A 60,944-nucleotide genomic window follows, 5' to 3' on the forward strand; every position below is an offset into this window, starting at 1 on the left:
CACATTCTGCTACATACTTCTGAACATCACTTCGCAAGCCATCCCAATGAAAAGACTGTGGAATCTTTTTTACTGTTTTTAATACACCTGAATGTCCTCCTAACAGTCCATTGTGATACTCACTCAATATCAATGGAATGAACTTTGATTGTTTTGGCAAAACCAATCTATTTTTGTACCATAACCTTCCATTCCTCACTGAAAATTTCAACTGTGTTGATTGTTTTGATAAGCAGTTTTGCACTTCCCTTTGCAAGTCTGCATCCTTGTCTATTTCTTCGTATATGTCATGGATTTGTAACACTGTTGGCACTGTCAAAGCCATAAGCGAATGAGACAACAACACTCCATCAGGTTAAGTCATTCGTGATAAACCATCCGCTGCAGTGTTCTCAACTCATGGCTTGTATATGATTTTAAAATCATAATTCAGCAACTTGATTAACCACTTCTGATAATCCATCGTCACTTCTCTTTGGTCTAATAAGAATTTCAGACTTTTCTGGTCTGTATGCACTACAAAATGCCTCCCAAATAACTAATGCTTCCATTTTTGGATAGACAAGACTATTGCCATCAATTCTCTTTCATAAACCGGTTTGAGTTGCTCTTTAGCTGTTAAGCCATGACTAAAAAACGCAATTGGTCTTTTATTTTGCATCAATACTGCCCCTAAGCCAAAACCAAATGCATCAGCCTCCACCGTAAAAATCTCTTCGAAATCAGGTAATGCTAAGACTGGAGCAGTTGACATTGCTTTCTTCAATCTGTCAAAGGCCAACTGAGCATCCAAAGACCATTCAAAACTGTCTTTCCTCAACAGGTCTGTCAAAGGCCTTGCTAACACCCCATATCCTTTGATAAATCTCCTATAATATCTTGTTAGTCCAAGAAATCCTCGCAAGTCCTTCACTGACTTTGGGGTCACCCATTGTGCCATGGCCTTTGTCTTTTCCGGGTCTGTGGACACCCCCTCCTGCAAAATGATATGGCCTAAGTAGTCCACTTGTTTCTGACCAAACAAACATTTTTTCTTATTAGCAAACAACTGATGTTTCTCCAAGATCTCCATAACAACTGTTAGATGCTCCACATGCTTCTCTCTTGTCGAACTGTAAATCAAGATATCATCGAAGAACACAAGTATGAATTTCTTGAGATACGGTCGAAATAGCTCATTCATCAAAGCTTGGAAAGTCGCAGGAGCATTAGTCAATCCAAAAGGCATTACTAGAAACTCATAGTGGCCATTGTGAGTTCTAAATGCTGTTTTTGGAACATCTTCTTCCTTCATCCTAATCTGATGATAACCAGCACGAAGATCCAGTTTTGAAAATATGACTGACCCATTTAACTCATCTAATAGCTGATCAATCATTGGTAAGGCTCTATAATCAGCCACTGTTGCTCTGTTTAAGGCTCTATAATCAACGCAGAATCTCCAACTGTCATCTTTTTTTTTAACCAAAAGCACTGGACTTGAAAAAGGACTCTGACTTCGTCGTATGATCCCCGATGATAACATCTCCTTCACCATTTTCTCCATAACCTCCTTTTGTGCATGTGGGTATCGATAAGGTCTAACGTTGATAGCATTATTCCCAGGTAACAAGGAGATCGAATGTTCCCTGCCCCTAATAGGTGGTAAGTCAGTAGGAACATCAAACACCTTCTCGAACCTTGATAGCACTGTTTGAATGTCCACATCTAACGGTTGTAAGGCTCCTTGATTCATTTGCTGGCTACATAATGCTACCTCCACTCCTTTCTTATTAACCGAAAATCCACTAGACAGTGATTTCGAGGATAGCTTTGAACTGTATAAGTCTGGTTCTCCTTTTAAGGTAACTATCCTGTCTTTATATAAGAAAGACATCTCATTCTTCTGCCAGTTCACACTGCAATCACCCAAGGTACTCAACCAAAACACGCCCAAAATGATATCGAGATTACCTAGTTCTAATACCACAAAGTCTGTGGTGAACTCCAACCATTGAACTGAAAAGGTAACTCTCTCACAAACCCTTATTCCATGTACTATTATACCAGTTCCCAGTATGATTTTTTTAGGTTTGGGTCCTCTCTACACTTCAGTCTTAACTTCTTAACTGCTGCTGGGGAGATATAATTGTGTGATGCACCACTATCCAGCATGACACGCACATCAGTTTTTCCCACAGTTCCCCTGACCTTGGTTGTTAAATGGGAAGATATGCCTCTATACGACGAGAAGGATAAGGCCATACACTCACCGGTAGGTTCCTCCAAGTCTGCTTCTTCTCTTTCTCCTTCTAGTACTTCTACTTCATACCCATTAAACACAGTCAAGATTCGTAATTCCTTATTAGGACAGTTATGAGTCTTTGACCAAGGTCCATCACATTTAAAACAAAGTCCTTTCCTTCTTTTCTCATCCAATTCACTGTTTGAATTATGTCTTCTAGGTCTTTGTTCTGTTCTCACTGTCTGCTTCTCAGGAGCTTGTAAGGTCTCAGTGTAAACAGGCTTCATCTTCCAGTTGTTATTGTTGTGATAAGTGTTACTTTTATATTCTGGTCCACTTGTCTCCTTGTTCTCCTTATTAGCCAGTAATAACTTTTTTTGAACGACCCTTCTGATAATATTGGACTCCATAGCTCGTGCCTCAACTACCATTTCAGGAAGATTTCTCGGTTTTTGTATATGTACCAATTCCTGCATCTCCTGTGTTAAACCATTCAAAAAGATCCCTTCTAACTTCTTATAATCCAATCCTGACACTTTTGATGATAAGTCTTCAATCTCTGCACATAATCAGCAATGGAACCTGCTTGTTTGATACAGAACAAGCATTGACTTGGACCTCTGACCTTCAAATTTCCAAAACGCAACAACAAGCTTGTTTTAAACTGTTCCCAACTCGCAAATTCTCGTCTGTTAATTTCCCAATTATACCAACTGAGAGCTTCGCCTTGTAAGCTCACTGCTACCAACGCCAACTTCTCTGCATCGTTATATCCTCATGTTCTGAAAAATCTTTCAACAGTGGCGATCCAACCATAGGTACCAATCCCCTCAAATACTGCCATCTCCACATTCTTTAACAAGTTCTCTCTGATCCTTGGCCTAATCATACTACGGCAAGGTTCTGAGAAATAATTTTGTACCTGATTTGTTTGATCCTGGGGTGCGATGATTCTGGAATTGCTCGATCCTCCAATTTCTTTTGTGGTCTCTTTCCCAGGTAAAGCGTGAAGCAGCAAATCCATCTTCCTTCCCAGATCTACCAATTGTGGCTCTTGACTTTCAATTTTGGTACCCAGCTCCATCCATAATACATCCAACTTTGAATCGATTCGCGATTCTGATCGACAAATCTTGTTTCCCATATCGGTGAACCTCTCGTAAATTTCCCTCCTCTGCTGGTAACTCGCGAATCGGTGACATAACCATATTCCCAATCGTCTTCTTGAATCCAGTTTGCGTAAACCTAACTCCTTCAGCGTTCGATTCGATCTCAGATCACGATCGAACCATTTGATAAGAAAAAGAAACTCTCCTTTTTATTATCTGAATCACTCAACGATACAACGTAACAAGAACCAGAAAGGCCTCTAGACGCAGCTAGATCATAACCGTCTCCCTCAAAGCCACACACAACTCTGTTCCCTCACAATCAACATAACCAACAAACTCATTTTACAAATGTTTATATACTCCAAGTAACAAATCAATCCGCACGTGCTCCACTATTGCTCCACATGTGATGTTCCTTCCTTGCTCTTTCTCCTAATATAGATCTGATGGGGCTTATCAGGTTTCTACGAGTAAGTCACTCTCATCGCACAAAATATAACTATGGATTCAAGGGTTCACTCATATGTGGCGCATTGGGTTATCCGTCTTGGCTACATAAAGTATTCGAGGATGAGGAGCTTCTTCTTATGTTAAAGAACTCTATGGCTCGGTTGTCCTGAGTTTATATTTGACTTATTCGTTTAGTAGTTTAAGATAATCAATTTTCTATGTCTAAGTAATGCCCATCTTGGCTAATAGCAAAGATTTGTCTGTAATGACCCTATCCGTATCTTATTATATAAAAAGTGATGTCAAAATTAATAAGATTGTGATACGTGTTACCTGTATTGATAAGATGTTGACATGTGTCAATTTTAAATTTACTAACAAAAACTAAAAATTAAAAAGAAAAATTTTTAAACCTATTAACTATCAATATTTGTTTATTCTTTCTTTTTAATATTTTAATTTAATTATGTTGCAGTATTTTTAGATTTTAGTTATATTATTTAGTTAAATTTGATTTCTTATTAGAAATTCGTGATGATTTTAAAATATTCCTGTTTATATTATTCTGAATTTTTTTTTCTTTAGTTAAGGATATGTAAGATCAATATTTATTTTTTTCTTAAATTTCTTTTAATGTTGTAGTATTTTTAAATTGTTTTTTTTAGTTTATATTTTATATCTCTAAATTATCTAAGAATATAATATCATTGTGCTTATAATTTTCAATTTTTATTTTTATTATGTCAAATTAACTATCTTTCAATTTCTCAAATTTTATTGGGTTGGTCATAAACTCATTGCAATCATGTATATATTTTTTTCTTATTCCACAATACTTTTTGAGTAAACAATTTGAAAGAAATATTTTAGTGGTTATACAAACTGTCACAAATAAATTTTAGTGGTGAAAAGGAACTACGTCAAATTGAAAGTAAATAAACAACAATTAATTTGATTTGTTCACAAAGTCATTTTATAGGTTGTGATAAAGAGCAAACTTTAACAATAAAATATTTTTGGATGTAAGAACATATAATTAGTGGTAAAAAAATAGAGTAAAATTGTATGTGGATTCTAATAATATGTAGTTTTGACGGGTTAACTCCATATAAAACATGAATAAGTTGTGGAACGTTTTTGAAATTTGATAATATTGGTCCTTGGTTGACTAGCTACTCCTCTGCTTGGTCCCTAGATTTGACCTCCCGTAATAATCCTCCCGTAATAATATTTGTAATGATTAATGTATAAAAAATATTTTGGTGGCTGATAATATAGCTTTAGATTGTTGAAATAATTATAATAATAATTTTAAAATATAAAAATATATCAGTGTATTAAAGTAAAACCTTATCTCTAGCTAAAACTATTTATTTATTTATTTCTAGAAAATATATTTCATTTACAAAATATATATTCTTTTAAAATTTTATTTAAGTAGACATTTCTAAAACCCGTGCATCGAACGAATCCTAATCTAATCTAGTAATTTATATATCTTCTGAAGGAAAAAAAAAATAATAATAATAATAATAATAATTGTTATCATGGCAATCGCAAGCATAACCAATAGACGATAGCCAATAAGCGAGATAGCATGAGTACATTATCCTGTTGGGTTTTTATATATTTCGCTCACCCCACAAGATCTTCTCTGCCACATGGCAGAACCATAACCTCTATATCTCCTGCACTTGAAGTTGAGTTTGTGGAAATCCAAATCCAACCAATCAAAACTCACTGACCTGTCTATATGCCAATTTTCCTACAAAATGAACACTAATATAAAATCGAAGTCTCCAACTCACTAACATAACACCAACAACATCTCATCTCACTTATTTTTGTCTAGAAGAAGCAATGGCCACCTCAGCAATCCAACACTCTTCTTTCGCCGGCCAAACGGCTCTAAAGCCATCCAACGATCTCCTCCGCAAAGTTGGATCCTCCAACGGCGGTGGTCGTATCGTCATGCGTCGTACCGTCAAGTCTACTCCTCAGAGCATCTGGTTCCATCCCTAATCCCTCTCTCTTTCACTCATCTTTGTTTTTCTAGATAAGAGATTTTCCATTTTAACATGGTAGTAAACAATTAAAAGTGAAACTACTAAAGATTGGTTTCGGTTCAAGATTAGACTTTTCATTAAACAAAAAAAAAAATGAAAATACACTTGAATTATGGTTTATTCGAATTCGGTTTAGCTAGGTTCTTTGGATATATTTTAACGACCCATTAGTTTTTGTTTCCTCATTTCTAGTATAGCTAAATGCCTAAATCAATCACCAACCCATTTAATTTTAGCATCTAACAAGAAAAACTTGTGACAGGTACGGACCAGACCGTCCCAAATACCTAGGACCATTCTCGGAAAACACACCATCATACCTAACAGGAGAATACCCTGGAGACTATGGCTGGGATACAGCCGGTCTCTCTGCTGATCCAGAAACATTCGCAAAGAACCGTGAGCTCGAAGTAATCCACAGTAGATGGGCAATGTTGGGTGCTTTGGGCTGCACCTTCCCGGAGATCCTCTCCAAAAACGGAGTCAAATTCGGTGAAGCCGTGTGGTTCAAGGCGGGATCTCAGATCTTCTCAGAAGGAGGGCTTGACTACCTAGGAAACCCTAACTTGATCCATGCGCAAAGCATATTGGCTATCTGGGCATGTCAAGTTGTGCTCATGGGTTTCATTGAAGGATACAGAATCGGAGGTGGTCCTCTTGGTGAAGGACTTGACCCGCTTTACCCAGGCGGGGCGTTTGACCCGTTGAACCTAGCAGAGGATCCAGAGGCTTTCTCCGAATTGAAGGTGAAGGAGCTCAAGAACGGTCGTCTTGCAATGTTCTCAATGTTTGGATTCTTTGTTCAAGCCATTGTTACGGGTAAAGGTCCGATCGAGAACCTGTTCGATCATATCGCAGACCCTGTGGCTAACAATGCTTGGGCTTTCGCCACCAACTTCGTCCCCGGAAAATAGAGTTTGATCGGATCATTTATGTAAAGTTATAACATTTATCAATGCATTTAAGTATCCCTAAATATATGATATTTTGGTTCCATATCCTCGCTTTGGCCAGAAATTTGCATTAAGGTCGGAAATTCGCATCCGAGATATTTGCATTAAATATTGCCCATCCAAATACCTAGGACCATTCTCGGAAAACACACCATCATACCAAGTACCAACTTTTAGTACAAACATATGAGAATGTGAAACCGGATATTTTCATAGTCTTGCTTCCTTCGGCGGTTCGGCAAGTGTAATTTTCATGTTTTGAGTCACTGAGTGGTACAGTCAGTTGCTAGAAAGTCTGCTGTTGGAACAAAGCAATAACTTTCCAAATTCAACCAGTTGTAAATGCTTGAGATGCATAAAATTATTTACAAATATTGAATTTTGTTTACAACTAACTGTTCCTTTATAAATGTTAAAATTGAACGAAAACAAATACACTACACCGTAGCTTGAAGATTCCAATCCTAGAAAGAAAAAAGAATACAAGTCTACCTAACATTGCATATAACTTTCAAAACGGCTTCCGAACCAGATTTCTCCTCCACTATAGATTAAACGAACTAGGGATCAAAATGTCCAAGACTATATACAACAGAATCGAAATTGTTATAGCAGCTAAATAACTGGGGGAAAAAACACAAAGATCTGCTGATACAAAGACCCAACCAAATGTTCTTGGAAGGCCAAATGTAACAATACACTTTTTTTTTTCTGTCTTCTCTTTTCTCTCTTTTCTTTTTCACATTCTACTATCGAAAAAAGGAAAAAATAAAATTACTTAGATATATCTTTTGCTACCAACAAATATTAACGTCTCACGAATTGGCTAAATAGCCTAAAACGGAGAAAAAGATCACTAATACCAGATCCCAAGATCAAAAGATATGCTTCTGAGACAAAAAGATTACCTCACTCACGGATTTGTTCAGACTGATCTTCATCGGTTCCTGTAGCTACAATCGCCTCAGAAGCTCCTTCGATGGACTCGTGGTTACTTTTATTGTTATCGTTGTCGCTTTCTTTGGTCTCTTGTTTATCCAAAGTACTGTCGTTGTCTTCAGAAACATTTGTATTCTCTAGTTTTTCTGTAGAGGAGGTCTTGACTTCATCTGCTGGTTTTGGGTCATTAGAAGCGCACTTGCTTTTGCTGTTATTATTGCTCTCTCTGCTGCTTTGACGTGTTACCCACACAAGCTGCAACATGTGTTCTTGCCAACACTTTGCATTAGCTAATGCTTTCTCGGCTGCGCTGCGTTTCAAAAATGTGACACAAGCTGCACGGTTTTCGTTATCTGTTTCATGGTCCTTGCCACTATCAATGGACACATTGTCTTCCAGTTCCACTTTTGAGACTTCGCCATAAGAAGAAAAATGTTCCTTTAAGACAGCCACCTGGAAGTAAAAAATAGTTCAAAGCATCGTAAGTCCCTCAAATACTTAATAATCCGGGTGGAATTTAATAGTATTTAGCCTATTTAATATCGAAAGTGAGAAAGTTTTGCACATTCATAAAGAAGAAAAAGGGAAATGGGACATACATCAGCTAACCCAGTTGGCAAAGGAGGAACAACTTTGATGGTCGTGGTGCGGTTATCCAACTTATACCTATTTGCCATAGGAGCTTTCAAACTTGTGGTATACGAATAAGGTCTCTGCTTCAGGTTTTTTGAATCAGGAGATGGTGTTTCTGTGCTTAGCTTGCAAGTGGAAAGTGGTTTCTGGATAGGCACTCTCTTATCTGTTGATGACTCTGTTTTTGGTGATGCAATAGCAGCACCGGAATCAGAGGCTGCGTCTACTTTAGCGCGCTTAGCATCTGGCTCATCTGCTTCCTCGCCCTTGACAACCGTACCCTGAGAAGATTAGCGCAAGATGATATTAATGTTGATCAAGTAAATAATTTCATTTGCATCTATGCGATATTTAGTAAGACAAGGTCATTAGCTGAAGACATCCTAAGCAAAAATAAATATATCACGACGCACATATGTCTACTCAAATCTTTGTGAACCAAACTAAATGCTATAATAAAATCAGAAATAAGGTTTGCACTTATCTAGCACTGTACACTACTTCAATTTCCAAAAGACACCTCTGAGATTCAAATTTGCAGAACCTTAACTTCTACTTCTGCTTAACTTTCTAGAATTATAGTGATTGCAAAATTGTTATTCTCTTTTGAATAGGTATTATCGGAATTGAATAAAAGAATGGAAAGGGATTTCGTTACTTGGTCGTACTTGTTTTTCAAGTGTCGCCAATTTTTTGCGGTACTCGTTACGCTTCTGCTCCAACATTTCCTGTTTTTTCCGAAGTGTCTCCTTCAACTGCTCAAGAGTGTCTGCTTTCTTCCGCTGAAGCAGCGTAACCTTGGGACCACTAGTAGCCACCACAGGCTTAGACTGTTCAGAGGAGGATGGAGCTCCACCAGTGTGAAAGGCAGGACCCTTTGCCATGGAATTTACATGGTTGCTTTTCAAAGCTGCAGCAATCGGAAGCTGGTTCTGCCCTCCAGAAGCAGTCATACCACGACCCTTCATAGAAGCACCATTGCCAGTGGACAAGCCATTATCAGGTATACTATCTCTATTTGCCCACCAAAGTTTAATAAAGCGGTTACCCATCACAGCATCAGGAGCCCTGAGAGCAGATTCAGCTTCTTCACGTTTCGAGAATTGCACAAATGCTCGCTCACTATTTAATGGGATGTGAATATCAATAACTTTCCCAAACTTCTGAAAATGGGCAAGAATGAGGTCCCTTCTGTTGCTCTCGTGGGGAACATTATTCACAAATAGAGTCCGCATTGCCTTTTGAGTTGCTTTCCTTGTATTGTTCATTGCATCATTTGAAGTATTTGATGAATCAACAACTTTTGTGACACTTTCACCGACATAATTTTGTTTACCATGTCGGGATATATTAACTGAGACCTCCTTTAATTGATCTTCAAGACCAGCTGATGAATTTAATACTGCATCAGTTTTCTCTTTCGAATTTGCTTGACTATTAGAACCACGCATTCTTCCCCAAACTGATTGACTTGTGCTTCTAGAATCTCGAATACCACATCCATTTTCAGCGCCATCTTGGTTATTGTCATCCACTGGAGCTACATTCTCATCAATCCCATGAGAATTTAGAGTAGATATTGCACCTGACGTTTCACCAGTACTGTTATTCCACAAAGGTTGATCAGGATCATAAAAATCAGTTCCACCAGCACTAGGATATGCATCCCCATAACCCAAACCATCAACAGTCATTCCAACCTCGTTAATCCTCCCATGAGCTCCTTTAGCATTCATGAAATTAGCACCCCCAAATTGTGCAGTCACCGGTTTGGAAGAAGCTGCCAGATGAGGTGCACCAGGGACTGAAACAGGAAGGTTAAACTGTGATAGACTCTGCACAATTGGAAAATGAAGAAAAATTAATCACTTAGAGAAGTAATAAAATGGTAACTATAAGAAATTTATCATGCAGTACAAAGTATTTGCAGTTCAACAACCATGATTTCAATATATCATTAACATGCATCCAAGAATCAGAATGGAGTTTGGCTGTTTCTGAGAGTCATGCCAGGTAAAGCAAATGCTGAATACATTAAAGAACTTAATTCAACATCACTGAGAACTACTATTGAAGGGAGTAAAATGGTCATACTATTATCACGCCAGGTAAAAGCTACTGCTGAACACATTAAAGAACTTAACCTCAACATCACTGAGAAGTACTATTGAAGGGAGTAAAGTGGTCATACTACTAGCAACATATGCAAGAAACATAGATGTGCTGATATTCCAGCTCAGTGGAGGATCATGCAAATAGTTATCAAATATCTAGTAAACACTCTAGGTTATATTGTGTTTTCTAGATAAATCTAAAACCACTAAAGGCAAAATTAATCAAGAAAACATACCTGAACATCGTCAACAACAATACGATTCATCCCATGCTCCATTGGACACATGTCCCCTCTGAGGCAGAAACCACGTTCCTCAAAGTCTCTGCATCGCTGTCGAGGAATACCCATGCTGAGTGGAGCATTTAAGGGAGGTCTTAGGGAACCTTGTAAGTGATGGAAACCATCCAAGCCACCATTTGGAACTCCAGGAATCATTCCAAAAGCAGGCCATGGTGCACTCTGAGCAGCTGAAACACCAGCTAGTCCCCTTCCTCCAAACATATTGGGGGCCATAGACCCGACTTGAACCATATGAGATGAGAGATCAACAGGATTAAATCTGGAATCACGCTGGGCCCAAGAACCATAGTTTCCTCTACCTCTACCAGGACCAGAGTCCCTTGAAAACATTGGATTCGACCTCATTCTTTGATTATCATACTGTACACGTTGCCCTGATCCTGCCCCAAAAGGCCGCTTTTCTTGTTCACTAAACGAATTCCCATTTTCATTATGTCTATAATTTTTCCTGTATGGTCGTGAGAACCCCTGATCTGAAGAATCTTGTTCCAAGGACTGAGACCTCGCCTCTTCTTTCCTTCGGTGCTTATGGTTGCGATCGTCATCCTCCTCCTCGCTGATCTCATGCTCCTCCTCAGGGTCACTCATACACTCAGGTGGAGATAACACACTTTGCTTTGGAGAGGAAACAGAAAGTTCCATGAAACCACTTCAATAACGCAGAGCTTCCTTATCTCTTCATACAAAACGCTGATACAAATTGGTATCCACCATCAGATTATTGCACACACAACAAACAAAGATTAACACAACAAAGAAACCCTAAACGATCTAATTTGCAATCAATCCTCAACAAAAACTACCTATATCTCATCTTCCCCTTAGTGATTTCAAAGCAACAGTTACCTCTCTCGAGATCACAGATTCATGATTCGCCTATACTATTGATTAAACCGTCCTAATTCTCACAACAACTCGAAAACACTAACCAATTAATATAACTTCAGAAGACTAACAGCAAAAAGCATAAGAAACTTAGGGTTTAAACAAACCTAGCGAGCTTCAGAAAATTTTAATCAGAAACGGGAAAATAAATCTTACAGGTTCTCTTAATCAATGACTCTGTTCGCTCTTCTTTACAGACCAAAAAATTCGGATTCAGGCTAACACGACGGCGAAAGCCTAAATCAAAAGCAATGGATGGAACATTCGGGGAAGAAATTGGAGCGAGGACAAAAAAAAAAGTAGTGACGGAGGGAAAGAGATCGTCAATGATGATAAAAAATCCGCGGCGGAGATTGTTCGCCGGAGATGTTCAGGAATTGCTCAGAGAATCACAACGTCGCTGATAGCGACTGGTCTCGGCGTTAGGGTTTGAAGGAGCTGTGGAATAGCTGAGAGAAGAGAGAAGAGAGGAGAGAGAGAGAGGGGCTTTTTTGTTATCAAAATAAACAAGGCAATGCGAGGAGGAGACTTGGGAAATTTTGATTTGCTACCCCAAGATTTTGTTAATTTTACAGAATGACCCAATATTTCTTTAGTTTCCTTAATTTGATACCAAATTTATGAATTCAAGTCCTTCTGAGTTTTTATTTTTGAATACTTTAAGTGAAATGTATATATATATATAATGTTAAGAATCTATATTTTTAACTTATAGAAGATTTGTCTAAAAATTTTGGTAAATCTATGGCCAGATTTGAAAGACTCAGAAATCGAAACAAAAAAAACAAGAATATATTGAATATTTAATATTATATGAAATCGAAAATTTGTTTAGAAATGCATCAATGGAAACTAGAAATTGATTTCGATCAACAAGAATAATAATCACATGTTATTTATAATTTTCATATCCTTTTCATAACAAAAACAAAAGATTAGATTTATAAGAATATTAAGTCAGTTCTTTGCAGCTTAGATTCAAGATCATCATAAGAGATATGACACTCATCACCACATTTAACTCTTTTCTCAGCATTATCAGGTTGTAAGTTTGTAACGCATCAAGCATCACCTTCCCAATGGTCAAATCGGAACTCTCTATAGCTAGTTCATTGCTCTAAATCTAGTTTTGCCAATCACTCCCCATACTAATTGGCACCAATATGACCTTTGCTTGGTTTCTATATATGTAGGTAACGGTAACTCAATTATAACTAAAATCGTCAAGATATATAAAAATTGTCAAGATATATAAAGTCAAGACAAAAATATAAGATTCTCAAAAAAAAAAAATCTAAACAAATTACAAAAAGTTTCTTACGAAAACAAAAAGAAAGAAAAAATACTAACAGAAGAGAAACCAAATCAAAGCACTTAACAAATTTATAGTCAAACTCAACAACCGCATCATCAAACATTCAAACTTGCATCTGGTTCGCTATAATATGTATTGAAAACTACTCTTCGGAAAAAAGTGAGTAAAAACATTAAGTGATATCAAATAATTATTACGTGACATATATATGCATACAATAAATTGATATGATCTATATGTTAAAATAATATATAGATCATATCAAATCTATATCTTAGTTAATATTAAAAATAATCCAAAATGTAAACAATACATAATTAGAAAAAATTGAAAAACCAGCATTGTTAAGTTTCTCTATGTTGTGCACTAGGTAACAACCCGAACTATATGCGGGATAAATCGACTCAAATAAAATTATTACAAATAAAATTATTATTTAGAATTTATGGTGTCATAATAATAATTTTACACATAATTGTTTTTATTTTATTCAAATTTACATTTAATAATTTTGTGTAAAAATATATATCACCCGCGAAATGTGGAAAATAATGTTAATTATTGTGATAATGTTATTTATTTTAACGATTATTGTAAGAATTAATTTTTAATAAATATTCCTTTTGTTTCATAAAGAGTGACATTTTAGAATTTAATTTTTGTTTCACAAAGAATGTCATTTTACATTTCCAATGCCCTATATTATATTTTGAATGCATATTTTTCATTAGATTTTCTAAATTTACCCTTAATCTATGACTCAATTCAACCATTAAATATTTATTAAATAAGGGCATATATGTATATTTTAATATTTTCTTAATTTGTGTGAAATGTGTCAAAATGACACTTATTGTGAAACAATGGGAGTACTTGAATAGTCATCAAATTTTTTAAAATCGGAGAATAAGTTTTGTATTTCAAAAAGTTAAATAGATGAATATTTTTTTTAATAGTTTATGAAATGTAATTTACTTTAAATAATTAAATATGTTATGAAAATAATAATTAAATTATTAACTATATTTTATTTTTTTATATATAGTTGATGAAGTCTTTTATTTTAAAAAACTAATAGAAAGAAACATTACCTTATATATTCTACTGACATATTTATGTAAATAATAATGAAATAAAGATTTTTTATATGTTTTAATGACACATTTAATAATCAAAAGACTTATTTTTAAAAATATGTTTATCTTGAGATGCTTAATTGCAATTAAATCTCCAAATCGCTCTAGCAACGACACATCAACATTTTTAACAAAATGTTTCTCTATTAATATATAGGGGATATTTTAAATAAAAATATGAAATAAAGTATACGAAGATTCTCATCAAGTTATAAAAAAATATAGCTTTCACTTATGACAACATGCGTTAAATTTTATAAAATACCTTTAGTGAAACTATTCTACTATTCTTAATCCTTACGTTTCACAACGAGTGTAGTTTTAGAATTATTTGTATGTTTTAAAATTAAAGTAGTTTTAGATTATTAATATAAAATATTGTTTCGTATAAAAAAAACTAATTTAACCTAAAGAACTGCATCGTAAAATATCAAAGTCACTTTGGATGTAATTAAATGGTATCAAATGTTAATAATGTATGTTTTCTTAATTTGTGTGAAAAGTATCAAAATATTATTATTGTGAAACATTTTAAGTTTTGTGTTTTTACTTACGAATAGAGAACATTGTATTACAACGATAAAAAAAATTAATCCAGTTAAATTAATGTTAAGTAACTTGTATTGTTATTTTGAACTTCAACATTCACTATTTATTCATCAATACCCATGCTAATTAAATTATTATTATGTTTGATACTTGTCAAAATCTGACTTACCAAGAATATTAGTAAAATTAGCATATATAACTTGTTATTTTATTAGTTTTTCTTTTTAGATAAGGAAAAAAAAGTTGAAAAAGATATAAAACTTGTAAAATCAGTATATATAAATATATGTATTTTCCAATTTTATTATAGAGAAAAAAATTAAAAATGTTTTGACACAGTTCAACATCTAATCAATAGAGATGATATGTATGACACGTATTGTATTGATGATTAACTTTGAAACCATACTTTATATAATAAGAAAGATTTACTTATTTACTTATTCAATAAGTTTGTTATACTGTATTTAGTTCTTTTTTGACAACAACATGATACAAGATTGGCTCAAACAAGTCAATACAAAGGAACATTGTTTACATAGGTAACTAAGTGCGGAACTGAGCGAACACGTCGCGCTAAATTATCCGCTCTATCATTCTGAGAGCGAGGAACGTAGAGTAATGAAAAAGAAACAAACTCCTCTTTATCCGCCTGTATGTCCTCCAAATAAGGCGTAAAAGCTGGCTACTCGGAAGGCGAAGACACTATCTTCACCAAGTCAGAGCAGTCGGTGAGGAAGACGAGAGATTTGTTATCCGTTCCAATCATACAACGCATAGCCCAGATAAGGACTTCAATCTCGACATGAAAAGGTGAAAGACTACGACGAAGATTGGCTGTTCCCATAGTATTGTACTAGGTAACAACCCGCACTATGTGCGGGAAAAATTAATTTAAAGAAAAGTATTATAAGTAAAATTATTATCCTGTAACCAATATCTGTTTGTGTCAAACATAATATGTAACTAAAGTTTTTTATTTATTTATTCAAAATTACGTTTTTCGTGTAAAAAATACGTTTCACCCGTGAAATCTTTGATTTTGTAAGAGGTTTTATAGTGGAGAAAGTATTGATAAAATGTTACTATTTATTGCAATATGTCTTTTCTGTGGTTTAAAAATCAAATTCATATCTTCTTATGTTTTATTTTGTAACCATAACAATTTTGCATGTTTCTTATGTAATCATAACAACATATACTAAAATTACTTGGTAGTTTAATTATTTAAGTTTTATTATATGTTAGTAAAATCGGATTCTAAACTAAATTTTCTGAAGATAATCTAATTTATTGATTTAATATTTTGATTAGGCTATTTAAATCTTTTGAGTTAGTCGGTTTGTTAATATTTTCTATAAATGACGGATTATTACCAAAAAACCATTATGAAAAAATTAATGAAATTCCAAAATCAACGTATACGTGTAAGATTACATTTCACCCGTGAAATATGTGAACGTGGTAAAGAAAATATTTAGAAACTGTTACAATTTATGGTAATATATATTTTTGTGTGCTTTAAAAATCAAATTTATATTTATGGTTTATCGAGTAACTATAACAATTTTTCATAATCTAATAATCACTCATTTCAAATAAATTATGATTTTTTGGGTACTAAGTTTATTTATAATGATAAGGGTTATTGTTTCATTCCTTTCTAATAGCACATAGATGAATATAGAATTAGAACATATATTCCTATTCAGTTATCAATATTTCCATTTCCAATGAATAATCACACTAAATGTTGAGATTAATTAGTTTACATACTTAGATATATATATAAATAATCACACATCATGATATCCCCTAATTTGTTGTTATTTTTATATTTATTTATGAATATATATAATCTATATTTATTTGGAATTAAGTTTCTTTTAATGAATTGAAGATAATTCAGGGGTAATATACTTATTTTTATAATTAATTATAATAACTATTGAAACTTGTTATTTCAATTATTATGGTAATAATACTAACTTTAAAAAAAATAACATTTCATTTTTATATGATTATGTTAATAAGTTATATATGGTTTTTTTATTAACTTTATATTAATTGATATGTTTTATAGCCTTTTTAGAATATTTTACTTATATTGATTTTAAGAAATCAATGTAATTTTGACTTGTATATTTGTAAGTAAATTTTAGTGAAATTTTCATTTAAAATAGTATGTAATTATTTAATTAGTTTTTATATGTGATATATAAATTTGTGTGAGAAATAATAGCATATCTAACTATTATTCAGTTAATTATTTTTAAAAAAATATATAATGGTATGTTAATGTAATTAAGTAGAAAATTTAAGGCTATTTTGCTGAAAAGTGCACTCTCTGGGGATTTAGTTCCATATATACATTTTTTAAGAAAAATAGGATGTTGATAATAAATAAGTAAAATTCATATAGAAATTTAAAAATTAGAGATAATAAATAGGAATTCAAAGTAAGGAAATTGTAAATTCAATTCAACAAAGATAAAGGAAGAAAAATATTTTCTTATTTTCTTTTATTGAAAAAGATTTACTTCAACTATAAGAAAAACAACAATAATGCCCTAAAGTTTTGCGTTTAATAACAATTCTCAAGATCTCGCCCCCAACATATATATGAGACGTTTCGTATCCAAACTTCTTTACTATCTCCGTTTGATCGAATCTTTTTAAGTCTTGATCGTCTCCTCCATAGATTAATCTTTTTTCTTTTTTTGTTGATCCATGGATGACGAATATATGAGCTTGGAGGAGGACGAAGAAGAGGATTATGATTACTCCATCGATGAGCATGATGAGTATTACAGCGATGACGAGACAGATTTGCAACACGTATCCTCAACAAAGCCTACGAGCCAGGTGATCACTAAAGAATCTCTTGTAGCAGCACAGAAGGATGTTTTGGTTAAGATCATGGAATTGTTATCGGTTAAGGAGAACCAAGCCAGGACACTTCTTATTTATTATCAATGGGACGTTGATAAGTTGTTCTCTGTGTATACTGAGCAAGGCAAAGATCGTTTGTTTTCTTTTGCTGGTCTTACTGTTTTTGATCCTTGTTTGGTTACTTCGAATGGTGGGACGGTGATGAAGTGCTGCGATATCTGCATGGAAGATGATTTACCAAGTAATGTAATGACGAGAATGGAGTGTGGCCATAGCTTTTGCAATGATTGTTGGAAGGGACACTTCACTGTTAGGATCAATGAAGGTGAGAGCAAAAGGATAACATGTATGGCTCATAAATGCAACGCGATTTGCGACGAGGATGTTGTTAGGAGACTAGTTAGTCCGGAGTTAGCTGAGAAGTTTGATCGTTTCCTCATTGAGTCGTATGTCGAAGATAACATGATGGTGAAGTGGTGTCCAAGCACACCACATTGCGGGAATGCGATACAGATCGAAGATTACGGCAGCGAGGTTCAGTGTTCATGTGGACATCAGTTCTGTTTCAGTTGTCTTAGTGAGTCTCACTCTCCTTGCTCTTGTTTGATGTGGAAGCTATGGACTAAAAAGTGTACCGACGAGTCAGAGTCTGTTAACTGGATAACAGTTAACACAAAGCTTTGTCCCAAATGTAGCAAACCTATATCAAAACGAGATGGTTGCAATCTCATGACTTGTAAGTGTGGGCAGCATTTTTGTTGGCTGTGTGGTGAAGCTACTGGATTCAGCCATACTTGGAAGACTATCGAGGGTCATAGTTGTGGTCGGTACAAAGATGACAAAGTAAGGCAATTGGAGAGAGCCAAAAGGGATTTGGACAGGTACACACATTACTATTACCGCTACAAAGCACATACCGATTCATCGAAGCTAGAGGATAAACTTAGGAAGAGTGTCCTTGAGAAGGCAGTGTTGAATTCTGAAACCAAGGATCAAGACGTGTTTAAAGATTACAGTTGGGTTATAGATGGAGTGAACCGCTTATTCAGATCAAGAAGGATTCTTTCGTATTCATATCCTTTCGCGTTCTACATGTTTGGTGAAGAGCTCTTCAAAGATAAGATGAGTGATAAAGAGAGAGAGATAAAGAAGAATCTGTTCGAGGATCAGCAGCAGCAACTTGAAGGTAATGTTGAGAGACTTTCCAAGGTTTTAGAAGAGCCTTTTGATCAATACTGTTTTTCGGAAGTAGTGGAGATGAAGAGACAACTCAACAATTTGAGTGCTTTGGTCGATAAACTATGCAGGCAAATGTATGAGTGCATTGAGAATGAATTGTTGGGTCCAATCCAAACTGGAGTCCACAAGGTTGCACCTTATAGGTCAAAGGGAATAGAACAAGCAACTGAGTTTTGTCCTGACATCTACCAATCTTCTGATTGTGGTTCAAGCGGATCTTCGTAGATCATGAGAAGTTATTACTTTGATCATATAAGTTTATTTGTTTAGTTTTTCCCTTTTCAGTAGTCTTTGTTTCATAGACAGATGATGCAGTGTTATTTATGGTTGGCTCTTCTTAATGGGGTTGTTTTCTTAATGGGTTCATCATAACCATTTTAAGAGGATGCAAAACCATCTCTAAAACCATCACAACTCACTGTTAAATACTTTACCTAGTTACCCAAAAATCTTGAAAGGGATGAGAGATGTGATTGGAAGAATTAGTATTTACTATAGGCATGGCTTGACAATGTGCAAGCATATGTATATATATATATATATATATATCCTTTAACCTACTATCCTAACTAATGTGATATTTACAAATCATTCATATGAATATGGAAGATTTAATATCCTTATACAATGGTTCGAGGTCCCAACGCAAAGTCCAACAATATAATTTTCTACTTAAAAAAAAAATTATAAACAGATAATAGTGGTGGGTCGGATCCAGATCCAAATTTTAACTATTCGGATATATGTCTTTCTAGATATCCGATTTTCGTTGATATACTAAGTTGCATGGAAACGGAAACAGATACGCAGAAGTAAAATATTACGGAAACAGGAAATGATTCTTTTTCTAAAATTAGAAAATAGAAACGTATGTCTATACATATACATATATATATATATAATAAAATACCATACATAAAATGATAAAAGCCATATTAAAAGGAATATTTGAAACAACATAAATTCAAAACATAAATATTAAATAATTAGTTGAAAAAAATATATAAAATAATTAAATTAAAACACTAGTATTATGATATATTTATATGTATCATGAATTCTTAAATTTTCAAACTAAAAAAAAAAAGAGTTTCCATCGCATTTTCAAAATGAAAACCATCGTGTTTCCAAAAAATGATTTTTAGGAATCGTATTTATGTGTTTGCATGAGTTTCCATTTTGAAAACGTTTCGGAAACGAAAAATTTATCTCAAAAAGAGTTTCCATTTAACATAGTTAATATCTATATTCGGATATGAATTCATTAAAAAATAAAAATTTAATTTGAAAAAATAGTATGATAACTTTTATTAAATGTTTTCAAAAAATATATTTGATTTGTTATAAAAAATAATATTTAGAATGTTTTTCATAAATAATATTTTAAAAACATAAAAAAAAATATTATTAAAAAAATATTTCACTAATTGGAATCAAAATTTCGACGGATTCAAGATTTGATAATCCGAATCCGGATCCATTTTTATGAAGTAAAACGGCGGGGATCCCAGATAATACACATACACAATACCAATTATAATCTACAAAAGTACAAATGGTGAGGTGGAAGTATAAAATTAAAAAAAAAAAATCCCAACAAAAGAAAAACCGTCTGGATAATAACACCAATACATAATCAAATTTAACAAGTTAATCATCAAACTTGTAGTTCACCGACCAGTCTCTAAAGTGAGTTCTACTGTTACTCTGTTAGGAGAAAAAAAAAATAATGAAGAAAAAAAAGCCATGTTTACATTTTGTAGTAGAAGAAAATTAGAAAATATATAAAGATGCTCAAATTATAAATAATAATAATAATAGGAAATTAAATAAGGACATCTTAAATCCAATTAGAAAAAATAAGAGAAGTTTACTTTAATTTAAAATAAGGAAATAGTTAATTCCATCTATAAAAAGGAACGATACTGCCCTATATATAAAGTTTTGCGTTGTTGAGTCGAACAAAGTAACAATTATCTACAAAAGATCTCGCCAAGTGTATGAAACTTGTCGTCTAACTTCATCGTCTTCGTAACTCTCGCGCTCTTGGTCGATAGTTTTGCTCTGATCATCTCTCAATTATTTTGATCCATGGATGACGAATATTTAAGTTTGGAGGAGGAAGATTATTGTTACTCCTCCGAATCCGATGATCATGATCAGGAGGGTTACGACGACTACGAGGAAGAGTCGGGTTTGCAACACTCGAGAAAACCTACGAGCCAGGTGATCACGAAGGAAGCACTTATAGCAGCACAGAAGGATGTATTGGATAGGGTTATGGAATTTTTATCAGTTAAGGAGAACCAAGCGAGGATACTTCTTATTCATTACCAATGGAAGGTTGATAAGTTGTTCTCTGTGTATGATGATAAAGGCAAAGATTTTTTTGTTTACTTGTGCTGGTCTTACAGTTTTTGACCCTTGCGTAGTTAATTCGAAGAGGAAGAAGAAGGAGAAGACGAGTAAGAAGAAGAAGAAGGCGAAGAAGACGAAGAAGTGTGATATCTGCATGGAAGAGGATTTATCAAAACATGCCATGACAAGAATGGAGTGTGGTCATAGGTTTTGCAATGATTGTTGGAAGGGACATTTTACTGTGAGGATTAATGAAGGTGAGAGCAAAAGGATTAGATGTATGGCTCATAAATGCAACGTGATTTGCGACGAGGATGTTGTTAGGAGACTAGTTAGTCCGGAGTTAGCTGAGAAGTTTGATCGTTTCCTCATTGAGTCGTATGTCGAAGATAACAAGATGGTGAAGTGGTGTCCAAGTACACCGCATTGCGGGAACGCGATACAGAAAACGAAAGATGACGACGACGACGATGAGGTGGAGTGTTCATGTGGACATCAGTTCTGTTTCGGTTGTCTGAGTGAGTCTCACTCTCCTTGCTCTTGTTTAATGTGGAAGCTATGGACTAAAAAGTTCGCAGACGAGTCTGAGACTGTTAATTGGATAACAGTTAACACTAAGCTGTGTCCCAAATGTACCAAACCTGTTGAAAAGAGGGATGGGTGCAATCACATGACTTGTATTTGTGGGCAGTATTTTTGCTGGCTGTGTGGTGAAGCTACTGGAAAGACTCATGGCTATCGGAGTATCGAGGGTCATAGTTGTGGTCGGTACAAAGATGACAAAGTAAGGCAACTGGATAGAGCCAAAAGGGATTTGGACAGGTACACACATTACCATTACCGCTACAAAGCACATACTGATTCATCGAAGCTAGAGGATAAACTTAGGAAGAGTATCCTTGAGAAGGCAGAGTTAAATTCTGAAACCAAGGATAATCGAGCCGTGTTTAAAGATTACGGTTGGGTTACAGATGCAGTGAACCGGTTATTCAGATCAAGAAGGATTCTTTCGTATTCATATCCTTTCGCGTTCTACATGTTTGGGGAAGAGTTGTTCAAAGATGTGATGAGCGATGAAGAGAGAGAGATAAAGAAGAATCTGTTCGAGGATCAGCAGCAGCAACTTGAAGGTAATGTTGAGAAACTTTCCAAAATTTTAGAAGAGCCTTTTCATGAGTATGATCAAAAGGAAGTAATAAATATGAAGAGTCAACTCATCGACATGAGTGCTTTGGTTGATACACTCTGCAAGAAAATGTACGAGTGCATTGAAAAGGATTTATTTTGTTCAGTCCAATTTGGAATCCACAACATTGCACCTTACAAATCAAGGGGAATAGAACAAGCTGAAAAGTTTTGTGCTTCTTAGGCTTGTGGTTCAAGCGGATCTTCCTCAAATAAGTTGTAATTATTACTCTTGTTTTACTAGTTTTTGTTTCATAAACAGATGATGCAATAGAAAACTAAAAAGGTTTTTTTTTTTTCTTTTTTCCCCCCGTTATGGTTCGTTCTCTCAGTCTAATGCTATTGTATTTTTGGTAGTTTCACAACCATTCCTTTTTTATTTTTTCAGAACTTTTTGTATATAAACAAAACAGCATGCAGTTGTATTATCCATTTATCTTTACCACTATCATTAGTAATTACTATGTGCTCTCTAGGAGCCTAGAGACTCACCAACATTGAGTTTTGTTTTAAGGCATGTATATGAGAAAGTCACAGAAAAGAGAAGACGCTTTTGAATCCAAGAAAAGAATCAGATTCTTTGGACTTACCTGCAAGTGTTGAGCCTAATCCCTTATTCTGCTCTAAGCTTGTGCTGCTTCCCTTGACCATCGAGATATCAAAAGACAGAATTTCTGTAGGTGCATCAGATGTGATCCTTGGCCTTTTAGTTGAAGGACTAACCAATAATCCATACGCTCTATACGGACTTATCTCTGTGTTGCTTCCTTCTTGAGAACATATGGCTATAGGATCCTCGGTTCTCGATGTAATGACTACCGGAGAGTTCTTGGACCTTTTCCTTATGTAGTTGAATATTGTTTCATCCGAGAATGGTCTTTCTTTTTCACCTTGTCAGATCCATGGGAGGTCATAGTCAGACTTTAAGCAAATATTTATAAACGCAAAATAGAACTTCATAATGAGTGAAGAAGATCTATGCACCAGTTTTGTCTGCAAGGCTTGCATAACCTGGGCTAGTAATTTGGTGTGCACTTTGTTTGATATCCTTAGTTCTTGTAGGTAAACCAAGCACAGAATCATACTGAAATAGAGGATCGAGTTCAGGAGAATTCTCCACTAAGCTTTTCCTTTTCTGAGGTGATTTTCTTGATGCTGGAGAGGTTGGATTCAAAGTTTTCAATGTGGGAAAACACTTGGCTTTTTCGCGTATGTGGTCAAAGACTGTATGTTCATTGATAATGACACAGTCATCTTCTTCCATCGTCACATAGGGCTCTTTCTCTGTAAAGAAAGAAAAATGGTGAATACAAAGCACACAAGAGAAAAAGGATTAAATTTGTAGTGAGCATCTAACCTTCTTCTGAATCCTCATCTATGAGCTTGAAACTAGGCCTGAAGAAGGAAATCGAGCAGTTGAGGAGAAAGTTGTAATCATGAAGAAACTGATAAAAAGACATTTTTCTGAGCAAGAAAGTATATAAAATGTACTCACATATCATCTTTTTTATCCTTCCGGGTTGAAGGTCCAGATGTAGCTGGGTTGTCATCATCTACTATGCAGGCATCCACCATAGGAGGATAGTAGTGAGGCAGCCTGTTTTCGCTTCTGTAATTCATTTTGTTGTTGTTTGCCTTCTTCAGTAGAAGTGTTTCATGGAGGTCAATACCAACTACAATAACAAAAGCCCAGATGTAAACACACTTGGTTTGTTACTTATTTCAGTGTCTTACTTACTACATGGTCATCAAGTTTCGCTACCAAACCAGATGTGTTATTTAGAAGACTTAACTGTATTCTTCGAAGATGAGATCAGCCTTCACAGTCGCCTTTGCTTGTTGATGAGGCCTTTCCAGGAGAATGGTTACGCTATATGGACTAGAAGAAGGCAACAAAGAAGGAATGAAGTATTGCAAATCTTAGATGAAGTTAGACGAAGATTTGCATCGGGATGATGATGATAGAGTGGCTGATAGGTAAACATACCTGGAGAAGTCTTCCATTCTGCTACCATTAAAATATTACTGATTAGTTACGTTTACTTGAATGTCTTAAAAGAGGATTACGTGAAAACAAATGTTGTAATAGAAAAAGTTATGGTTTATCGTTGGTTAAGTGCTCATCACCTTATTTTCTCATGAAAGTGGATAAGATTCTCTTCATCTGAGCCAACAATCTGCCAGAAAAGAATACAGATTAGTAGCTTATCTAGTAGTTATCACTTTTTCATGAGCGAATCAAAAGACTATGCAGAGAAGTGGAGGTGCAGGTACAGTATCTTCAGCAGAGTTAAGAATATAAATGCAGAAAGTTAAGGAAACTAACCATGTCAGCATAATGGCGTTTTGTGGATTGGACAGGTTGTGATAGCCGTGTCAATGTGACTGCTAGTTTAGATATCCCTTGCTTCTGGCAGTCAACTTCCTCGACCTTGATTTCAACTTTAGGAGGTAGGGATGATAGAGACTCCTTGATGGTATTTCCGAAAGGATATTTTCGACCGGTAACAATCTCTATCCTTCGTGGATCAGCTTCAGCAAGAGCTTCAAATGACCTGACTCCCATCGAATGAAGTGCCTAGCAAAAGAAGGCATTCAGACAAAAGGTACGAAGACAAAAAATTCACTGAAGCATCTGGTAAAGTAAGGTGCAGTGAACGAGTATAAAGAGAAAACAGATATGAAACCTTTGCTGTAACCATTCCAATGCCTGGTAATTGTTTCAGCAAATATGGGCTGTCGTCCCAGAGCTTTTGATAGAGTGATTTTGCTAAAAGAGTTGAGCTAAGAGTTCCTTTATAATTCTTTTTGTAAATAAAGTACTCTTTCATGCATCTGGCTATTCTGGATCCGTTCGAGCAAATAGAGTTAGCATCCTGAGACAAAAGTTCCAATGTTCATATGCAGAGCTAAGAAGTAACCGTGATCAAGTGATAGAAAGAAGCCATGAATATAATATTGGTGGACCTGAGTCATGGATAAATCATGGATTGAAGGATCCCCAGTCAACCAATCATTTGCAAGCAGAAACAGTTTCTCTTCTCTGGTTTGGATGCGTTTTTTCCGCTTTCCTTTATTATCGTTGATGTGGAATCTGAGCCTCCCTTCTTTATCTGCATTTACATCATTTAGGGTCTTCTTTTCATTGCGTCTGAGCTGTATCCCTTCATTTTTAATATAAACATAAATTAGTACATTCATCAAGTAAAAACAGAGTTATGTACCAAAGCAGATTTGACTTACAAGATATCTCTTGAGCACGACATACTATCTGAAGGGCCTCATCCAAGCTATAGCCCGTCGATGCATTAATAATGTACTTCATTGTGTCAAACTTTAGATAATACTTTGTCATCAGCCTTCCGGGCTCTACACAAGAATGAGAGTGCATTATATTTTGAAATTGAAGATATGAAATCATATATCTCAGTACCTTCTGGTTTCAAAACAAAACCGTCTGTGTCAGTCCAGATCATCTGATAGTGAGAAAGCTCATTGATCTTCTGAAGGCAAAGCTCTGGTAGGAAATAGCAAAAATGAGAACTCCCAAAAGGAAAAATGGGTAAGCTAACTAAGTCAGTAGGGCACCTTGCAAATGCTTCTCTACTCGATCCTTAGGAATTCCTTTCTTAATAGCATAATTCTCTGGATTCTGTCCATACGAACTTCCAAGTTATCTATACCATATACGATTGCCTGAGAAATCATTGACAGAGCATATGAACATACCTTTTTCATTCGGACATACAGGTATGAGCATTTCATCCACTCAATTGCCCGTGTAATGTCAGAGATAGTGAGTTGAACTATTTCTGCGGTTAGGTGCTCTATTAAGCATGGCAGCAATCTGGAACAAAATATACAAAAGAGTTTTTGTTTACGCCAACAAATAGCTTTTAAAGAATGTGTAAGAAAGCAAAGGGTTTCACGAAAAAAAGTTTAATGGCAATACTTACTGTGATTCAACAACCTCACATCCATTTAAGAGATTCTCATATAGATGGACCTGTAATAGTTTATTAAGTTACAAGCAGACAATATTAGAGAAAAGTAAAATTAAAGTAAGTGATTCAGCCACATGAGAAAAGTTTCAGTAAATAACCGTCTCTCGTCTTGTCATAATAATAACCATTCCCGTGTCATCAAAAGGAGGTCGACCGGCCCTGCCACACATCTAGAAAAGAGAGATTACTTATCCTGATAGCAATATATTTTTAGAACATATTCCAGTAGCTTGTGAAGCTAATCACACTGCAATATAACATTTAGAAAACTATAAATGCTCAAATAATTTACCTGTAGTAGTGTGGAACGATCATATTCCATGTAGTGACCTTTTTCCTTATTGCTATATGGAATACAAATGTCAGTGGATACTGGATATTAACTTTTAAATTCCAAATATTCACTTAATGGACATGTCTATGCAAAGACGTACAAATGTTGAGTTGATTTTATGACAACTGTATGTGCAGGCAGGTTGATTCCATGGGCAAGAGTGTTGGTCGCGCAGATAACTTGGATATCCCCATTAAGGAAGAGCCCTTCTACGAGGCTGCGGTCCTTTTGGCAAAGTCCACCGTTGTGATAACCAACTAATTGGGACATTTTGGTACTATTCAGTTTGCAGACAATGCTGAAGCAAAGGAACAATCAAAAAACTCAGAAGAGTGAAATGGACCATACCGCCTTGGAGGATATAAGATTGCATTTGTTTGTCACTGCACATTGGCGAAGCCTCCCTTAATCGTTCTAGCTGTTCTCTGCTTTTAATAAATGGATTTGAGTAACCATAGGTCATTGCAGTCTGAGCAAGATTTTGTGCAGCCTCTTGAGCGCCTTTTCGTGTTGAGCAGAAAACCAATGCAGATTTTCCTTTTGAGTATTGCATTAAAATATCTGAAAATTCATAGGATTCCTCAACAGAGTGGTATAAGTTACAACCTAAGCAAGACTGCAATAACGGAAGAATCCTAATCATGATAATATCAGCTTACCATAGATATAGTTTTGGAGGCGCTGGATTTGAGAAAATATAAGAAAGAAGACAACAATTGATTTAGTTTCTGTCGTGGTATATTTGACAAAAGAGACGAGGGGCTAAGGCTATCTAAATCCAAGATGCAGAAACTGTATACCTTTTCGAAGAGGAAGTCGTTCTTGGCAGCAGCATAACCTGTAAAAAAAAAAACGGTGTTTTCTTACAATTCATCAAAACAGGAAATTCACCAACAGCTAACCAAATTCATCATCTTAATACTTAACCAAACCAAAAAATGACTTTTGAGATGAGACAGGTACCAAAAACTTTAGTTGTCAACTTAACAGGTCTCATTTCTTCGCCAAACCTATAAAACATGGGAAAAGAAACAATGATAACACTGAAAAAAATAACCCACAGAAAGACATAGTTCTCTGAAAAGCAATCCATAAGTTACCTCTTAATTCCTGCGGTAGGAACCTTGAGCCATTCAGCTACAACAATCGAACAAATATTACCACTTAAGTTGTTTGAAGCAAGTCTTGTTACTACGAAGCGAAGTTAACAAAGCAAAAGAAATTCATACAATCTGCAGAATATTATTAGAATTTAGAATTGTGCGCTTCGTCTTACCTAGATCCTCAATGTTTGGGATCGTAGCTGAGACAGCCAGAAGACGGACGGAGGCTAAAGGACTTGACCTTAGTTCATGATTGCTAGAAAGAATCTTTATTCTACTGACTATTGCCTCAAGAGCAGCTCCGCGGGGATCATTCAGCAGGTGAACTTCATCAATGAGCACAAGCGCAATATCACTGAAGAAACCTAAGCCTCCACTGGTAACGCGATAACGGCTCACTGCATCAAATTTCTGCAGGAAAACATGTAAGCTACAGAAACAGTAGAAGAGATACAAGCATGTACTTTGTGTAAATACGGAATGAAATATCATATATTGCATATGTTCCGGCTAAAAGCATGGGGAAACAAGAAGCTATAAACAAGTTCCAGACAGTACATACAGACAAAAAAAAAAGAGAAATTGATATATGACCTCAGGTGTAGTCAAGATAATATCTGCGTCTTGTATATTCCTTGTGCTGTAGGTTTCATTATCACCTGTCAGCTCCAAACAACTGACTCCCCATGAATTAAACTTTTGATTCCAATCACGCAGCTTCTCCTGTACTAAAGCCTTGGACGGAGATATGTAAACCTTGACACCAATAGGTAGAAGAAACCCAATTAAACTTCTACGTAGCAGCAAGTCCAATATTGATAAATGTATTGTATAAACAAAGGCGATATCAATCAAAACATTCAGAAAAAAAATGCTCAAACGCTTACTGTTTTAAGAGCTCCTTTAGCATGAAGAAACCTCCCTTCCGTAGAGATAGACTTAGAGAGGAGCCTCAAAATGCACAGTTCAAAGAGAACGGTTTTACCACTTCCCGTTGGCGCTGAAATAACCATGTTGATGTCGGAGTGAAAGCACAGTGGAAAGCACTCGCTCTGAAGCGAGTTGAAGTATCTGAACACAGAACAATCCAGAAGCAACATAAAGCAAAGTCTGGATTAACAAAGTATATTATAAAAGAATGATGATATTCCCAAAAGATAACATGTATGTAAACCATTCCTCGAGTAAGCAAAACACAACATCTGAAGCAAGCACTAGACTAAAAGCTGAAACTAGAACATCAAAACACTAAATCTCGAGTTTATAGAGATATCACCTGAAACTAAAAGCTGAACGGAAATTTCCAGGCAAATCGGAGATAGATTTGAGCGAGTGAGTATCCATGACCAAATTCCTAATTAGACGATCTGTAGATTCCAATAGCGTGAAATCAGAACCCTAAGTCTAGATAGAGATCACTTCATGAATCTATCCGTACAATCAGAAACACCAACAAACCATCATCATCCACAATTCCGATTCGAGATCTGCTCCGATCAACGATTGAAATTTCTAAATTAATCGCCAAGCTCAAACTTGTAAACAGATTACGCTAGCGAAATTTCAGAGAAGAGGTATGAAGAAGCTACGGAATGCTTAACAAGTCGGAGATCGCAACGTACTCTCCGATTAAAACCGATCACGAATCAAGCAAATACAATTGCGAAATTGAACAGAGAATCAAAAACTCACCGTTAAATCACCATTGAAAAGCTTGCGCGAGACCAAACTTGAAGAGCAACGATCTCTGAGTGAGAGAGAGATGGAGATAATAAAGTGAGAGAGTGAATTCGAAATTCAGAGGGCCGTTGTAGTGAAGAGCAAGCTAAATTTTCATAAAAATATATCGCTCCTTTTTCAGGTCGTCGGATTATGAAATTACTGCAAGTAGTATAAATCTTTAATCTTAATTTTCTTATACCGATGCTTCGTTTGAGTATTATACTTCTTCTTGCAAGTCAGTAAATCAGTAAAAAACAAAACTTTCGTTTTGCAAAATCAGATATGTGATGGACTAAACTATATAATATGATGTTTGTTTTAAGGCTCTGTTTGTAGTTTCTACTTTCTAGTCAACCGCTCGGTAAGAAAAAATTTACATCTCGAAAATATTGATAATCACATTGTTATTGATGCCTTCTCAATGCAGGTAAAGAGATCAATTAGCTACCCTGCCCAAGTACAAAGCTCATCGAAGCATCGTGTTACTACGTTATGCTAGCTACTACGTCTCACCCCATGAGGAGGAAACATCATCCTTCTCGTCGTCAACATATGCCCAGATTGACATCTTACCCGTAAAACCCCTACCAAAAAGTTCTGATTCGATTTTCTGATAGATCAAATCAGGATCGTAATAACGTAACAGAAAAAAAATTAAAGATGTAACAATGCATGAATGTTTTCATACATAACTTTTGACAGAAAACAAAATATCTAACTCAAATCACCAGGAGTGTTAATTACAATCACAGTGACAGCGAAAACAGGTGGTCTTATACTCCACAATACGCTTATCATTTAGAACATCATAATAACTTTACCAGCATTCCGCTTATAGGCTTTACTCCACCAAAAACTTGTGTAGATTCAACCACTGAGTCTACAGAAAGAAATGGTTGTGCAGTGTCACCAGGCGGCGGCTCTAGTAAGAGAACAATTATATCTCTCGATTTCAAACAATCGAGAACCCTGGGCAAGTCCCAGCACTGTTTTTCTTTTGCTTTTGCCACAACCATAATATTAACACGCCAGAGTAATGATGCATACGAGAGAATCTGGCGAGTCATTCTCCTCACACAACAACCTATCACCCGGTAATTCCTCTACAGATCATAAAACAGAGATCTCTAGATTACAAACACACATATATACACATATATAAGGAAAAAAGATGGCTAGCTACATGAAGTATAGTTGAATACATGGTCACACATACCAACTATATTATTGTATACTCAACTACACAAAGTATATGTATTACATGGCCACATGCATGAACTATATGACGTCATGTGTTCAACACCATAGACATACAATCTGGTACACTGATTGATTAATTCCGGTGAAAACCGGTGTTGACTCCGGTGTTGGCCAAAAAAAAATTTCTAAAATTAAAAATAAAAAATAAGAAGTTATTATATTAAATCATTTATGGTTTTTATTAATTAAAAAATATTCTATTCAATATCTAAATATTTTATATATATTTCAAAAATATATCTTAAATGTAAAATAGAGAACTCAAACCTTAAAAAAATTTCTAAAAATTAATTTAACATATTGTATTTGTGCAAAAGAGGGTAAAAATAAAAATGTTCATATGTTAAAAGTAAATATTTTGAATTTTTTTGTTGTTGTTTATATGTTAATTCACTATCTAAAGATATTTTTAATATATTTCCTAAATATATCCTAAATGTAATATAGAGAACCCAAACCTTAAAAAAACAATTTCTAAAAATTAATTTAACATATTGTAATTGTGTAAAAGAGAGTAAAAATGAAAATGTTCATATGTTAAAAGTAAATATTGTTAATTTTTTATTGTTTATATGTTATTTTGAGTATGTAAATTTTAAAGTAAAGAGTGTCTAATTTTTTTTATAACAATTACCATGCAAAATTTAGAGTAAAGAGTCATATACTCAATCTTTTGCATATTATTTTCTAATGAAAGTAGTTGAATTTGATTTTATTGATTTTGTAGTAATTAAATAATCTGATAATGAGAGATTTATATATATATATATATATCTTGAAAATAATTATAAATTTTTTTTATATCTTGAACATAATTATAAATGATTTTATATCTTGAAGATTATTATGAATGAATTTTTTATATCTTGAAAATAATTATAAATGATTTTTATTTAACTATTTATTTTAGCTTGAAAAATAAAAAGTAATTAATTATAAAAATGAATATATTAGAGATATATAAAAAATATTTGGATATTGAATAGAAAATGTCTTTTAATCATGAAAACCCATAAATAATTTACTATAATGTTTTTTTTTTTAATTTAGAATTTTCTTTTTAAGTGTTGGTCAACGCCGGAGTCAACGCCGGTCTTTGCTGGATTCAATTGACCGGTGTACTGGATTATATGTCTATGATGTTGACCGCATAACGTCATATAGTTTGTGTAGTTGAATATACAATAATATATTTGGCATGTGTGACCATGTATTCACCAATACTTCGTGTAGCTAGCCATCTTTTTTACCATATATAAAAGTACGAAAAAAAAAAAAAAAAAAAAAAAAAAAAAAGGAATTCACACCTTTTACTTCCCTATACATTCTGGCCCTGCTCAAGTCATGTTTGTCGTCGGCCATGATTGACAGTCTACCATGAAAGCCCATTTTATGGAGAGCTAATTCGATATTAGGATAAATCGAGTCACGATCGGCACCACTAGGGATTGGATAATCATCCAAGTTCCAGAAGACCACTGTCTCATCACCTTGACAAATTAATAGGCCAACAACGCACAAACACGAGTTACGAAATCCATTAACCATTATGACAGATCGATCACATGAAAATCTAAACGAACAGTTTCGGATTAGAGAGAGAGAGATCTTACGGGAATAATATCTCTTGTCGGTTAGATCTTCGCCCATGGTTCGACGGAGAGAATTGGAGACTTTCTCGGTAAATTAGGGTTAGATTGAATGTGTGCAGCCTACGGATGAGAAAGACAGAGAGAGTGCGTTTGTAGGTTTTATCGCTGCGGCCGAGAGATCTATTCTCTGGGCCAGGCATGTTCTCAGCCGTTGGATCCCAAGAATCTATTTTTTTATGTGGATTTACAATAATAATCTGAATTAAAAACGGAAGAAATGTCAAAAAAAACCCTAAATGATGAACTTTCTAAATGTCATTTAAATGCTGAAATTTTTGTTGATTTTAGAACTTTTACAGAATAAGAAATCGAACCCCTTACCCCTCGATTGACAACACATTACCCTACCAACTCAGCTAACATATCATTCAGAAATGTGTCAAACATAATTATTAATAAAGACACTAAACAGATGTCAAAAAAATAAAACAGATTCATCGTCTCAGACTCTCAGTCGTACACCTAAAACCAAAATAACCCAGATTTCAAACACAACAATCAAATCTCTATAGCAAAAGAAGAAAGAAAAGTAACCCAGATTTCAAACGCAAATATAGAACAAACCCCTTGTCTCCTAAATCGTCCATGGATTCGTCTTCCAATCCAACATTCAGCAAAACTTCCAAAGATCCATAATTTAGCTCATGCGCAGAGAAATCAAAATCAAGGGAGGGCGTTAATTGGGCATCAAAGACAAACCCTCATGGTGGAAATAGAATCGATGAATCACGAACCACCTTCTTCTGCTTACAATTGACACATCATATTTAGGATCTTGGATCTGTACCAGATGTATCTTCCTCTCTCAACAAGATTGAGAAAATAACGATAAATCTGGGCATTTTTTTTTTTTTTAATTTGAGCATCTGTTACGTAACGATATAAGATTTTATACTTTTATGTTTGTGACACTATCAATAAGTTTTACAAGCTTAGTCGGTAGGGTATTGGTGAGTTTACACCAGAGATGAGTGGTTCGAGTTAGGCCTGGGCACTAATACCCGTTACCTATATTCGACCCATTACTCGGCTCTTACCCGTCCCGAAAAAGGGTATCCGCAGCTTTAGAGTCGAGTAAAAGGTATTACAATTATATTATCCATGAGTAAGGAACGAGTATAAGGTAATAGTTTAGTTTTTAATACCTGTCCCGTTACTCGGCCCTTTACCCATTTTGTTACACGACCCATTAATATTTGGTATGATTATTATTATTTATTATTAATTTATAGAGTTAAAGTTAAAACTTAAGTTCAACTTAGTCTAAATGAATTATTATATTATTTTTATTTTCAAAATTTGTAATTTTATAATTTTTGTAACTATATATTGCATAAATTTATAAATTTTTCCTTTTCCGAATTTCAGAATATAAAATTATTATTATGATTATTGATATTTTTTAATCGGTACTCATTTTTCCGGGTAATAATAAAGGATCGGGTATTTAAAGGGTCAACTATTTTTTACCGGGTACCCGTTTTTCCGGCTATCCATAATTTAAGGGTCGAGTATGAGTAAATTTTTTCTGTTACCCGTTAGGGTCGGGACGAGTAAAGGGTCTGAGAAAATTCAAGGGTATCCGTCCCGTGCCCAGCACTAGTTCGAGTCTACACAAGGACTAAATTATAAATTTAATAAACAGTTATCTCTTTAACAGTAACCCTAACTGTTAAACTTCTGTTAGTTGACTTAACAGCATGTTTAAAATGGCCTTGTCAATAAAAGTTATCTATTTAATTCTAAAGTCAACAAAAACTTTAGCAGTTAAATGACATTATGAAAGTTCATGATTTAAACGTCCCAAATTTGAAAGTTGGGGATTTTTTTGACATTTTTCCCAATTAAAAACTCATGAATTTACACAGTAATTTTTTTAAAACAAAAATTTGATTTACAGGATTTGGACTGAAAAAATATACTTTTTTGTGGATTCATTATAATAAACTGAACTAGGAATCGACCGCACCTCAAAGATTTTGTATTTCATACCTAAAAGATTCATGGTTAATTGTATGATTATTATAGGAATACTATTATTCAATTTTTCGATTTGGTTTGATATTTCAGAAATTATGAACGTACATATATATATATATATATATATATATTATATATATATATATATATATTAATGGGTCATTTGGTAAAGAATACCAATATAGTGTCGATGGGCCGTTTGATTTTATTGGAGATGTGATTTCTAAATTTATATAGAATTGTAAATTCTGGAAATCAAAACACATGGATTTTAAAATAACATGTTTTATCTTTGGATTTGAATCCTTCTATTTTACACTTTCAAATTCATTCAAATCCATTTAAAACATAATGTGGATTTTGAAATCCAAAAACAAATTATTAAATGAATAACATGGGATTTTAACAAGTATTTGTAAATCATAGAACCAATAACACATCATTTTGATAAGTATTTTAAAATCAATTATTGAATAACACATGATTTTTGTCTGGATTTCCAAATCCATTAAAATCATAGAACCAATAACCCCCTTAATTTAATTGGGTCTAGTCTACGAGGGGGTATTCAACTTATATTTTAAAGGATTTGATAGGATTTTAATAATTTAGGATTTTGAAAGATTTAGGAGAATTTTAGGAGATTTGATTGTGTTTTAGATTTTTTTTTTTTTTTTAAAATGAAATGTGTTTTTATGAGATTTTATAGTAATTTACAACACACAAAAAAATTCTATAGCAAAATATTTGTGAAGTTGTGAGAGATGCCAATGAAACACCACCACAAAGTCTTTATTTCACAGACTCTGTAAAAGACACCAAACAAAGCTTTAAAGCTTTTCATTATTTGTGAAGCTTTAAATCCTGCAACAAAGAAACAAAGCTTTAAGTGAGATGAAGAACAGAGGATGAAGCTAAGTGAAGCAGATGAGCAAAAGCCAAAAAGAAAAAATGTCGTGGAGAAGGAGAGAGAGAGAAGCAAACGTGAATGTGAGGAAAAAAATAAACAAAGATATTAAAAGAAGTAAAATAATCTGATTTTTCTCATTGAATGAATCAAGTCACTATACAAACATATATATAGTGAAGCTAAATTACTATACAACAATGGACTTAACGTCTCACAAACAAGCTCTTTTAAGCTCTGTTAACGTCTCTATTATGTGTCTGTTAACTCCAACACATCGCCTCTTCTTCATTTTGTTGGAGCAAATTTAGTCAATGTTTGATCGAGTCTTCAGGTTTTAGTTATGCATTTTGTTAGTGTCAATAATGGTCCGAGTTTCTCGGTCCAAGTATGTTACTCTGTTTTCACTTCCGCAAGTTTCTGTTTCTTGTTAAGTTGTAAGGCTATTAATAGCTCTGTTTCTCATTTCAATGAATCATTCAGTTTTCAGTATTCGAGCTTTATATTATCAAATTGGTATCAGAGCTCTGTGAGATTGTGAGAACTGTAAGAGAAGAAGCCGTAGCTTTAAAACACAAGAGAGAAAATGAGAGAAGAGAAAATGAAATTGCCACAGTTCGATGGGCATTGGGATCATTGGAGTGAGGTCATGGAGAACTTCTTCAGATCAAAGGATCTGTGGAGCACGATTGAGACTGGCTTTGAGGAATCATCAACCTATACAGCTCTCACGGCGGTGCAGACACAACAGTTGGAAGAAGCCGGGAAGAATGACCAAAAGGTGAAGCACTATCTCTATCAATCCATCGATAGAGTGACTTTCGAACAGATCTTGGACAGGAAGACTTCCAAGATCATTTGGGAGTCAATGAAGAGGAAGTTTGGTGGAAATGATCGAGTGAAGAAGTCCTTATTGCAGAAGCTGAGAAGAGACTTCGAGGTGTTGGAGATGAAGGAAACCGAGAGTGTGAAGGAGTACTTCTCCAGAGTTCTTGCAGTCACAAACCAGATGAGAAGCAATGGTGAGATCATGAGTGACGCAAAGGTGGTTGAGAAAATTCTCAGAACTCTCAGCGAAAAATTCATGTACGTGGTGGTGTCGATCGAAGAGTCCAAGGAGATTGAGTCCATTCCACTCGATGAGTTGCAGAGCTCCCTCACTGTCCACGAGCAGAAATTCAAAAAGGTGGACACAGTCGAAGATTAAGCTTTGAAGGTGACTCATATTGAGGGCATGAGCTTCAATCGTGGCAGAGGAATGGGACCAAGAGGAAGAGGTTTCACTGGCAGAGGTCGTGGAAGAGGCCGTGGCAGAGACAAGAGCACAGTGGAGTGCTACAAGTGTCATCGCCTTGGACATTTTCGCAATGAGTGTCCAATGTGGGAGGAAGAAGCAAACTATGCTGACTTTGTTGAGAAGGAAGAGATGTTGCTAATGGCGTACATTGAAGAAGAAGATGGTGATTCATCACAAAACATTGTCGAAGAGACTGCAGAAAAACTATTGATGGCGTATGCTGGAGAGAATGAAGCTATGAGGAAGAGAGTTTGGTTCCTTGATTCAGGCTGCTCAAATCATATGAGTGGAGATCGAGCTGTGTTCACCACAATGAATGAAGATTTCAAACACACTGTCAAGCTGGGAAACGACAAGAAGATGGAGGTTGTTGGAAAAGGTAACGTGAAGCTGGTTATGAACAATGTGGCTTACACAATCAGTGATGTATACTTCATTCCTGAGCTGAAAAACAATTTGTTGAGTCTCGGACAACTTCAGGAGAAGGAGTTAACAATCATCATACAAAAGGGAGTTTGTAAGATTTTTCATGAAGAGAAAGGTCTTATCGCAGTGAGCAAGATGAGCTCAAACAGGATGTTTCTGCTGTTCAATCAGATCATCTATGAAGGAGAATCAAGTCAACAACGATGTCTGCAAACAACCACAGAAGACATGCCGAAACTCTGGCATGAACGCTACGGACATCTCAGCCACAGTGGAATGAAGGTACTGCAAAACAAGGAGATGGTGCGAGGTCTACCAAAGTTTGAGGTCCAGAAGTTTACGTGTACAACGTGTCTGGTGGGCAAGCAGTCAAGAAACCCCATACCTAAAAGGAGTTCATGGAGAGCAAAGGAGGTTCTTGAGTTGATTCACTCCGACATATGCGGACCTATCAGTCCCATGACTGCAAATGGAACTAGGTACGTGTTGTGTTTCACTGATGACTATAGCCGGAAAGCATGGGCATATTTCCTCAAGGAGAAGTCAGAGGCATTCAGTCACTTCAAGGAGTTTAAAAAGAAGGTAGAGATCGAGACGGGAAAGCTGATCAAGTGTTTGAGAACCGATCGAGGAGGGGAGTATGTCTCAACTGAATTCTCTGCTTTCTGCAAAGAGAATGGGATTCGAAGACAGCTAACCACTGCCTACACCCCACAGCAGAACGGTGTAGCGGAGAGGAAGAACCGTACGGTCATGAACATGGTGCGTTCAATGCTGTCGATGAGAAAGGTACCAAAGTTTTTCTGGGCAGAAGCTGTCAATTGGACTTTCTACATCTTGAATAGGTGTCCCACTCTGGCTGTTAAAGATATTACCCCACAAGAGGCATGGAGTGGAGTTAAGCCGAATGTATAACATTTCAGAGTGTGGGGAAGCTTAGCACACGTACATGTGCCAAACGAGAAGCGTGGAAAGCTAGATGACAAAAGCAATACATGTGTGTTGCTTGGTTTCTCAGAAGAATCAAAAGGTTATCGTTTGTATAACCCAACAACGAAGAAGATTGTGGTGAGTAGAGATGTGGTATTTGAAGAAGAAAAGGGTTGGAGCTGGGAAGAAGATCAAAGCCACATCGAGTCTGAACTCAAATGGAATGATGATGATCAACCATGGGAGGAAAGCGACAGTGACGTAGAAGAAGGAGAACCTGCAATTGTTGTAACAGAACCTGCGACTGCTACTGAAGACGTTCAAGAAGCACCACAGGTTATTGTTAGGGAGGGAAAGAGATCAACCAGAGCTCCTCGTTATCTTAGTGATTACGTCACCTACACTGCTGAAGATGAAGTGAATATGGCTCAGATCACCTCCGTCGATCCGTCAATCTTTGAAGAAGCTCAATAGTGTCTTAAATGGAGAGAAGCTATGGATAGAGAAATCAATTCAATTGAGAAAAATCAAACATGGGAGTTATCAAACCTACCCAATGGAGCTAAGTGCATCGGAGTCAAGTGGATATACAAAACCAAGTTTAATGAGCTAGGAGAGGTGAGCAAATACAAAGCGCGACTTGTGGCAAAGGGGTACTCTCAAGAGCATGGGGTTGACTACACAGAAGTCTATGCGCCTGTTGCTCGCATGGACACCATCAGAATCATCCTCTCTACTGCAGCTCGGAAAGGTTGGGATATTTACCAATTGGATGTGAAGTCTGCTTTCCTTCACGGAGTCCTTGAAGAAGATGTCTACATACAACAACCCAAAGGCTATGAAGTAGCAGGAGAGGAGGATAAAGTCTACAAGCTACATAAGGCATTGTATGGACTGAAGCAAGCTCCAAGGGTCTGGTTCAGCAGACTCGAAGAGTATTTCGCCAAGGAAGGGTTTGAAAAATCAGAGAATGAGGAGACTCTGTTCCTCAAAACAAACAAGCAAGGTAATCTTCTCATTGTCAGTGTATATGTGGACGATTTGATATATACTGGAGATGATACATCACTAATGAGAGAGTTTAAGTTGTCAATGGAGAAAGAATTTGATATGTCTGATCTTGGGAAGATGAGATATTTCTTGGGTATGGAGGTGTTGCAGACATGTCAGGGAGTTCATGTTTCTCAAACCAAGTATGCCATGGAGATTCTGAAACGGTTTGAGATGGAGAACTGCAATTCAGTCTGCAATCCAATCATACCTGGAAGCAAGATTGACATGGATTAGGGTGGAGAACAAGTTGATGAGACTCTCTACAAGCAGATCATAGGAAGCCTCATGTATATCACGACAACGAGACCAGACCTGCAATTTGCTGTAAGTCTACTAAGTCGCTACATGTCTAGACCCACAAAGTTGTATCTGCAGACAGTCAAGAGAGTTCTAAGATATTTGAAGGGGACTATGGATTTTGGAATCTGGTATAAGAGAGGAGGAAACGGAGAACTGCAGGTGTTTACTGACAGTGATTTTGCAGGCGATGTTGACAGTAGGAAAAGCACCTCAGGTTATGTTTTCCTTATGGATAATGCAGCTGTAGCATGGTTATCAAAGAAGCAGCCAATTGTCACATTATCTACCACAGAGACCGAGTATGTTGCTGCTTCAGCTTGTGCTTGTCAAGTCATATGGTTCAAAAGAGTTCTAAGTGAGTTGGGTTACAATGTAGAGGAAAGTACTGTCATTCTCTGTGACAATACATCGACGATCAAGTTGTCAAAGAATCCAGTCTTCCATGGGAGATGTAAGCACATTGGAGTTCGGTTTCATTTCTTGCGTGATTTGGTTAAAGAAGGAGAGATACAGTTGGAGCATTGCAGTTCAGGAAAGCAAGTGGCTGACATCTTCACAAAGCCTTTGAAGAGGGAGACGTTCGAAAAATTGAGGAGTCGGCTGGGAATTTGCTCAGCAGCTGATAAGCTAAGCTTTGTTAACCAAGCTTAGTTGAGGGAGGGTTTGTTGGAGTAAATTTAGTCAATGTTTGATCGAGTCTTCAGGTTTTAGTTATGCATTTTGTTAGTGTCAATAATGGTCCGAGTTTCTCGGTCCAAGTATGTTACTCTGTTTTCACTTCCGCAAGTTTCTGTTTCTTGCTAAGTTGTAAGGCTATTAATAGCTCTGTTTCTCATTTCCATGAATCATTCAGTTTTCAGTATTCGAGCTTTATATTATCACATTTAGTCTAATAAAAGAGAAGCAAACGTGAAACATGAATGTGACAAAAACCAAAACAGAGGAAACAAAGTGTCGTGAATGAAAACAATCTAAAATAAAGCATAGTCATGAAGATTTGCCGTCTCTGTCTTCACCGTGTGGCATCGATCTCGTCCGTCGGAGCATAGCCTTTGCGAGTGGATTTGGTGTCTGATTTGGAGCGAGTCATGTTTGTTTTGCTCGGCTTATCCCTTCGTCTCTTATAGATGCTGAAGCCTCACCACTCTAGCTTCTCTCCTTCGGATAGGTATTCTTGACAATGCTTCCGGTAATTTTCAGTTTTGGTCATCTTCCTCGACGATAAGGCTTGGCGATAGAATGGACGCTTCTCTGTTGGTCAAATATGTCTGTAGCATATCTTTTAGGAGAGTGTCCTTTGTGATGCGTCGGGTGTTTGGTTATTGTCTTGGGGTCTCCATTTTGAGCTTACCAGTAGCTCCGGTGTTACTGCTTTGGTGATGTTTTGGCTGCCGGTGGTGGTTCTTTATAACATCTCCTTTCGTGAATATCACTGGTATATCTTGTTTCATGGTTTGCTTTTTTTCCCTAATATTGGTTGTGCTTTGTTGCTGCTGGTGCTTTGAGTTGAGGTTAGCGTCGCAATGAGTGGCTTCTAGTGGTTTACAGGTGGAGAATGTGGCTGCTGATCTGCGGAGATTATAGTTGTATGATATCTTTTATGACTTTTTTTTAAAATGAAATCCTTTAAAATTATAGCTCAAAGGGTATGATTTTGAGATGAGTAATTTTCAACTAAAAAACTAAAAAAAAAAAATCTGGATTGAATAACAAGAGACTCTGGATTATTTGAGATTTGAAGTTGGTTTTATAAACTATTGATTGAATAACAAGAGATTCTGGATTATTTTGAAGGATTTTATAAAAATCTTAATTGAATAATTTCATAAGATTTTTTAAAATCCTCATTTGAATAACAAAGGATTTTAAGAATACTTTAAAAAATTTTAAAATATAAGTTGAATACCCCCTACATGATATGTGTTTTTAGGAGTTGTAAAAAGATAAAAAATGACTGCATAAATAAAATTAACCCACAACAATCAACAAGCATACTAACACTTAAGTTGTACTAATATACTCTCTCGGTTTAAAATTAATTGTGGTTGTAGAGGATAATTTTTTTTTTGTCAAATTAGTTATTTTTTTATGTTTTCAATAAAATTTTTGTTGATAAATTTTCCAATTTTATCTTTATTCTTTTAACTTAATAATTGATGATATCAAATAAATAATATATTAATTAGAGATTAAAAAAACAAAAATTAATGATCGTCAAAAAAAAAAAAAAACAAAAATTAAATATTTGTTAAGAGTCCTGAGGATCATGAGATTTATCTGAAAGCGGTTATGAAAACTTGCAGAATTTGTTTGCTAAGTTGAACGACCGCTTTTTAGCTACCCAACTACAAGCTCTTCGAAGCATGGTGTTACTACGCTATGCTAGCCACCACGGACGGTTGGGGGGGACTTTCAAAGAAAAAGAAAACACCTGCAAATAATAAGTTACTACTATACGGATAATTTCAACAAAATAAGAGCAGCAGAGAATTAAAGAGAAGAACTCACACGCTAATTATATTCATTAAACTAAACTAAACACATAAATCAGGTTAAAAATAAAACACTGAGCTTTTTTTTTTTTTTGATATAAAATCAGCTGCTGCAACAAGCAAAAAGGGCATATCCTCTAATACGAACAGAAGCAAACCTAGTACTCCACATAATAGGTATCAGCCCTGACCACCCGACGTCCCTGGCGCAAGCGTTCTACGTTTATGGGGAGGACCTTCCTCGCTTACTTTGTCCTTTTTTGCAAAAGAGTACATTTGATGGAATAGGAATGCTGGCCATTGAGAATTTTCTGATGATGAGACGCAATCAGTCGGATCTACTAAAAAAACACGGTAACGTCTACCAGATTCTAAAACAGAAAGGTGTTTGAAGAAACTGCCACGTCTGACTTCAGAGGAGACTACGATCAAATCGCGATCAGGAAAGTCCACAGGAGAGTCGATTACCCATAAATAAATGTCATTGAACATTCTCTGGGCGGGTTTAAACCCTACAGGAAGGAAGAAGATTCTGCTCTTCCACGTCTTCTTACTCAACATCTCTCCACCCCATGAGGAGGAATCGTCAACATAAACCCAGATTGACATCTCACCCCTAAAACCCCTACCAATAAGTTCTGATTCGATTTTCTGATAGATCAAATCAGGATCATTCATACTACCAGGGAATGGGCAATCCCCGAGGTCCCAGAAGATGCCCATCTGAGTCCCTTCCACGTCTGTGATAGGCTCTGAACAAAACGGACAACGCATACACAGAGTTACCAAATCACATAATTAAAAGATAGGTTTAACTATGATCCATCTATTATACTAGTATTCACAGACAGATCGACTCGATCAGGGCTGGGTGCTAGTTTACTATGACAGATCTAATCATATAAAAATCTAAACAAAAATTTTCGGGTTAGAGATGGAGAGAGCGATCTTACCGGAGAAATCTTCGATCTTGTAGAGTTCTTCCATCTTGGTAAGAAGATCTTCGCTCATGGTTGGACGGAGAGAATTGGAGACTTTCACGCTAAGTTAGGGTTTAGGGACGGTGAAAAAACTGATCAAGCAAAATTAACATTTTTAAGGGGTGTATTCAAAACAGGATTTTGGAGGATTTATAAATTTTTGGATTTTAGGAGATTTTCAGTGAGATTTTAAGGTAGTTTGGTGGATTTGTTATTATTTTCTATTTTTGAAAAAAAAAAAAAAATGTTATTTGATGAGATTTGATGGGATTTGGTAAGATTTTAAGTGGGGTTTAAGAAGATTTTGAAGTCAGTAAACGAGAATATAACATAACAAAAAGAGTTTCCAAAAGTAAAGCTTTTACACTTGCCGGATGGATACGATCGCATAATATAACGCCATAGATGGATTAATTTATAGCATTCAAAACATAACTCAAAGACTTTTTGAGAATATCTATACTATTAAAGCAGAAGTACTCCCTAGACTCAAAATGGACCATGACTTAGTTTTGGTAGGTTTTTCATTAAAAATGATTAGAGAATCAAAAAATTTAATCTAATTAACCTATAGTTTCGATTTCTTTAAATGACAAAAATATCCTCGGTCGATCACTTAAAAAAATATGGGTCGGGACGCGGATCCTAAAATATCCGACTACAGAAGGAAAAAAACTCACAGATCTGTTTGTACTCTAGAATAATCTATTTCGGATCCAGTATATTATTTCATTCAAGATTAGTTATTTAAGATCCCAAACAGAGTTATTCGTTATAGGCAAATACTCTGATTTCATTTTCCTTTAAGGTATTTAAATAAAAACCATAAATTTTAATTACCAAAAATTCGGATCTTTCCTTAATTACCGAGATTCGATCTTAACAAATAATCTTTAAAAAGGAATATTTTGTGATTCTAAAAACCATAATAGTATCCTAAATAAAGCATAAATCAGGATAATCTTTCCATATCTTTGTTCCCAAAATTATCTCGATCTTCAATGCTAATTAAACAAATCAAACAACATTCAATATTTTAAGATTATAGAAACTAAAATATCTTAATTACATATTCGATTTAGATTATATGGAAACTGGAAATCATATAATTAATAGCAAATGGAAACCAATATTGCATATTCTTAATCATTGGTATATTACTCGCATATTCCATATATTGCTAATCACTCACCTACAACCCTAGGATCTCCTTATAAGTCTATAAATACTGCTCATTCACCATAGCTCATCACACCAAAAAAGTGAAACACACAAGCAGAAAATTTTAATTATAATCATTTTTTTTTTACTTTTCTAATACGTTCGCTCAAACTATGTTGTGATTGTAAAGATTATTTCTTTCATTAATTAAGTTATTGATTTACGCTATACTCTCCTATATCCAATTACATTCTTATATACTATGAGTTATTTTATTCAGCAACAATCAATTTTTTTGTTTTTTTTCCAGCAACAATCAGTTTACATTTCTGAAATTTAGAGTTTTATACAACTTATGCAATGAAAATTGGTTATTAACCATTGCATACCTAGCTTGATCAAAATTATTGAGCTATTATGGCTGATTTTGTTGTGTATTACCGGCCACCTATCAAGCAAATGCATTTTACTACAAAAATACTATCCAATATTGCGGTGTGTCTGTTTCCATGACAAGCTACATTCTACAAACTACTTACTCTATTAGAATTTTCAATTTACTGTATAACACCAAATATATAAATAAACACTATATAAACAAGAAAATAAGTCAAAATAAAAAACTACATTACAAAAATACAAATTACAAAAAAGTAACTAACAAAATATATAATCCGCATATTCCATATATTGCTAATCACTCACCTACAACCCTAGGATCTCCTTATAAGTCTATAAATACTGCTCACTCACCAGAGCTCATCACACCAAAAAAGTGAAACACACAAGCAGAAAATTTTAATTATAATCATTTTTTTTTTACTTTTCTAATACGTTCGCTCAAACTATGTTGTGATTGTAAAGATTATTTCTTTCATTAATTAAGTTATTGATTTACGCTATACTCTCCTATATCCAATTACATTCTTATATACTATGAGTTATTTTATTCAGCAACAATCAATTTTTTGTTTTTTTCCAGCAACAATCAGTTTACATTTCTGAAATTTAGAGTTTTATACAACTTATGCAATGAAAATTGGTTATTAACCATTGCATACCTAGCTTGATCAAAATTATTGAGCTATTATGGCTGATTTTGTTGTGTATTACCGGCCACCTATCAAGCAAATGCATTTTACTACAAAACTACTATCCAATATTGCGGTGTGTCTGTTTCCGTGACAAGCTACATTCTACAAACTACTTACTCTATTAGAATTTTCAATTTACTGTATAACACCAAATATATAAATAAACACTATATAAACAAAGAAAATAAGTCAAAATAAAAAACTGCATTACAAAAATACAAATTACAAAAAAGTAACTAACAAAATATATAATCCCGTGCTGTAGCACGAGGTATCACCTAGTAACATAACAAATTGAAAGATACAAAACAGAATTAAAGATAAATCAAAGCACTCTATTGTCTCATGCCCCCATATCATAGCATCAGTCCACATATGTTTAGCTATTGTTGCTCTCCAGTTATTAGCATGAACTCTTTGTTGTTCTTGAGTACCATGAATCTCTTCATCTCCATTATTTTCACCATCATCTCTCTCGTCAACACCACTTTCTTCAACATCATTTTCTTTGGGAAGAAACACATCCGAGCGACATTCTTTACGAAGATAGTTATGTAAAACAACACATGCAAGAACTAACTCCGCTTGTATTTTATATGGAAAGGGTGGTGCATATTTGAAGATAAGAAATCTTGATTTGAAGATGCCGCAAATCCTCTCTACTACATTTCGCAAACTCGAATGACGATGGTTGAACAACTCATTTTGATTTACGGGATCTTTTCCTTGCCCTCTAAAGTCTTGGAGATGATACCGAGTACTTCGAATGGAGCTAAAAAATTACGACGATTAGCGAATCCACAATCAACTAAATAAAACTTTCCTGAAATTTTATAAAGCACACAAATATAAGTGAGATAAATATGAAATAAATAACAAAGTCTTGTTTTTAAAATCATAATGTAAATAACATACCTTCAGGAACTTTTAACTTGTTAGTGCTTCTTGTTAAAGCATCATGTAAAACTTTTGAGTCATGAGCTGAACCTTCCCATCCGCTAAGAACATATATGAATTCTAAATCAAAATTACATGCAGCTAAAACATTTTGCGATAATTGTCCTTTTCGGTTACGATAAGGAGCTGTTTCTTTTCCAGCTATCATTGCAGGGATATGTGTTCCATCAATAGCTCCCACACAATCCTTAAATAAATGAAAACAAAATATTAAAATTTTGAGAGTTATTTAAAAAAAAAAAAAAAAAAAAAAAAAAAAAAGAGAACAAGAAATTGCATACCTTAAAATAAGGATAAAATCGTGTACTGTCTTTTATTTTTGTGGGTACTGCAAGCCCGGGTTTTGCCATGTAGCTTGGAGCAAGTGCGTTTAACGTCTTCATAGTTGTTTTAAAACTCTTGCTTATTGAGAATCTTGACCTTTCGAATATAGCTTCAGCATTGATATACCTCGCATTTTGACCAACAATAATCAAAAATGTTGCAAGCATTTCTTCAACTGAAACATTTCTTGTATCTCTTAAACCCATCTTCACTCTAAATATGTTGCATAGCTTTAGTTGTTTCACTAGTTTATTAGATTTAGGTATTTCATTAGTTTATCAGATTTAGGTATTTCATTGATGAAAAATGAATCCATTTAGAACTTAAAACATACAAAACCACAATATCATTTTACTATTTTTATTACATAAAAGGATCACCAATCAAAATATATACCTTACATTTCTCTTTTTGTTATAAAAATTTCAAATTCTTAATTATTCAATAGATGTGTGTGATGGGCACTTAATACATGTCACAGCGAAAACAATAATACCACTCCATTGTCACTAACAAAACAGTAGATTTTATAAATTTAAGTGCGATGATTCAAACAGTAAATAGTACAAAACAAAGATTACTTCTCCCATTGATCAGGAGCTCTGTTTCGATCTCTTCATCAGCTCTATGAACTCTCTAAATGCTGCATTCACAGGACAAAACAAAACAAACATACAAAAGTCATATTAATCTTCTGGTTTTTCAGTACAACTGAAGCATAAGTGTCTTTGACCGAGTTCAGACTCGGTGTATGAAATAGAAAGGACAGTTACCGTTATCAGAGTCGTGAGGTCCAGGGGAGGCTTCAGGGTGGTACTGGAGAGACATGACATTCATTGCCGGGAAAGATAGACCTGCACAGCTTCCATCATTCAGATTGACATGTGTCACTTCCACTCCTCCGGGAAGTGAAGCTGGATCAACAGCATAGTTGTGGTTCTGACAAAAATTACAGACAAAGACAATGAATGATATCACAACCAGATTCAGATTCTGTCAAACTTGAAACCATGTTTTCCAAGCACAAAAGTTCCAAACTTGAGCTGAAAAGAATAAGACGAAAGGAAATATACCTGAGCACTGATCTCGACCTGGCCAGTTCTGTTGTTACGAACTGGGTGGTTTCCTCCATGATGACCAAACTTCATCTTGAAGGTCTTACCACCCAAAGCTTGGCCAAGCAACTGATGACCCATACAGATTCCGTAAACAGGGACTTTACCGAGAAGCTCTTTAACTGTCTCAACAGCATATGGCACAGCAGAAGGGTCTCCAGGACCGTTGCTGAACAGAATCCCATCTGGATTCATTTTCAGCGCTTCTGAAGCTGGCCATGTCGAGGGAACAACAGTGATTTGACATCCGTAAGATGATAGACGTCTTAGGATGTTTTGCTTGATTCCAAAATCGTAAGCGATAACCTTTGAATTCAAGAGAAGAAAAAGAGAGTGAGGAGATGGTTCAGAGCATTGATAAGAGAAGAAGTAAGAGAAGTAACAATACTCACTTTGTAGGATTTCCCATCGCGTGAATTCGTGTTGAAATCCCATTCAGGGTTTGTTTTGTCAACCCATTCATAAGGAGATTTACATGAAACATCACTTATTAGATCAATACCTACAAGAATTCAAAACAAGCAGACCAAAGGAGTTCAATATTCCAAGGGTTATATTATAATATAATGCAACAAAAGAAAAAGGAAACGGTACAAGAATTCTGACCTACGATATCCCATGAACGAGACATTTGCAGAAGTTCATCATCTGTTTTGGACTCTTCTGTGCTCAACACCCCGATAAGACTACCATCTTCTCTCAACCGACGGGTGATTGCTCGAGTGTCAAGATCATCTAACAGTGTTTACGAAAACATCCCCAAATAGAGTAATCAGACATCCAATTTTATAACATGTAAAAGATCTACATAGTATAGTGAACACAAGGAACTTACAAACTCCCATGATGTTCCTTTCGGTTAGATAGTCAGCAAGTGTTTTCGTGCATCTCCAGTTTGAGGTACTGAAAAATTTACAATTCGAAAGTAAGGGACTTTTAATGAAGACACACCCCAAAGAAACATGCTTGTTCCCGTGCAATCGAATAAAACACTAACCTGATGCTTAGATTTCTTATCACCAAACCAGTAAGAAAGCATTGTCCAGATTCTTCATCATCTAGAACAACAACCATTACAAATGTGATAAGAAACATAATGAACATAAGCTTTAACAGTGTATAAGAATTTTCCAAAACTTGCTACTCACCGGGATTAACACCAGTGTTACCAATTTGTGGGTTTGTCATTAGCACAAATTGCCCAGCGTAACTAGGATCAGTTAGAATTTCTTGATACCTTCCAAATGACAAAACAAAACGGAAGATTCAGTAAGCTCTCAAATTAACAATCTCTGATACACAAATCATGTAATGAAAGAACAAAACTTTACCCAGTCAAGGAAGTGTTAAACACCAATTCTGCAATTCGAGTTCCTGGAGCACCAAAGGTCTTAGCAGGCCAGATTGAACCGTCTTCTAACACAAGCCTAGCATTGTACGAAGTCCAAGGTTTCTCCGCAACACCTAAAAATCAAGACTTTTTCACATCATCATTCCCCCCTCAAACGAAGAAAAAATCGAAACTTTATCCTTTATTAAAGAAATCGACTAGGGTCTATACAATAACATTCCCAAAAGCAAAAAAAAAAATTTACCAGATGTTGACAAAGTGAGTGGAGAAGCGGAGCATCGGATGATCGAAACCCTAAATCCACGGCCGCGACGGTCGAAGGAAGGCTGGGAAGATAAGCTAGTAGGCAAAACAAAGCCCAGAGTCCTCGTTGCCATGGCCATGTTGTTGGTTCTACTCAGTGAAGTTGAAAGGAGACAGTGCTTGAGAGAGAGAGAGAGAGAGAGAGAGAGAGAGAATAAAGAAAAGAAACGGCGTCAAGGTCTTTTTGGTTTAGGGTTGGGCCGATAGCCTCATTTTTGTTATCTTTTATTTTTTGACTTTTGTTGACTTTTCTTCTCTAGTAACTTTGTCACATACTATATCTTAGCTTTTTTGTTAACGAACTATTTGAAAGTATATACTATTATAAGATTCGGGTTCGAGCCTGATTTGTTCATTCTTGAAGTACCTTAAGAGATTCTCCTCCGGTGACTGAAAAGATTGTTGGTAGAGTCACGCAACGGTTTGATGATACCGACGAGAAGGTGAAACTGCGTTTGAAGACTCGTAACCAAAATGTACCGTGATAAAACGGTGAGGATTCGCGGAAAACTGTTCGAAAGAGGTAGTGTTTGATCAGACAGGATTAGGCAAAATGATTCAAATCAAAAAGGACACTAGTACAAGCTTGGTCTGGCACACAACAAAGGAAACATTTGATGACCTCTGGTTGAAGCAGAATATCCCAGCCATTACGATTGCTAACAGAATTGGCGATAAAGTATATTTTATTTATCGACAAGACGATTGGAAATGTACTAAAAACTGTGGTGATTACATTGATCTGTTCTGAAGTTTTTAGACATATGGGGTAAAAAATTTCTGTTTCTTTCTTTCTTTCTTTCATTGTTGTAACTTGTAACCATCGAAATGAAGCGAGAATTGACTCTTACGAGGCAAAAGCTCTTGGATTTGAAGTCACTTCAGGTAACGAGTCTATTTTTTATTTTGACGATTATCGCATAGACGCCATAAGAAGGAATATGCAGTAGTGCTACCAACAAATACCTGCAGGTGCATGCATTAATAAAAAACTGTTAAGGATCGGCGAAACAATGCAGGCAAAATAATTTCATTCTTCTTCTCAGTACCAATCCTGACTGATCTAGTATGTAAATGTTTTGAAAGCTTACCATACTGGAGCCATGTCTAATGACAAGTTGAGAAATGGATATGGCCACCTAAGTCAGTCGAGGAATAGAAGTGTAAGATAAATCAAGAACTGACTGTAAGGTATAAAAAAATGACAGAGAAAGAGGATGAAGAAGAGTTCTTAGTTCTTACCCTACTGAGATAAAAACATGGAGAATCCATTGGAAAAGAACGAAACATCCTGTCCACAAGATGAAGTAAGCGAACCTGAACAAGGGAAATTTCTGCAAAGAAACACCAAAAAAAAAACCTCAGGTTGATACATTCATGAAAAAACAGAACTTGTTGTAACATCATATGTGCAGAAGAAAGAAGTGTGTTACCAGACGGTTAAGAGATGTGTCAATAAGTAGCAAAACGAGGTTGCTCGTGTGCAAATTCACAGTCATCTGAAACACACAAATTTTGCACTAGAAAAATTGAGATAGAGTAAAGAACATATGCAACATAGAAAGTGCGTAGAGCCGTGCAAAGGCTTCAAGCCTTCAACTATTATACGGTAAGGAGAATTCTTTATGAGATGTGAAAACTTACGAAACTCATCTCATAGTCCTGTAACGACAGAAACGGGAAAATCACGGTCCAATATATACTGTCAGTAAGCACAGATGCTCCAGCACCCATCTGTTTTTCAACAACCAAAGCGCACAAAGTAGTACGTACCTCAGTGATCACAAAATATACTACTAAAGCTATTATCAGAAATCTGAAAGTTACAAATTATACATATCCAAAGATTTGAGTCTACCTGATATATAATCTGAAAGAGATGGACAAATGAGTTTAGTGCCTTTGAATCAGAAGTTTTACTCTTCTCGAACGAAACCAATTTGTCCCCATTGATAAGGGGAGAACGAAACCCGTTCTCTGCATCATTTCCTACTTGATCAACCATGTTACGTTGCTTCTTGTATTGAAAACATCCATAAACTGAAAGCACTGATCCCATCTACAGAACAAACACATTTCATCATCACTAAATTTGACTATAAACCATATACATATATACACAACATCGAGATCAAAACATACCCCAAAGTAGATTGCTATCAACGTGAATGTCCACCTACCAATCAAAAACACCAAACACATCTCATAAATCTCAATCAGAATCATTCTCAAAGCCTTAAAAGTTCTTCACTTTACACATAATAAAGGAGAGATTTTTACAGAACTTACTGAGTGTAATAGTAGTAAATACGCCATCCACGGTTAACAAGACGGACAATGTTGTTAACAAGAAGAAAGCAAAACCCGAGAACCCGGAAACCCAGTAACCAACCCGGATGGATTCGCTTAAAACAAGGTCTCCAAACATCATCAATGCACAGAACATCACCATCATGACCATCTTGTGGTGGTTGAGTTTGTACTGAACTATCTTCGTACTTCCATAAGACGAATAAAGAAACAATCATTGGAGTTATTACCCATATCGCACAAAGTAACACTCTCCAGTTAAACCAGTACTCAAAACTGGTCAATCCCAAAACATTCTCAAGATTCATTTTTTTTTCCTTTCTACAGTTGATCCGTCTGAATAATTCGGATCTTCAGATCCGAATCTCAATTGGATCAGTACCGGACTTGAGAAACCAGATCAGACCCGTCTCTGCAGATGAATTAAAGTAACTTAATTGATTAACAATTCACATATAGAGAGATGTTAATATTAGGATTAAGTAGTAGCTTGAATACTTAATACTTACGTAATGTTAGGTTTCTTCTTGTTCTTGTTCTTGAGAAGTAACGTGAATTGTATGTGTGTGATGGAGAAGTCAAATTGCAACTTTGATAGCGTATGAGAGATATCGTAAAAATCTCCAGAATTATCCAGTGGCGGTGTTAGAGGCCCACTAAAATGGAGAAATCGAAGAACACAGAGTGGGAGACAATGACAGGTGGGACATTTGAAACGGCGTCGTTTTGAGTCGTGTGTAGGTGGGACATTTGAAACGGCGTCGATTCGTGTGTATTATACTTTACATAGGCATAAACATGACAAACATTTCTTAAAGGAAAGATATCTACCAGCTCATCATATTCTTTTTACTATTTATGGTAAAGTCTAAAATAAGTTTTTTTTTTTGGAGGAATGGCAAAAAAAAATATTAAAAGATTTATTGTATTTGGTTACTTAAGATTTTTTTTTTTGGGGGGGGGGGGGGGGGGGGAGTAATACTTTATTTTTCGATTGGGATTTCAATTTTCTATGATTTTGGTCAAAATATCATTAATGAGTATAGATACCAAATAGTTATTTATATATATTTTGAATGAAAAAAACGAAAGTTAACAAGTAAGAATTACAAATTCAAATTTATTCTAAAAAACCAAATGGTATGAAATAAAAACTACATACTCAAGAACACAAACACACCCATTAAGTATGATGAAAAATATGATAATGTGTAGATTCCTTGTTAGAAGGAAAGGTTTTTAGAAAAATATATAAATCCGATTAGAGAAAAGAGAACTTTAATAAAACCACGATTATATATTACATGTCTAATTGTTTAATAATAAAGCATAAGTTTCAGTTCATATAAGCATAAACATACAGACGGATAAGATATAAGCAAGTTTGACTTATTTTATAGTTCGGTCTAAAGACGGCCATGAGCAATCATCTCCAGCAAAGCAATCTCATTCATCATAACTTCATCACACCCATGCATCACCATCCAACTATCAGTCATTGGCTCATCGAGCTCCATGGTTACACCACTTCCAGAACCAGACGCAGAACCAGAAGTAGATGCACAAGTCGAAGACACAGCCGTCAATGATGTCATCTTCCTTTTATCGTCTAAATCCATGTTCTTCACACCATCAACAATATACTTACACTCATCCTCTTCATACTCCTTGACTGCGGCCATTACACTCTTGCCTTTATCTCTCATGTTCTTTGGACCAACATTCGAGTTTGGAGTCATGAGGGTGAGGGTATCATCTTTGTAGGTAACAGACCTTATGTAGTTCTGAAGAGTGTTGCTGCCAAGTTGAAGGGAGATTTCGTCTTTTCCTTTAGCCCTCCTCGAGTGTTGTCGACGTTTTGTCGCGTTCCAGTGGTTCTTGATCGTGTTTTCAGTGCGTCCAGGGAGTTTTCTAGCAATCTCAGCCCATTTGTTCCCAATCTTCTTGTGGGCTTCAATCAGAATAATATCTTCTTCTTCAGTCCAACCATCTTTCTGTAATATAAAACATAAAATATGCTTATAAAATGACACATATGGTATTAAATCAAAGTATATTTTTTTAATTAGGTTGTTACATTGTTATGAGAGAATCTGAGTGAAAATGACTTTAGTTTAATTGTCTCACCAATTGAAAAGTTTTGTGCGCAAGAAGAAGACAAAATACCTTAAATTAATTGTCATAGACATATATGTATATACAAACAAAATTTTAAAGTAGTCATGCATGAATTAAAACCATATACATGTTGACAAGTGTTAAAAAAGTTTGTTTAATTCCCTTTGAAGATTCTCAATGTATCATGTATGAATCTGAACATATCGAAGATGATACTTTGCTTTTTTTCTTTTTTTTTTTTTAATTACTGTGAAAAAAAAAATTGTGATTGTATAGCGTATAGCATAATATGTTTTACAAAACTTTACGATCTTTGAACATTTCATCATAAAATAACTAACATATACATATTCTATGCAATTATTTAATTTATAACAATTTATTAAGATGAATATTTGTTTATATGTGCATATGCATGTATCACCACACCGTGATGTATCATATTGTATGTAATTATTAAAAAATAAACACATAACTATATTTGCTTATGTATGCATGATCATCTGATGCTTGATGTCAATTTGAGTGATGAACACATCAAGTTGATGTATGTATCATGATATATGTATATGTATGCTTCTCTAAATGTTACACACAAAGACGACCATACACATATGCATATAAAAATAAGAAGAAGGTAAGAAATTAAGAGACCTTGATATCGGGACGAAGATGGTTATGCCACCTCTCTCTGCACTGTTTTCCAACTCGTCCTTGAAGCATCTTTGCAATCTGAGACCATTTTTTAGTTCCATGACTTTCCACTAATTTCACCAATAACCTAAATATAGGCAGAAATCATCAGAAAATATTTTTATTAGGAAAAAAATCATATCATATTAGGTAAATTATTTATTGAGGATTCTAAAAAAGTTTAGATGTTGTTTTTACTTGTCTTCTTCTGGAGACCATTGTCCTTTGATGATGCTAGCTTTTTTTGCGGGTTTACAAATTCTCCTCATCTGAAATCTCTTGTTCTTCTTCTTGACCTGCTCAGTCTTGATCATTACTTGATTATTTTGACCCCGAGATATGATGGTGTCTTCGTTTGCGCTCAAGTTTGGTTTCGGCATATTGAATTGATTAGACTCAACCAAGGCCAGATTGAAGGTGGACTCGGTCCCAAAGATGAATCCTTGGTTTTGATCATTTTCCCACATAGTACTCTCATGTGTGACATGTGAAACGTTGGATTCAACAGTTTGCGAGGTGGTGTAGGCCATGCTGAAAAAACCTTGGTTGTTGGATGTGCCATGAAAATATGTCTCGAAAGTTTCAGTGCATGGAGAAGGAGTTATGCCCCTAATGGTTTCATTTGAGGGCATTTCATGTGTGTGAGGCTGCATATCAAAGTGATAGGGAACAATATTTAGATTTTGAATCAAGTGATCAGAAGTTGAGCTTGAATTTTTTGATGTGAAATTCTTGTGACAAAGATAAGGGATAGAGTTTACCATCGATGGAAGATGTGAACTATCGAGATTAATCTGGATAGGTTTTTGATGCATATTGTGTACACAAGAAAATTCATCTTTTATAGTGAGGTTATCGTCGTAGATAACGGCTGCGAGATACGGATAATGCATTTTGATCACTGACTCGAACTCCATAGATCAAAACTAAATATAAAGAAAGATTAGAAGATGGATTAACTAAACAAAAAAAAAGTTGAGTGAAGTATAAAATCTTAGATCTGAAATAAGAAATGAGTTGGTGAAGAACATAAAGACATTTTTTTTTTTGGTTTAAAGAACACAAAGACTTCAGCGAGAGCAATTTAACTTGACTGCAAATGAAAGATGATGAGTAAATTAATTTATAAACAAAATTAAGGAAGAGGAAAAACAGGGTGAAGCAATGGTAAGAGTAGAATACTAAGCCTTATAAATAATAACAACTGTGAAGGGTGATGAGCTGGCAAATAACTTTTTATAACTTGTTTGAATAAAAAAGTTATTTTTGTAAAGACAATTTGGTAGTCCAAGGGTAATATCGTCTCTAAAATTTGTCATGTAATAATCATGAAGTCGTTATAAGGTAGTTTGTATTGTTGCAGAAATTTCTCGGGCATAATTATGACACGTGTTGAACATGTAAGCAGTATTATTTCATTTAGCTGTATGATTATTTTCTTTGTGTTAATCTAATGGTTTCTATTGAACAAGGGTCCACATTTTCTCTGGTCCCACAAAATTCAACTCTAAAATATTGACTAAGAAATTAAGGTAATAAATTTATGTTAGCAAATTTGTTTTATAGTATTCAATTGTCATTCCCTACATTTAATTTATATTTTCACTTTTTATCATCATTTTCTTGTCTAAAAAGTTAAGTAACTAAAGTGTGTATTTGAAAATGACTATCAATTTAATTATTCTATTTTAATTTATCATATATAAAATTTTATTTCATATATATAATATTAATTTAATATGTGTAGTAGGAAAAAAAATTGAAATTATGATAGTCAATCATAAAGTTATAATTGCTTACTTATCTTGAAGTATTTGGAAATAGATATTTGTTTTTAGAAACGGTTAAAATATATTGCAAACCACTAGATTTTAAGGTATAATATTTTTTTAGCATGTAAAGTATGTATCGAACTGCTGTTGAGTTTATATGTAAATAACGTTCCTCAAAATTTACTCATTTGAGTCAATCATTCTAATTTAAAGTGGTTGGAAAAATTGTATAATATATTTTAATAGAAATTTAAGAATACTTAAAAACTTTCATATTATCTTAAAATATTAATATTTCTATTCAATAGAAGGACATTTTTAAAATTCCACATGAAAAACAACCTAAAAGCCAAATAACAATACCAGGTAGAAAATTTTAGATGTTGTAACTGAATAGCGACTGATATGATTTGATTCCATGATATTTTTTACCAAAAACATAAACTACTAAATACATTACTTCAACTCTTTTGATAAAGAATTATTAATCCATTGGACTCTAATTTTTGTTAAAATATCTAATACTTTTTAATGATTACAATTTCTCATTGATATAAATTTAGAATTAATCAAAGACATAAGCTATAATTTTTTTTTGTCAAACAATTTATTCAACTCAAAATCAAACGATTACAACTAAGCTAGGCATCATCGGACATAGTCGATGTGTGAGACATTTATTGTAGCGAATTTCGATGATACAAAGTGATTATTGTTTCACATATTGGCAATGTCCGATGATGCTTTTCAGCTATGAAAGTTTTTACACATCATAAATATAATGCATTAGAAGAATCGACAAACCGGCAAACAACCAAATATGAGAAATATAGTGAGATAGGCAACTCTCAATCCCACTCTTACAAATGACTTGAAGATATTTATCTTAACTTGTGATTTTGACACATTATCTAAAACTTTGGGTATGATTAGAATGAAACTTATTGCATCTTCAGGCCCCGTGTATACTTTTAATATCATATTTTCTTTTGAATTTGACAACTAATCAAAGTTCTATTTAAAATTAAATTTTATGATTGAATTTTATTTTCAATATATAGTTTAGTTAGAATGTTTGCATTTTCGAGAGGGTTGAACCATGTTATTAGTGTTTACCATTGAAGACAATTGTTGATGGGTTTATGTTAACAAAGAGGGGTGAACTTACCATTAGGGAAACTAAGAAGATTTGATGATGTGATAGATGTGCCAATGCTTATAGGCAATCTATTCAAAAAGAAGATTTGTGAAAAACTCTTTGCTCGAGCATAGAACACAATTGTTAATGGATTATCTAAACAAAGAGGAGCGAATTGACCATTATAAAACTAAAAAAATTTGATGATGTGATAGTAGCGCAAATGATTTTCTAGGAAATCCGAGCTCGATCCATAAGGACCAACTAAGACATTACTCACACATATTGCATGAAACAACACAGATAAATGATGAAGATGTAATTAGACTATTGGAATAAGAGAAAAATGGTTTACAAATCTTCTCTAAATTGTCTAAAAAGATGAATCTGTCCCAATAAGTGGTTTGCAAAAGGTCTCAAGTGCTTTAAAAACCCAGAAAAATAAAATGTAATTCGTCTCTTAGGTTATTGGAGTTTTTATACCCATTAAGGAAAATAGAAAACAAAACCAGTTAAAGAAACTCGATTAGGTCTATCACGAAAGTAACCTATCGCTTTGACACATTTTTCAGGTGTTTTGTCAGCATCGAGAGAATGGACCGATCGGTCTAGGAGTTGGAATAGTTGGAATGATTTTTTCTGACACATTTTGTCTTGTGATACTTGCTACGTCGTGGAGACGTAAAGATCAGTATGATGGGTGGACTGATCAGTCTAGCATTTTCTTGAAACACTAACTTCATGTTTATTCTTCTAACCTCCGTTTATGACACAAACAAGCCCCAAAACTTTCAAACTCCAACATATCTTCATAAAACTTGTATAAGACACAAGAAACGACAAAAAAGAAACAAAAATCTGACAAACTATTCAAAACGAATACTAAATGAATCACTAAAAACGCTAAAACACCATATATCAACTTAGTTTCTTAGGTGAAGAGGTGAGCATTGGCTTGATTCTCCTTTAGTGAGCATAAAATGATTTTAAGGGTTATGTTTTTGTGAAGATGATACTTTGCAATAATTTGGTTGTACATTACTATATTTTTAATAGAAAGTAGACAACCAAATCTCAGACATAATATCTTAGTGTTTTTTTAATGGTATATGTATATATATTTTCTGTAATTTACAGAGATCGTATCTATATCTCTCCAACTCACACCTCCTTGATTATGCATGAATGAAATTATATGAGGAAATATCTAATAAGGTCTGGTGACCAAGTGTTGAGTGGTTTGATGGAGGTCATTCAAGTTGTTAATTGACAAGTGACGAACTATAGCGAATCAGATATAATGTTGCTAGTCATGGGTGTGACATAATAGCTTTCGTAATGTATCACAACTATCATGTGAAAGCATGCAAGACATGATCAAACAATAGATGGTTTTATATGTACGACCACATTTAATGTTATTGAGTCAGTGAAGGAGCATCCAAATTTTTGTGAACAAATAGTGAGTGAAATAAAGAGTTTGTGGGTTGAGAATTCTAAGACGGAAAATAAAATGTTACATGTTTTTGAGAATTCAAATAGACGATAATGAATGTTATCTCCTAGACCCATTCTTGTTGGGTAGAACGTAAGGCCCATTAATATTTAATGTTTAAGAAACTTGGTAATTCTCAGCTTCTCTTAATGTAAATTACTTAGATGCAATATTTACATGTCATGTCGTGATTCATAGGTAGAAACAACATCTCTCACAATTTCCTTATATTTTATGGCCTTCTGGTAGGGAGTGTTACCATTATAGTATCACTAGGTATAAATGATTTATCTGTTGTTTTCACAAATGAGTTAATTTTGTTGAGATATGTGAAGTACTCGCACGAAGAAGCATACAAAATGAATACGCTCAAAGAAGAACATATCATACAAAAAAAAGTGGAGTAGTGCATTGAATGACCCATCCTAACGTTTTGGTTAATTACACATTGTATAAACCCTTCCTATGCAATAAATTAATTTTCATAAAAGAAAGTTTCAAACTTAATCTACTATTATTTTATAGTTGATTCTAAATTATGTGTTAAGATATGGTGTTGTTAAATCTGATATATGTAAATCATGCAATGATATTTTAATAATTTAATGTTGCAATATTAGAAAATTCTTATATTTCACTAAAATTTGGTCTTATCTTGAACTCAAACTATTTTTATTATTTTCATACCAGAAAAATGAATTCTAATAGATTATAAAACATAATTGTTATATATACATATACATATATTTTGACCTCCGATGTGGATAATGATTAACGGGGAAAGATATGTGGTATCTTATGAGGGTTTGACCAACATTTGTGCCAATTGTGATATGTATGGAAATTTAGTTTATTTGTGCACGAAAGAGGGAAATGAAAGAGCTGTGGTTCCAACACCGCCAAGAGTGACAGATCTACCGAGTATAAATGGGATAGCTTAGTCCGATGATGGGTTTGTTCCTGTGAGGCATAGAGGTAGGAAATCCGGATCGAGTATACCAAATGGGAGAACCGTGGTGGAAGGGATGAATACAGAGATGGGAAGAAATCTCCAGGATCTACGGCAGGTGAATGATTCGAAGAATATTTTGAGTACAAACAGTTTTGGAAGGTTGATTGAGGATTTTGCGGATAAGGAAATTAGCGCATAAGTGGTTTGGAGGGAGACAAATAAGAAAAACAAATATCTTGGAATGGCAATATCGCAGGAGAAGAGTGAAGCGAAAAAAAAGGCTGTCATTGGGTTTAGGCCTATGGTGAAGCATAATGGGCCGGTTGATGGGCGTAGAGGTAAAAGGAGTGTAATGGTAAAAGGGTCGATGTTAATCTCAAGATGCCCAAACAACATAAAATTGCTAAGCCTGGTAAAGGGTTTGTGTTTTGCCCAACGAAAGAAGAAATTGAGCTCTTTGTCAATGGAAAGAGAATGAGAGTCTTGAACGAGTGTGTGGGAAATCTGGGGGCTGTTTCGTTAATATGAGCACATGTAGTAATGCAGAGGGGGTTGGATCTTTGCTTCGAGGGGATATTGGTCTTCTAACTGGCGAAGCATTGGTATTGGTGAAGAGCAATTGGTCTTCTACCTGGCGAAGCATTGGTATTGGTGAAGAGCAATTGGTCTTCTACCTGGCGAAGCATTGGTATTGGCTTGCGGGAGGTGGTCTATAGAGATTTGAGTTGGATCATTGGTGATCATTGAATGAGCCTTTGTTGGATACGGTTATCGGTGGACTTTCCACTGGGTCTGAGCAGTTGACAGTTCCGAAGTTATGGAGAGATTGTATTGGCTGGGATCTTCCTCAAATAGTATCTTATGTGACAGTCATTGTTTTGGATAATTGGACAGGGGTGAGGGATCGATTGTCGTGGAGAGAGTCCCCGGATGGGAGATTCACTATAGTTCTGCCTATACTTTGTTTACGGAGAATGGGTTATCTCAACAGAGTATAAAAAGGTTTTATTCGTGTGTATGGCGTATGGTGGCCTAGTGTTTGCCAAGTGTATAAAGGAGGGGTGTAAACAATTTTTCATGTCTTTCGTGATTTCCTCGCAATAACGGGCATATGGACTCAGCTATTATCGGTGCAAAGGCGGCAACAATTTTTTTGAGAGTTCTCTGCTGGGGCTTTATTAGAACTTAGGAGGGGGTTGTGATGGGGCAGAGAGGTCTTCATGGTCGACAATGTTCTTTTTGGCTGTTTGGTGGGGTTTAAGGTGGAGGTGTTGAAATCTTTTTGGAGACACTACATTATGGAAGGATAGGATACAATATATTAAGAATCTCACAAAAGAGATTAATTCCGCTAATATAGTTACTGAAG

The 60,944-nt window shown here is 35.0% G+C and overlaps 11 protein-coding genes across 27 annotated transcripts; 4 read left to right on the forward strand and 7 right to left on the reverse strand.

Moving 5' to 3' along the window:
• The first annotated feature begins 5,419 nt into the window (after nucleotides 1–5,419).
• LOC104710611 (chlorophyll a-b binding protein 2.4, chloroplastic) lies at nucleotides 5,420–6,848 on the forward strand. The gene is made up of 2 exons (XM_087467066.1): nucleotides 5,420–5,795; nucleotides 6,115–6,848. Exons 1-2 carry the CDS (start codon nucleotides 5,647–5,649, stop codon nucleotides 6,764–6,766), a joined length of 801 nt encoding a protein of 266 aa, XP_087323192.1. The 5' UTR covers nucleotides 5,420–5,646; the 3' UTR covers nucleotides 6,767–6,848.
• A 544-nt stretch (nucleotides 6,849–7,392) lies between these two features.
• On the reverse strand, nucleotides 7,393–12,196 carry LOC104715061 (zinc finger CCCH domain-containing protein 41). Of its 3 annotated transcripts, none has more exons than XR_015566852.1 (6): nucleotides 11,835–12,194; nucleotides 10,728–11,483; nucleotides 9,036–10,212; nucleotides 8,344–8,658; nucleotides 7,714–8,197; nucleotides 7,393–7,551 (listed from the first exon to the last, which is right to left on the reverse strand). XR_015566852.1 is itself a non-coding variant. In XM_087467065.1 (6 exons), the coding sequence occupies exons 2-5, from the start codon at nucleotides 11,433–11,435 to the stop codon at nucleotides 7,715–7,717; spliced, it is 2,673 nt and encodes an 890-aa protein (XP_087323191.1). In that variant the 5' UTR covers nucleotides 11,436–11,483; nucleotides 11,835–12,196; the 3' UTR covers nucleotides 7,393–7,551; nucleotide 7,714. The 3 variants fall into 3 exon arrangements, 1 of the variants encoding a protein (XP_087323191.1); XM_087467065.1 differs by having other exon boundaries at nucleotides 9,046–10,212; nucleotides 11,835–12,196; XR_015566851.1 differs by having other exon boundaries at nucleotides 7,393–8,197; nucleotides 11,835–12,196.
• Nucleotides 12,197–17,258: 5,062 nt separating this feature from the next.
• Nucleotides 17,259–19,453, forward strand: LOC104710612 (putative E3 ubiquitin-protein ligase ARI3). Of its 2 annotated transcripts, XM_087464366.1 has the most exons (2): nucleotides 17,259–18,756; nucleotides 18,878–19,268. In XM_087464366.1, the coding sequence occupies exons 1-2, from the start codon at nucleotides 17,409–17,411 to the stop codon at nucleotides 18,964–18,966; spliced, it is 1,437 nt and encodes a 478-aa protein (XP_087320492.1). In that variant the 5' UTR covers nucleotides 17,259–17,408; the 3' UTR covers nucleotides 18,967–19,268. The 2 variants fall into 2 exon arrangements, with proteins under 2 accessions (XP_087320492.1, XP_010425545.2); XM_010427243.3 differs by having other exon boundaries at nucleotides 17,265–19,453.
• A 1,422-nt stretch (nucleotides 19,454–20,875) lies between these two features.
• On the forward strand, nucleotides 20,876–22,706 carry LOC104710613 (putative E3 ubiquitin-protein ligase ARI4). Its single transcript, XM_087467080.1, has 2 exons — nucleotides 20,876–21,152; nucleotides 21,242–22,706. The coding sequence occupies exons 1-2, from the start codon at nucleotides 21,146–21,148 to the stop codon at nucleotides 22,534–22,536; spliced, it is 1,302 nt and encodes a 433-aa protein (XP_087323206.1). The 5' UTR covers nucleotides 20,876–21,145; the 3' UTR covers nucleotides 22,537–22,706.
• Nucleotides 22,707–22,849: 143 nt separating this feature from the next.
• On the reverse strand, nucleotides 22,850–29,787 carry LOC104710614 (ATP-dependent DNA helicase homolog MER3). 12 transcript variants are annotated; one of them, XM_087467070.1, is made up of 29 exons: nucleotides 29,486–29,682; nucleotides 29,252–29,280; nucleotides 29,070–29,160; nucleotides 28,681–28,864; nucleotides 28,388–28,549; nucleotides 27,967–28,204; nucleotides 27,791–27,827; nucleotides 27,654–27,700; nucleotides 27,491–27,528; nucleotides 27,350–27,371; nucleotides 27,039–27,251; nucleotides 26,791–26,947; nucleotides 26,649–26,700; nucleotides 26,455–26,526; nucleotides 26,309–26,358; nucleotides 26,082–26,199; nucleotides 25,941–26,004; nucleotides 25,786–25,869; nucleotides 25,596–25,721; nucleotides 25,320–25,516; nucleotides 25,040–25,228; nucleotides 24,679–24,930; nucleotides 24,480–24,529; nucleotides 24,340–24,357; nucleotides 24,146–24,231; nucleotides 23,848–24,025; nucleotides 23,710–23,747; nucleotides 23,337–23,636; nucleotides 22,850–23,242 (listed from the first exon to the last, which is right to left on the reverse strand). In XM_087467070.1, exons 3-29 carry the CDS (start codon nucleotides 29,135–29,137, stop codon nucleotides 22,884–22,886), a joined length of 3,399 nt encoding a protein of 1,132 aa, XP_087323196.1. In that variant the 5' UTR covers nucleotides 29,138–29,160; nucleotides 29,252–29,280; nucleotides 29,486–29,682; the 3' UTR covers nucleotides 22,850–22,883. The 12 variants fall into 12 exon arrangements, with proteins under 12 accessions (XP_087323196.1, XP_087323194.1, XP_087323195.1 ...); XM_087467068.1 differs by having other exon boundaries at nucleotides 27,791–27,881; nucleotides 29,486–29,616; XM_087467069.1 differs by lacking the exon at nucleotides 29,252–29,280 and having other exon boundaries at nucleotides 29,486–29,787.
• Nucleotides 29,788–30,184: 397 nt separating this feature from the next.
• On the reverse strand, nucleotides 30,185–33,403 carry LOC104710616 (uncharacterized). 2 transcript variants are annotated; one of them, XM_010427250.3, is made up of 4 exons: nucleotides 32,992–33,403; nucleotides 32,389–32,624; nucleotides 32,083–32,265; nucleotides 30,185–30,618 (listed from the first exon to the last, which is right to left on the reverse strand). In XM_010427250.3, exons 2-4 carry the CDS (start codon nucleotides 32,423–32,425, stop codon nucleotides 30,536–30,538), a joined length of 303 nt encoding a protein of 100 aa, XP_010425552.2. In that variant the 5' UTR covers nucleotides 32,426–32,624; nucleotides 32,992–33,403; the 3' UTR covers nucleotides 30,185–30,535. The 2 variants fall into 2 exon arrangements, with proteins under 2 accessions (XP_010425552.2, XP_087323207.1); XM_087467081.1 differs by having other exon boundaries at nucleotides 32,389–32,889; nucleotides 32,992–33,287.
• Nucleotides 33,404–36,182: 2,779 nt separating this feature from the next.
• On the forward strand, nucleotides 36,183–36,521 carry LOC147937814 (uncharacterized). The gene has a single exon (XM_087465278.1). It carries the CDS (start codon nucleotides 36,183–36,185, stop codon nucleotides 36,519–36,521), a length of 339 nt encoding a protein of 112 aa, XP_087321404.1.
• Nucleotides 36,522–41,810: 5,289 nt separating this feature from the next.
• On the reverse strand, nucleotides 41,811–43,008 carry LOC147937815 (uncharacterized). Its single transcript, XM_087463654.1, has 2 exons — nucleotides 42,766–43,008; nucleotides 41,811–42,564 (listed from the first exon to the last, which is right to left on the reverse strand). Exons 1-2 carry the CDS (start codon nucleotides 42,821–42,823, stop codon nucleotides 41,993–41,995), a joined length of 630 nt encoding a protein of 209 aa, XP_087319780.1. The 5' UTR covers nucleotides 42,824–43,008; the 3' UTR covers nucleotides 41,811–41,992.
• Nucleotides 43,009–46,736: 3,728 nt separating this feature from the next.
• On the reverse strand, nucleotides 46,737–49,489 carry LOC104710617 (carbamoyl phosphate synthase small chain, chloroplastic). Its single transcript, XM_010427251.3, has 10 exons — nucleotides 49,039–49,489; nucleotides 48,775–48,907; nucleotides 48,592–48,680; nucleotides 48,441–48,501; nucleotides 48,279–48,346; nucleotides 48,050–48,178; nucleotides 47,836–47,945; nucleotides 47,402–47,749; nucleotides 47,102–47,267; nucleotides 46,737–46,971 (listed from the first exon to the last, which is right to left on the reverse strand). The coding sequence occupies exons 1-10, from the start codon at nucleotides 49,175–49,177 to the stop codon at nucleotides 46,922–46,924; spliced, it is 1,293 nt and encodes a 430-aa protein (XP_010425553.1). The 5' UTR covers nucleotides 49,178–49,489; the 3' UTR covers nucleotides 46,737–46,921.
• Nucleotides 49,490–49,765: 276 nt separating this feature from the next.
• LOC104710619 (uncharacterized) lies at nucleotides 49,766–52,150 on the reverse strand. Its single transcript, XM_010427252.2, has 9 exons — nucleotides 51,917–52,150; nucleotides 51,387–51,819; nucleotides 51,240–51,273; nucleotides 50,956–51,156; nucleotides 50,742–50,831; nucleotides 50,531–50,596; nucleotides 50,340–50,431; nucleotides 50,189–50,236; nucleotides 49,766–50,063 (listed from the first exon to the last, which is right to left on the reverse strand). Exons 2-9 carry the CDS (start codon nucleotides 51,713–51,715, stop codon nucleotides 49,979–49,981), a joined length of 945 nt encoding a protein of 314 aa, XP_010425554.1. The 5' UTR covers nucleotides 51,716–51,819; nucleotides 51,917–52,150; the 3' UTR covers nucleotides 49,766–49,978.
• Nucleotides 52,151–52,668: 518 nt separating this feature from the next.
• LOC104710620 (transcription factor MYB118-like) lies at nucleotides 52,669–55,426 on the reverse strand. Of its 2 annotated transcripts, XM_010427253.3 has the most exons (4): nucleotides 54,980–55,426; nucleotides 54,417–54,865; nucleotides 54,180–54,306; nucleotides 52,669–53,401 (listed from the first exon to the last, which is right to left on the reverse strand). In XM_010427253.3, exons 1-4 carry the CDS (start codon nucleotides 55,133–55,135, stop codon nucleotides 52,814–52,816), a joined length of 1,320 nt encoding a protein of 439 aa, XP_010425555.1. In that variant the 5' UTR covers nucleotides 55,136–55,426; the 3' UTR covers nucleotides 52,669–52,813. The 2 variants fall into 2 exon arrangements, with proteins under 2 accessions (XP_010425555.1, XP_087319792.1); XM_087463666.1 differs by having other exon boundaries at nucleotides 54,417–55,274.
• Between the last annotated feature and the right edge of the window lie 5,518 nt (nucleotides 55,427–60,944).

This window comes from Camelina sativa, chromosome 9 (genome assembly GCF_030686135.1).
Source record: "Camelina sativa cultivar CO46 ecotype springtype chromosome 9, ASM3068613v1".
Classification (NCBI taxonomy): domain Eukaryota; kingdom Viridiplantae; phylum Streptophyta; class Magnoliopsida; order Brassicales; family Brassicaceae; genus Camelina; species Camelina sativa.

Bases quoted from the DNA above. Each gene is read 5' to 3' on its own strand.
- LOC104710611 (XM_087467066.1), top strand. From the start codon at position 5,647: ATGGCCACCTCAGCAATCCAACACTCTTCTTTCGCCGGCCAAACGGCT. The intron at 5,796-6,114 runs GTTCCATCCCTA...AACTTGTGACAG, and splicing joins TCTACTCCTCAGAGCATCTG to GTACGGACCAGACCGTCCCA.
- LOC104715061 (XM_087467065.1), bottom strand. From the start codon at position 11,435: ATGGAACTTTCTGTTTCCTCTCCAAAGCAAAGTGTGTTATCTCCACCT. The intron at 10,213-10,727 runs GTATGTTTTCTT...CCAATTGTGCAG, and splicing joins TTGTTGTTGACGATGTTCAG to AGTCTATCACAGTTTAACCT. The intron at 8,659-9,045 runs GTACGACCAAGT...TAATCTTCTCAG, and splicing joins TGGCGACACTTGAAAAACAA to GGTACGGTTGTCAAGGGCGA.
- LOC104710612 (XM_010427243.3), top strand. From the start codon at position 17,409: ATGGATGACGAATATATGAGCTTGGAGGAGGACGAAGAAGAGGATTAT.
- LOC104710614 (XM_087467067.1), bottom strand. From the start codon at position 29,137: ATGGATACTCACTCGCTCAAATCTATCTCCGATTTGCCTGGAAATTTC. The intron at 28,205-28,387 runs GTCATATATCAA...GTTTTCCTGCAG, and splicing joins TTATCTTGACTACACCTGAG to AAATTTGATGCAGTGAGCCG. The intron at 25,722-25,785 runs GTACTGAGATAT...ATTCTTGTGTAG, and splicing joins TTTTGTTTTGAAACCAGAAG to AGCCCGGAAGGCTGATGACA.
- LOC104710616 (XM_010427250.3), bottom strand. From the start codon at position 32,425: ATGGGCGAAGATCTAACCGACAAGAGATATTATTCCC. The intron at 32,266-32,388 runs GTAAGATCTCTC...TAATTTGTCAAG, and splicing joins CGACAAGAGATATTATTCCC to GTGATGAGACAGTGGTCTTC. The intron at 30,619-32,082 runs GTGTGAATTCCT...TATGATCTGTAG, and splicing joins AATGTATAGGGAAGTAAAAG to AGGAATTACCGGGTGATAGG.
- LOC147937814 (XM_087465278.1), top strand. From the start codon at position 36,183: ATGAAGAGGAAGTTTGGTGGAAATGATCGAGTGAAGAAGTCCTTATTG.
- LOC147937815 (XM_087463654.1), bottom strand. From the start codon at position 42,823: ATGAGCGAAGATCTTCTTACCAAGATGGAAGAACTCTACAAGATCGAA. The intron at 42,565-42,765 runs GTAAGATCGCTC...CGTTTTGTTCAG, and splicing joins CAAGATCGAAGATTTCTCCG to AGCCTATCACAGACGTGGAA.
- LOC104710617 (XM_010427251.3), bottom strand. From the start codon at position 49,177: ATGGCCATGGCAACGAGGACTCTGGGCTTTGTTTTGCCTACTAGCTTA. The intron at 48,681-48,774 runs GTAAAGTTTTGT...GTCATTTGGAAG, and splicing joins TTTAACACTTCCTTGACTGG to GTATCAAGAAATTCTAACTG. The intron at 47,750-47,835 runs GTGAGTATTGTT...TTGAATTCAAAG, and splicing joins GCGATGGGAAATCCTACAAA to GTTATCGCTTACGATTTTGG.
- LOC104710619 (XM_010427252.2), bottom strand. From the start codon at position 51,715: ATGAATCTTGAGAATGTTTTGGGATTGACCAGTTTTGAGTACTGGTTT. The intron at 51,157-51,239 runs GTATGTTTTGAT...TTTGTTCTGTAG, and splicing joins TGATAGCAATCTACTTTGGG to ATGGGATCAGTGCTTTCAGT. The intron at 50,237-50,339 runs GTAAGAACTAAG...CGACTGACTTAG, and splicing joins CATGTTTTTATCTCAGTAGG to GTGGCCATATCCATTTCTCA.
- LOC104710620 (XM_087463666.1), bottom strand. From the start codon at position 55,135: ATGGAGTTCGAGTCAGTGATCAAAATGCATTATCCGTATCTCGCAGCC. The intron at 54,307-54,416 runs GTAAAAACAACA...GCCTATATTTAG, and splicing joins TGGTCTCCAGAAGAAGACAA to GTTATTGGTGAAATTAGTGG. The intron at 53,402-54,179 runs GTCTCTTAATTT...TTTATATTACAG, and splicing joins ATCTTCGTCCCGATATCAAG to AAAGATGGTTGGACTGAAGA.